The sequence below is a fragment of the Mus musculus genome, chromosome 2, assembly GCF_000001635.26.
Source record: "Mus musculus strain C57BL/6J chromosome 2, GRCm38.p6 C57BL/6J".
In the NCBI taxonomy this organism is placed as follows: domain Eukaryota; kingdom Metazoa; phylum Chordata; class Mammalia; order Rodentia; family Muridae; genus Mus; species Mus musculus.
Window position 1 is genome coordinate 99,729,423 of NC_000068.7, and position 72,089 is coordinate 99,801,511.

Genomic DNA, 72,089 nt, shown 5'->3' on the forward strand with positions numbered 1-72,089 from the left:
TGTTGATGCATTTTCATATATTAATCCATTGCTGTATTTCTGGAATGAAACCTACTGTGTCAGGATGGATGATTGTTTTGTTGTGTTCTTGGATTCCATTAGCAATAATTTTGTTGAGTATTTTTGCATCGATATTCATAGGGGAAATTGTTCTGAAGTTCTCTATATTTGTTGGATCTTTCGGTGGTTTAGGTATCAGAGTAATTGTGGCTTCTTAGAATGAGTTGGGTAGAGTGCCATCTGCTTCTATTTTGTGGAATAGTTTGTGAAGAACTGCATTAGATATTCTTTCAAAGTCTGATAGAGCTCTGCACTAAACCCATCTGGTCCTGGGCTTTTTTGGTTGGAAGACTATTAATGACTGCTTCTATTTCTTTAGGGGATGTAGGACTGTTTAGATCATTAACCTGATCCTGATTTAATTTTGGTACCTGGTATCTATCTAGAAATTTGTCCATTTAATCTAGGTTCTCCAGTTTTCTTGAGTATAACCTTTTGTAGAATAATCTGCTGGTGTTTTGGATTTCTTCAGGAACAGTTGTTATGTCTCCCTTTTCATTTCTGATTTTGTTAATTAGGATGCTTTCCTGTGACCTTTAGTGAGTCTCTCTAAGGGTTTATCTATCTTGTTGATTTTCTCAAAGAACCAGCTCCTCGTTTGGTTGATTCTTTGAATAGTTCTTCTTCTTTCCATTTGGTTGATTTCACCCCTGAGTTTGATTATTTCCTGCCATCTACTCCTCTTGGGCGAATTTGTTTCCCTTTGTTCTAGAGCTTTTAGGTGTGTTGTCAAGCCGCTAGTGTGTGCTCTCTCTAGTTTCCTTTTGGAGGTACTCAGAGCTATGAATTTTCCCCTTAGAAATGCTTTCATTGTGTCTTATAAATTTGGATATGTTGTGTCTTCATTTTCATTAAACTCTAAAGAGTCTTTAACTTCTTTCTTTATTCCTTCCTTGACCAAGGTATCACTGAGAAGAGTGTTGTTCAGTTTCCATGTGAATGTTGGCTTTCCATTATTTATGTTGTTATTGAAGATCAGCCTTAGTCCATGGTGATCTGATAGGATACATCAATAATTTTGTATCTGTTGAGGCTTGTTTTGTGACCAATTATATGGTCAATTTTGGAGAAGGTACCATGAGGTGCTGAGAAGAAGGTATATCCTTTTGTTTTAGGATAAAATGTTCTGTAGATATCTGTTAGATCCATTTGTCTCATAACTTCTGTTAGTTTCACTGTGTCCCTGGTTAGTTTCTGTTTCCATGGCCAGTCCATTGATGAAAGTGTTGTGTTGAAGTCTCCCACTATTATTGTATGAAGTGCAATGTATGCTTTGAGGTTTACTAAAGTTTCTTTAATGAATGGGCTGCTCTTGTATTTGGAGCATTGATATTCAGAATTGAGAGTTCCTCTTGGAAGATTTTACCTTTGATGAATATGAAGTTCCCCTCCTTGTCTTTTTTCATGACTTTGAGTTGGAAGTCCATTTTATTAGATATTAGAATGGCTACTTCAGCATGTTTCTTCAGACCATTTGCTTGGAAAATTGTTTTCCAGCCTTTCTTTCTGAGGTAGTATCTGTCTTTTTCCCTGAGAAGGGTTTCCTGTAAGCAGCAGAATGTTGGGTCCTGTTTGTGTAGCCAGTCTGTTTGTCTATGTTTTTTTTTTATTGGGGAATTGAGTCCCTTGATATTTAGAGATATTAAGGAAAAATAATAGTTTCTTCCTATTATTATTATTATTATTATTTTTAAAGTTGGCATTCTGTTCTTGTGGCTGTCTTCTTTTAGGTTTGTTGAAGGATTACTTTCATGCTTTTTGTAGAATGTGGTTTCCATCCCTGTATTGGTTTTTTTCTGTTATTATCCTTTGAAGGGCTGGATTCGTGGAAAGATAATGCGAATTTGGTTTTGTAGTAGAATACTTTGGTTTCTCTGTCTATGGTAATTTAAAGTTTGGCTGGGTATAGTAGCCTGGGCTGTCATTTATGTTCTCTTAGTGTCTGTATAACATCTGTCCAGGATCTTCTGGCTTTCATAGTCTCTGGTGAAAGATCTGGTGTAATTCTGATAGGCCTGCCTTTATATGTTTCTCGACCTGTTTACTTTACTGCTGTTAATATTCTATCTTTATTTAGTGCATTTGTTGTTCTGATTATTATGTGTCAGGAGGAATTTCTTTTCTATTCAGTCTATTTGGAGTTCTGTTGGCTTCTTATATGTTCATGGGCATCTCTTTCTTTAGGTTTGGAAAGTTTTCTTCCATAATTTTGTTGAAGATATTTGCTGGCCCTTTAAGTTGAAAGTCTTCATTCTCATCTACTCCTATTATCTGTAGGTTTGGTCTTCTCATTGTGTCCTGAATTTCCTGGATGTTTTGAGTTAGGATCTTTTTGCATTTTGCATTTTCTTTGATTGTTGTGTCCATGTTTCCTATGGAATCTTCTACACCTGAGATTCTCTCTTCCATCTCTTGTATTCTGTTGCTGATGCTCGCATCTATGGTTCCAGATTTGCTTCCTAGGATTTGTATCTTCAGAGTTGCCTCACTTTGGGTTTTCTTTATTGTGTCTAATTCCCTTTTTAGGTCCCTTATGGTTTTGTTCATTTCCATCACCTGTTTGGATGTTTTTTCCTGTTTTTCTTTAATGACTTCTACCTGTTTGTTTGTGTTTTCCTGTTTTTATTTAAGGACTTGTAACTCTTTAGCCATGTTCTCCTGTATTTCTTTAAGTGAGTTATTAAGTCCTTCTTGATGTTCTCTTCCATCATCATGAAATATGTGCCTTTAAACCTAGGTCTAGCTTTTCAGGTGTGTTGGGGTGCCCAGGACTGGCTGAAGTGGGAGTGCTGGATTCTGATGATGGTGAGTGGTCTTTGTTTCTGTTAGTAAGATTCTTAGGTCTACCTTTCGCCATCTGGCAATCTCTGGAGTCAATTGTTATAGTTGTCTCTGGTTAGAGCTTGTGCCTTTTGTGATTCTGTTAGCCTCTACCAGCAGACCTGGAGACTAGCTCTCTCCTGAGATTCAGTGGTTAAAGCACTCTCTGAGGCAAGCTCTCCTCTTGCAGAGAAGGTGCACAGATATCTGGCACCTGCAGATACTCCAGCAAAACCCTCCTGGGCTGAGCGGCCCACCTCTCCTCTGGCAAGGAAGGTACCCGGATGTCTGGATCCTAAAATGGGATCTGCCTCAGAAGCTCTGTGGCTCCTGCCTGTCACAGAAACTGTTAGCTTCTGTAGTCCACGCTCTCACCTGTGCAGACTAGTTTCAGCTGCATCCGGGAACCAAGATGGCTCCTGGAGATGCTCCGGCAATGTCATTGAGAAGCCTAATGTTAAAGATGTGATGCGGTTATGATTTCACTCATCCACCAAGTGGTTTCTATTGAGGTTTCTGTGTGTTTAACTTTTGTTTGAGAAAGGATGACGCTGATGCTATGCATCCCAGGGTCCTTTCAAATTCTAGGACTATAGGTGTGTGGCACAAAATCTGATGGGAAAGGAAGGATGACTGTGGTTTTGGATCTCTAAGAGAGGGTTCTAAGATAAAATGTCATGAGTAGGCAACTGATGAGTAGGCAAGAAACTCCTGAATTCAAAATGCTTTATGAGAGTTTAAACTTTAGAGACATAAAAGAAATCTCAGAAAATGAGAATGAAAATTGTGAATTTTTTCACGATGAAGGTAGCACATGAGAAACGAGGCATTAGATTTTGTGGAAGGTACTATGAGTCTTTCTGCCCCTCTTTTACACTTTCCCCGTAAATATCCTTTAGATATCTATGTAACTTACATTTGTAATTTTATTGATTACTCCTTTGGCTTTCACTTTCTCCTTTCCTGGGCCATGCAAGTTTGAAACTCTTTTGTTTTTCTTTTTGATTATTTATTAAAATTTCCTGTCAGTTCCTGACACACATTTTAAATGCATAACCATCTGAAAACTATTGTACTCACCTTTTCAAACCTTCCATAATTCACTCTTTTCAATTTTTTCAACTGCAAATTCATCTAAGTTAAATCCTATAAAAAGAATTGGAGTCCAACAGCTTCTTCCCATTCTAAGTATATTGGCTGATTTTATGTCTACTTGACACAGGCTTGAGTTATCACAGAGAAAGGAGCTTTAGGTGAGGAAATACATCCATGAGATCCAGCTGTAAGGCATTTTTTCAGTTACTGATCAAGCAGGAAGGGCCCCTTGTGAGCGGTACCATTTATGGGCTAGTAGTCTTGGGTTCTATAAGAAAGCAAGCTGAGCAAGCCAGGGGAAGCAAGCCAGTAAGAAACAACCCTTCATGGCCACTGCATCAACTCTTGCTTTCTGACCTGCTTAAGTTCCACTCCTGACTTCCTTTGGTGATCATCAGCAGTGTAGAAAGTGTAACTGAATAAACCCTTTCCTCCACAACTTGCTTCTTGTTCATGAAGTTTTGTCCAGGAATAGAAACACTGTCTAAGATACTAAGCATGTTTTTGTTTTGATTTTTTGTTTGTTTGTTTTGTTTTGTGTGTGTGTGTTGTTGTTGGATTTTATTTTTGGTTTTGTTTGTTTGTTTTTTGGGGGGGAGGAAGAAAAGTGATTATTTGCCCTATACATATATATCATTGGTCATCATTGAAGGAAGTCAGGATAGAAACTCATACAGGACAGGGACTTGGAGGCAGGAGCTGGTGTAGAGGCCATGGAGGAGTAATGCTTACTCTCATGTTTCCTATGGCTTGCTCAGTCTAATTCCTTATAAAACTCAGAACCTCCAGCCCAAGGAAGGCATTACCAGCAATGCCCTGGGCCCTCCTTCCTCTATAAATCACCATGATTTCCCACTTATTGAGTGGATCTTAAGTCCAATTAGAGACCTATCTATTATTCTCATGGTATGGGCACTAAAACTATACCCTTAGGGTTACCATACAATGCTGATTGGTGTGGATTTTAGGTATTATATGTGGGTAGGACTATTGGTTGTTTCCATCCATTGGAAACTTTCATGTCCTTATGGTATCATGAGTGCTAGATCTCAGGGAGGAGGCTTTTATGTCAGTTCCTGCTCAGAGGTCTCTCGGCCAGCATCTGATGAGCATGTTCCCTTCAGCAATACGGACTTACCTTTCACTCAGAGTGGCAGTTAGGGACAATAGAAACTGCTTGTAATGTTTGAGTGTTTCCTGAACAACTCTGATGAAGAATTCAAAAAAGATTTCTTAGTAGGTGATGGTGTAATTTTTAGATTGCCTTTGACTCTTACACAAAGTATTTTCAGCACAGATGGGAAGTTGTTGTTTAAATTACAACATGTATACAGAGTATTTTGTGTCTTGTGCTTTTTATATAGTTAATAGTAGTTTCTCATACCTTCCCAAAGCATCCTTACTATTATTTTACTGTCCTTCCTTTGTATTTATTCTACTTGCTTCCCAGGAATTAGAGGTCCTTTTCCAATTTCCCTGCTTAGATTATCTTGGGAGACCCTTCTCTTATGCTCCCTACTTTCTCACATTGGCAATGGAAACTTTTTACTTCCCTAGTTTCCTTAGTTAGCTAATATGACCACAAAAAGTAAAATAATAAATCATGACCTTTGAGTTTTTCAAACTTATCTTGAAGTTATTGTTGAACAAGCTAACTTCACTTCTTGATCTTCCTATCTGGGATTACAAGCATGGGCCATGGGACCTAAGGAAGGGTTTTTTTTTTGTTGTTGTTGTTGTTTTGTTTTGTTTTTTGTTTTTTGTTTTTTGGGTTTTGGGGTTTTTTTTTGCATTTTTCTTTTAGATATTTTCTCTATTTATATTTCCAATGCTATCCCCTTTCCTATTTTCCTCTCTGAAACTCCCCTATCTCCTCACATTGACACTAAGCATGTTGAGAAATTCCTATTGTATCTTCACTAAAACTCTTTTGACATTTCATCCTAAACTTCAATGCTGAGGATTAAATCTCATCTACATTCTAAAAATACTTTGCCACAAAGGTATGTCCTTAGCTTTACTAGTAATGTCTTTCAAGTCTTTTGTTCATTTGCTAGCTGTTGTTAGCTTCAGCAGGGACTTAGAGAATTGGGATAAATAAGGATGCTCATAGAGACTCTTTAAAAGTTATACAAGCAAATTTTACTGCAAAAATCTGTTTATCACTGCTAAATCACAAATTAAATAAAATAACTGGGGTCCCTACACTGACCAGAAAGTTAAAGGTAGACTGAGAGTTGTGAACAATAAATTTGATTGTCACATTCTTGGAATTTGAAATCGCCATGGAACCAAGTTTTATCTATATCTATGAGATAGTTTCTGTGTTGCCTTCAATAAGATGACAAGACACTGTAATTGCACTATCATCATTCTTTCAGTTATTGTCTTGGGTTGAGTAAAAGAGTAAAGGTAAGATGGGTACCTCCAATGTGTACCAAATGTTTACCCATCCTTCCTTAGGTAGCAATTATCAACAGTTATGAAGAAAATGTTTTTGACAACTTATAGAGAAAATTGGTATTAAGAAATGGTGTCACTGCTTTGATGAAAATGATCATGTCCATAATGAAATGATAAACCATTTTCAGAAGAAATATTGCAAACTTTGGAACTAAAGGATAGAGAATCCCTAGAGTGTTGCAAAACAGAGACCAATGGGTCATCATGATAGTATCAGAATTCTAGAATGTCAAAAGATATGCTGGCAATAGAGACATAGAGCATTAGACTTTAGAACAATGACTGCCCTGGAAATTGAACAGCTTTTCTTTTCTTTTTCCTTTCCTTTCTTTTCCTTTCTTTTCCTTTCTTTTCCTTTCCTTTCCTTTCCTTTCCTTTCCTTTTCTTTTCTTTTCTTTTCTTATTGGATATTTTCTTTATTTACATTTCAAATGTTTTCCAATTTTCAAGTCATCCCTTGGGACACCCTCTATCTCCTCCACCCCTCCCCTTGACTCTATGAGGTGCTCCCCCATCAACCCATTCCCACCCCACCTTGGCATTACCCTATACTGGGGCATTAAACACCCTAAGGCCCAAGGGCCTCTCCTCCCACTGAAGCCAACAAGGCCATCCTCTGCCATACATACAGCCAGAGACATGGGTCCCTCCATGTGTTTTGGTTGGTGGGCCAGTCCCTGGGAACTCAGGGGAGTCTAACTGGTTGACACTGTTGCTCCCTCCATGGGGCTGCAAACCCACTCAGCTCCTTCAGTCCCTTCTCCAGTTCCTCCATCAGGAACCCTGTGCTCAGTCAAATGGTTGACTGCAAGCATCACCTCTGTATTTGTCAGACTCTGGCAAAGCTTCTCATGAGACAGCCATATTAGGCTCCTGTCTACAAGCACTTCCCAGCATCCACAATAGTTTCCTGATTTTGTGACTGTATATGGGATGACTAATATTCACTTAACAGTGACTGCATACCATGTGTGTTCTTTTGTGATTGAGTTACCTCATTCAGGATGATATTTTCAAGATCCATTCATTTGCCTGCACCATTGCTTTCAGTAGCTGAGTAGTATTACACTGTGTAAACGTATCACATTTTCTATATCCATTTCTCTGTTGAGAGACATCTGGGTTGTTTCCAGCTTCTGGTTATTATAAATATGGCTGCTATGAACATAGTGGAGCATGTGTCCTTATTACATGTTGGAGCATTTTAGGGGTATATGCCCAGAAGTTGTATAGCTGGGTCCTCAGGAAGTACTATGTTCAATTTTTTGAGGAACTGCCATCGATTTCCAGAGTGGTTGTACCAGTTTGCAATCCCACCAGCAATGGAAGAGCTCTCCTCTTTCTCCATATCCTCCTCACCATCTGCTGCCACCTGAGTTTTTGATCTTAGCCATTCTGAATCCTTCTAACTGGTATGAGGTAGAATCTCAAGGTTGTTTGGTTTGCATTTCCCTAATGACTAAGAATGTTGAACATTTCTTTACGTGCTTCTCAGCCATTCAATATTCCTCAGTTGAGAATTCTCTGTTTAGTTCTATTCACATTTACTTACTGAGTTCTTCGTATATATTGGATATTAGCCCTCTATTGCATAGAGGATTGGTAAAGATTTTTCCCAATCTGTTGGTTGTCATTTTGTCCTATTGACAGTGTCTCTTGCCTTACAGAAGCTTTACAATATTATGAGGTCCTATTTGTCCATTCTTGATCTTAGAGCATAAGCCATTGGTGTTCTGTTCAGGAAATTTTCTCCTGTGCCCATGTGCTTAAAACTTTCCCCCACTTTCTCTTCTATTAGATTCAGTGTATCTGGTTTAATGTGGAGGTTCTTGATCCACTTGTACTTGAACTATGTACGGGGAGATAAGAATGGATCAATTGGCATTCATCTATGTGTTGACTGCCAGTGGGACCAGCACCATTTGTTGAAAACGCTGTCTTTTTTCGACTGGATGGTTTTAGCTCCATTGTCAAAGATCAAGTAACCATAGGTGTGTGGATTCATTTCTGGGTCTTCAATTCTATTCCATTGGTCTATCTGCCTGCCACTAGACCAATGCCATGTAGTTTTTATCACTATTGCTCTTTAGTACAGCTTGAGGTCAGGGATGGTGATTCTCCCAGAAGTTCTTTTCTTGTTGAGAATAGTTTTCACTATCTTGGTTTAAGCAGCTTTTCTTGTAAAGAATTTGGATGCACATGGAAATCAACTCACTTTATTCTTGCTTTTTATCTTTTTTTCTTTGGTTTTATAGATTTAACATAGAGCTTTATTACATTTGCTAATCAAGTGATCTGTCACTAAGGTATGCACACATATGTCATTTCCATGTCAAGTGGCATGCTTCTACATACATAGGGAACCAACAGTGCTAAAAATGTGGTCTTTTTATATTGTACAGAGTTGAGAATTGAGTGCTTTAAAAATTGCTCTGGTTGAGCACAACACGCCCATACAACAATTTTCCCTTCTTTTTATGGTTCATATCATGTCCTTTCTACCAAAGAATGCATGAAGAACATTATAATAAATTATTTTAAGAAAGGTCAATAATGCATTTGACTCTTTTCTGTACTGCTAGTCCTCTATCAGAACTTAAAGGTGTTTACATATTTTAAAATAAATTTCCATTTTCTGTGCTTTGCTCTGTGGTTCTGAAATAAAGTTTTCAAACTGTGGGTTCTATTTTTTGAGGGTATTGGTATTGATTTGGTGGGGGGTGTGATAAATATTTCTACTTAGAGAAAAATGAGAATATCTAGCTTTCCATTATTATATTCCATGATACATTAGAGTATATCATATATTTAAAAATAAGTATTGTTTCCAGAAACTTTGTTGGACGTATGCATATGGAATAGTGGGTAGGCATCCTGGGTCTTGTGAAATGTATGTCTAGGATGAATAATGTGTGTTAGAATAAAGACTTTTATTCACAGAGAAAAAATAATAATTTGGATACATAGTTTCTGTGCCATGAGACCATGAGTGGTGCTCAATTGAAAATCAATGGACTTATTTGTTAAAAATAATTTCAAAATCACATATTATTCAGCATAATATGTATATATGTAGGTGAATCCTGAGTTGAAATAATCCCCCAAATGTTAGAAATGTAAGGTTGATATCTTTAAAGGAAAGCTGTAGGGAAGGATAAAGTTGGCCCAAGAGACAGGGAGATTTGTACTGCAGACAATATAGCTTATCTGTCAGGGATAAGTAGAACATTTAGAATCTGGAAAACTCAACCCCAAGCTCTCGAGACACAGAGTTGTTGCCTCTGATTTTACCCTTCTGTCTTTGATCTTGCTCTACCCATGTTCTGGCTCTCTTGCCATTCTTCCCTTTTCAAATGAGAATGATGACTGTACCATTGTATGTTGAAAGTAATGTGTTTCTTAATAAGATAAAGGCTCAAATTGAAGATACTTTCCAAGATTCAGAAGACAACACATATGCACTGAGCACTTTTGAACAGTGATGATATTATCACAGACTAACTGTGAGGGAGATGTAACTTTACTGAACAGACACAGAATGTTATGATTTAATGTTATCATTTGGGGTAAAGGTGAGATTATGATGCTTAATCCTGATCCTCAGCTCTGTGAGATTTAGATTCTCCATGGAGTTTCTCTGGATTATCATTAAGGAAATATCTATTTAGGAATAATTGAGATGATGAGAGCCTCCCTAAGAGTTTGTAGAACCATCTCAAAAGTTGCAGAACCTGAACTTGTTCCAAGGAATCACACCATAGAAAATGCAAATTGGCAACTCCATTCTTTGTCTATGAGTCTTCTAAAACACAGTAAAGCTAGTTCTACTTCACTGCACACTCTTATATGCTCTTCTGTATTCTCTCCTACATCTTTTGATTTTTACTATGGTAGGCTTTCTCACCCAAAGAGAAGGGCAATCTTCTAGTTTTCCAGTAACACTGATCTGTCAGGATTTTATACATGACCACAGAATGAAGAGTGCCAGTGAAGAAATGTAGGTGAACATCTGGTATTATGTTCTTTAAAGCATAGGCATGATTCTGTATTTCAGTATGTCCAAAAAATAATAATAATCCATAGAACAGAGAATCCATATTAACTACATCTTGGTTATCATTTTTTTCTCCCATTCTATTCAGTCACTATTTTTTGTTTCACATATAGAAACTTAATGCTATCCCAACGATTTTCACATTGCAAGAATATGATATTCATTATTTTAACTATTGTATGCTGCATTACAACTCTATCACTAACAGTTTCTATTCACCCAGTAGTTTTAAGATTAACGCAAATATTTTCAAGTTAGTATTCAAATGGTAGACTCTTAGTTACTTTCTTACTCATCAACTCTCTTATAAAATCCACCATATTCAAGATCATGCATATCAAGTTTCCTGCATTAGTTGCAAATGATATAAAATTTTTATCAAACTTAAAATTACAGAAGCTTTTCAATTATATGAGGACTCATTTGTCGATTGTTGATCTTAAAGAATAAGTCATTGGTGATCTCTTCAGGAAGTTTTCCCCTGTGCCCAAGTATTTTAGGATCTCTGCCATGGGATCTTCACCACTTTCTCTTCTGTTAGATTCAGCATATTTGGTTTTCTGAGGAGGTCCTTCTTATAAATTTGGAAAGCTTCTGCAAAGGACACTGTTAATAGGACAAAACAGCAACCCAAAAATATATTTACAAGCCCTTTATCTGATAGAGGGCTTATATCCAAAATATACAAATAATTCAAGAAGGTAAACTCCAGAGAACCAAATGACCCTATTAAAAAGTGGAGTACAAAGCTAAACATACCAAGGAATCTCAAATGGCTGAGAAGCACTTAAAGAAATGTTCAACATCCTTAGTCGTTAGGGAAATGCAAACCAAAACTATCCTTAGATTCTACCTCATACCAATCAGAATGACTAAGATCAAAAACTCAGGTGATAGCAAATGTTGATGAGGATGTGGAGAAAGAAGGACACTCCTCCATTGCTAGTGGGACTGCAAGCTGTTAAAACTACTTTGGAAATCAATCTGTTGGTTCCTGAGAAAATTAAAAATAGTTCTACCTGAGGACCCAGCCATACCACTCCTGGGCATATACCCAAAAGATGCTCCAAAATATAACAAGGACATATACTCCACTATGCTCATAGCAGCCTTATTTATAATAGCCAGAAGCTGGAAACAATCCATATGTCCCTCAACAGAAGAATGAATATGTGGTACATATTACTCAGCTATTAAAAACAATGCCTTCATGAAATTTGCAGGCAAATGCGTGGAACTAGAAAATATCTTCCTGAGGGAGGTAACCAATAAACAGAAGAACATATACTCACTGGTAAGTAGATATTAGCCCCAAAGCTTACAATGTCTATGATACAACCCACAGACCATAGAGCGCATAGAAGAAAGACTGTGTAGATGCTTTGGTCCTGCATCGGGATGTGGGGGTAGCAGGACTATTGTGGGGGGTGTAGGGAGAGGGAGACATGGGAGACAGAGAGGAAGGGGGAAAATGAGCAGAACAATATCAGGAACTGAAGGGGATGGGAAAGTGATGCAGAGCGTTAGAAAATTGAACAAAAATGTGTAGCAGGAGAGGAGGTAATGAGGGACTGGGGATAGTCGCTGGGGGATCCTAGACACCAGTGAGATATGAGGCTCTCAGGACCCGATGGGGATGAGATTAGTCAAAATGCTCACAGAAGGAGAAGATAAATCTTGTGGAGACCACCTACAGTAGATAGACACAGCCCCCTGTGGAGGCACAGGGCCACGTACCCATCTCAAAGTTTTTAACCCAGAAATGTTCCTGTCTAAAGGAAGAACAGGGACAAAAAAGTCGAACAGAGACTGAATGGAGGGTCATCCAAAGACTGCCCTCCTGCCCCTGGATTCATCCTGTCTGCAGAACCAAACCTTATACTGTTACTGTGGTCAAGAGGCTCTTGCTGACAGGAACCTGGTGTGGCCATTACTTCCGAGGTCTGGCCAGCAACTGACAAATGCAGAAGAAGATGCTTGAAGCCAACCATCAGACTGAGCTCAGGGAACCTGTTGGGGGAGCTGCTGAGGGAGCTGGTGGGAGGACTAGAAGAGCAGAGGGAGATTGCAACCCCATAGGAAGAAATATATAGTCTGGCTGGACCATCCAGTGCTCTCAGAGACTAGACCACCAAGCCAGAAGTGTACCAGGAGTGATCCATGGCTCCAGATACTTATGTAGCAGAGAATGGCCCTGCCTGACAACAATGGGAGGGGAGGCTTTTGGTCCTGTGATGCCTCAGTGTAGGGGGATGATGGAATGGTGGGGCAGGAGAGGGTGGATGAGTGGTGAAGCGCCTTCATACAGGCAAAGGGGAGGGAAGAGAGGGCAGATGTGGGATGGGAGTTTTTGGAGTGGTAAATGGGAAGTGGAATATTATTTGAGATATAAACGAATGGAATGATAAATAAATAAAAAAGTAAAAAACAAAAAAAACTTATATTTAATTATGAGACTTTTTATCATCAATAAATTCTACTCTCATGATTTTAAAAATTGACATTTATGATAATGTATACTTAACTCCAGATCTATGCCTGATAGATATTAAAGTATATGAACTAATTTCAGAAATAAATTTTATAGGTTAAATCACTAAATTATAAGGCAAATTTAATTTTCTATTTTCTTCATTAAACACCAAAAGTCTCCCATCAGTAAGCATTTTATTTTACCTGTTGATACATCCAAAAGGAGGGATATATGTTAAAGAATAGTAAATAAAGCAGGCACATAGATTTAGTATGGATGATAATATTTTCTAGTGTGATGTCTTGGATAAAGACATCATTTTGGCACTAATACTGCATTCTCAATATTACCATAGGAACTCAATGTGATTCCATTGATCAACATATCTGCATTTTTTGCTAGCATTTGACTTTTATTAATATAACTTTGTAGTAAACTGGAAATAAGGTGTGGTGAGGCGTTTAACAGTTATTTAGTGTTAAGGATTCTTTCAGTTCTTCTGGATTTTTTTTTTCTGTATGAAATTGAGTATTGCCTTTTAAAGATCTGCAAAGAATTGTTTTGTAATTTTGATGGGGTTGACACTGAATCTGTAAATTATTTTTGGTAGGACACGCAGTTTTATTATTTTAATCCTACTGATTCATAAGCATAGAAGATCTTTCCATCTTCAAATACTTGATTTTTTTATCATACAACTCTTTCACTTGGTTGTTTATAGTTATTCTGAGATATTTTATATTATGTGAGGCTTTTATGAAAGATTTTATACAAAGAAGGACTACTGATTTATTTGTTTGTTTGTTTATTTATTTATTTATTTATTTTAGTTAATCTTGTAACCAGCCACATTTTTGAAAGTGTTTATCAGCTCATTGTTGAAAGTTGTTTTAGGGTTTTATATATATATATATATATACACATATATATATATATATAATCATATCACCCACAAAAATGAGACTTTGGCTTTTTTCTTTCCCATTTATAAACAATTGATCTCCATCAGTTCTGTCATTACTCTAGCTAAGCTTCAAGTACCACATTAAATAGACATGGAAGAAATAAACAACCTCATTCTGCTCTAGATTTTAGTGGCATTGTTTTAAGTTTCACTTTACTTAAGTTGATGTTTTTTATAAAACATGTGAACTGCCTTACTATATTTAAGTAAGTCTGCTGGACCCCCAATCTTATCAGGAATTTTATCATGAATTAGTGTTAGATTTTTGTCAAAGGGCTTTTCTGAATCTACTGATATGATCAGCAAACAGTGTTGGTCTACCTAGATGTCTTCATATAGCAGTATGCCAATAGATTGATACATATTTATCATCCTGCACAAAACTCAAGCCAAGTGACTCAAAGACCTCAGTCTAAAAGCAGTTATACTGAATCAAACTGAAAAGAAAGTGAGGGGTAGCCTTAAATACATCAATGCAAGAAAAGAATATTTGAATAAATAATTATACCACAGGTACTAAGATCAATAATTAATAAATGTGACATAATTAAAATGAAAGGCTTCTGTAAGTAAAGGAAACCTTCATTCAGACAAAGTGACAGCCTACAGAATGGAAAAGACTGAACTTCATATTTGATAGAGTACTACTATCCAAAACATAATTCAAGAAACTAGATATGAAAAAACAAATAATACAGTTTTTAAAATGAAGTGTATTTCTAAAAAGAGAATACTTAATTGAAGAAATTCAAATTGCTGAGAAATATTTAAAGATTTATTTAACATCTGTGATGGTTTGAATATTCTTAGCCTAGGGAGTGGTACTATAAGGATGTGTGGCCTTGTTGGAGGAAGTATGTTACCTTGGGTGTAGGCTATGTGATTCCCTCTCCAAAATGCCTAGTAGACAGTAGTCTTCTCCTGTCTTCTTTGAATGAAGATGGAGAACATTTGGCATATGTTCCCTCCTTGATGATAATGGACTGAACTTCAGAACCTATAAGCCTGACCTAATGAAATGTTGTCCATTATAAGAGGTACCTTGGTCATGTTGTTACTTCACAGCAATGCAAATCCTAACTAAGAGCTAAGTTGGTTCCAGGGATATTACTGTGATAGGCCTGACTATGATTTATTTGGAGGAATGTGGATGTTGGGACTTTAGTAAGCAATGGAATGCTTACATGGGGCTTATGTTCCATCTTAAAAGAAATATGGAAGGCATTGGTGCTGAGGATAATTTGAACTGTGCAGACCTGGACCAAGAGGTTTCAGTGGAGAAGAATGTTAGTATATAGCCTAGAGGCTAGTTTTGTGATATTTGATGATGAATATGGTTGCTTTTGCCATTGTCACAAGGCTAAGATGAGAATATTTAGACTAATTGGAATGGCAAAGGAAGTCTCAAGTCTTTATAATAAATTTTGTTGTATGACTAGCAAAGTTCACTTTAACATAAAACTTTCTAATGAAAAGGAGTAAACAGGCAAAGGAAAAGTACAAATCATTAAAAAAAATTCAAAATGGGTGGGTGACCCCATGCCTCAAATGGGAGCCATATCTATCTACTTGAAGTAGTCTCTTCAGGTTATATTTCTCCACTGTTGGGCATTTTCCCAAGGTCATCCCCATAGAGTCTTGGGACACTGTCACATGCTAGGATTCTGGGACTTTCTAGAGGTTCTCCTACTCCCCACCCTCTGCTGCTGCTTATTTCCATTCATTCTTCTGGCCTTCTAGAATTTTCTCCTAACTCCCCTAATACCTGATTCTGTCCCTATTTTCTTTTCCACCTCCTCCTCCCTACTCCTACCCAAGTATCGCCCTCTCTCTTCCTCCAGTGGTCATGTTGTTCCTCCTTCTATGTGGAGTTGAAGCATCCACACATGGGCCTTCCTTCTTGTTAAGGTTAATATGGCCTGTCATTTGTATTATAGGTGGCCAGGTACCCACCTTAAAAACTTTTAACCCAGAATTGTTCCTGTCTAAAGGGAATATAGGGACAAAAATGGAACAGAGACTGACAGAAAGGCCATTTAGTGACCAGACCAACTTGAGATATATTCCATGAGCACCAAAACCTGAAACTATTACTGATTCCATGTTGTACTTGCAGAATGGAACCTAGCATAGCTGTCTTCTAAGAGACTCTACTAGCAGCTGACTGAGACAGATGCAGAAAACTACAGCCAACAATTGAACTGACGTTTGGAATCCCTATGGAAGAGTTAGTGGAAAGATTGGAAAAGCTGAAGGGGATCACAAACTCAGAAGAAGAACAACAGTATCAACTAATCCAGATTCCTGAGAGCTCCCAGAGACTAAGCCACCAAAGAACATATATGGTCTGATCCCTAGACACTGGCACATATGTAACAGAGGACTGCCTTGTCTAGCCTCAGTGAAAGTGTATATGCATAATCCATTAGAGACTTGATATTCCACCAAAGGGGTTGCCTAGGGGAGGGAGAAACACCCTCTTACAAGCAAAAGGCAGAGAAGAATGGGTGATTAACTTGGGGGGAGGGACCAAGAAGGGGGGCTGGAAGGGTGGCAACATTTGGAATATAAATAAATAATTTAACAAAAAAGTACAAAATATATGATTCAAAAAATAGAGGCTCCAGGAAGTAGAATGAAGCTGAGTTCTATGTTCAAGGAGATAAACAGATTAAGGGAATAGTGACCTGGAAGCAGAATTTTACCCTGCTAAACTAATTGTTTATGCTATTGAAGTTAAACTTTGACTTGATTATTATTTTCAATTGGATTTCTAATCTGAAACCAGAAACGCTGAGCACAACTGTGATTCAGATCTTGAGGCTGGAAGATATATTATACAATATTAAAAGAAAAAAATCAATCCACACTACAAGCAGGCACTGGCTGGCGTGGCCAACCTGTTCTCATCCAGTGGAGACACTGACCCAGAGCTCTGAAATTTCTTCACCCAGCTTACTAAATTGCCAATGGCAGGTCGTTGCCATGCCAGTCCCATACTTCCAAATTCCCATGGCCTTTTGGGGTGTACTTCTCACAAACCCACACAAACCCAATTGAGTCACTGTGTGATGGAAAACACCACGCAAACTTAGTTCAAAATTAACAGGTAGCACAATCATTGGGCACAGCAACTAACATCCTAATTTGTAAGCCATTCCAAGGTAAATCCTCTGGTAGTGGATTCCAACAGATATGCCACCTGATCTCTTCTACCTACATCTTGATCTCTACCTGTCTCCTATCCAAAAGTCAGAAACCTTTTCTCATCTCCTCTTCCCCTCTCTGACCTGGAGGTCCTTCCTGCTCCTTGCCCAGTAATTGATTCCTAGAAATCTTTGTTCATTAGGAGAGGGTTCACAGGATGTCACCTGAGGTTGTGATTCATTCCTCTTCTAAGGCAGCCCCAATTGGGGAAGCAGAATTAGCACCATAATACAAACAGCACCAGGGCTATCCACAACAGGATCTGGATCTTGAGGAATAGTGTCCATTAAAAGCATGGATCCATTCTAATCTCCTTGTACTAAAGTCAAATCTAAGTGGATCAAGGAACTTCACATAAAACCAGAGACACTGAAACTTATAGAGGAGAAAGTGGGGAAAAGCCCTGAAGATATGGACACAGGGGAAAAATTCCTGAATAGAACAGCAATGGCTAGTGCTGTAAGATTGAGAATCAACAAATGGGACCTCATAAAATTGCAAAGCTTCGATAAGGCAAAAGACACAGTCAATAGGACAAAAAGGTCACCAACAGGTTGGGAAAGGATCTTTACCAATCCTAAATCAGATAGGGGACTAATAGCCAATATATATAAAGAACTCAAGAAGGTGCACTCCAGAAAATCAAATAACCCCATTTAAAAATGGGGCTCAGAGCTAAACAAAGAATTTTCACTTGAGGAATACCAAATGGCTCAGAAGCACCTGAAAAAATGTTCAGTATCCTTCATCATCAGGGAAATGCAAATCAAAACAACCCTGAGATTCCACCTCACACCAGTCAGAATGGCTAAGATCAAAAATTCAGGCAACAGCCAATGCTAGTGAGGATGTGGAGAAATCCTCCATTGTTGGTGCGATTGCAAGCTGGTACAACCACTCTGGAAATCAGTCTGGCAGTTCCTCAGAAAATTGGACATAGTAGTACCTGAGGATCCAGCAATACCTCTCCTGGGAATATAGCCAGAAGTTGTTCCAACTGGTAAGAAGGACACATGCTCCACTATGTTCATAGCAGCCTTATTTATAATAAACAGAAGCTGGAAAGAACCAAGATGCCCCTCAACAGAGTAATGGATACAAAAAATGTGAACATTTACACAATGGAGTACTACTCAGCTGTTAAAAACAATGAATTTATGAAATTCCTAGGCAAATGGATGGACTTGGAGGGTATCATCCTGAGTGAGGTAACCCAATCACAAAAGAACTCACATGATATGTACTCACTGATAAGTGGATATTAGCCCAGAATTGTAGAATACCCAAGATACCAGTTGTAAAACACTCAGAACTCAAGAAGAAAGGAGACCAAAGTGTGGTCACTTTGTCCCTTCTTAGAATTGGGAACAAAAACCCATGGAAGGAGTTACAGAGACAAAGTTTGGAGGTGAGACGAAAGGATAGACCATCTAGAGACTGCTGCACCTGGGGATATATTCCATCATCAGCCTCCAAACACAGACACCATTGCATATGCCAGCAAGATTCTGCTGAAAGGACCCTGATGTAGCTGTCTCTTATGAGGCTATGCCAGTGCTGGCAAACACAGAAGTAGATGCTCATAGCCAGCTATTGGATGGAGCACAGGGCCCTCAATGGAGGAGCTCATGAAAGTACCCAAGGAGCTAAAGGGGTCTGCAACCCTATTGGTGGAACAACAATACGAACTAACCAGTACCCCCAGAGCTCGTGTCTCCAGCTGCATATGTAGCAGAAGATGGTCTACTTGGCCATCATTGGGAAGACAGGCCCCTTGGTCTTGCAAACTTTATATGCCTCAGTACAGGGGAATGCCAGGGCCAAGAAGTAGAAGTGGGTGGGTAGGGGTGTGTGGAGGAGGGTATGGGGGACTTTTGGGATAGCATTTGAAATGTAAAATAAGAAAATACCTAATTTTTAAAAACATTAAAAAAATGAATGCATATAGAAAAAAAAAAAAAAAAGCATAGGCCGGTGCATAAGGGTACATGCCTTTAATCCCGGGAAAGAAAGGCAAGCAGATCTCTGAGTTCAAGGCAAGACTGCTAGAAAGCAAGTTTCAAATAGAGAAAAGCTTAGGTCCAGGCATGGTGGACCATGCATTTAATGGAGCATTCTGTAAATAGAGCCATGCATTCTACAAAACAATTTTAAATACGACCAAGCTTAGGTAGTGAAGGATTTGTAAATAGAACAAGTAGGCCATGTTCCAGTTTCATTAAGCAGCAGAGTTCAACAACTTTTGCTAACCAGCTCTGGCTTTAGAGTCAAAAATAAGATAGTGATTAACTGGGGCTAAGACATTAGCAGTGATTAAGAAAAAGCAGCATCATTAAGGTGAAATCTTCTGGGTTGTGTGTGTGTGTGTGTGTGTGTGTGTGTGTGTGTGTGTGTGTGTGTGTGTGTGTGTTTATTGTGTTTTGTTTTGTTTTGTTTTGTTTTGAAGACATGGTTTCTCTGTATAGCCCCTGGCTGTCCTGAATCTCACTTTGTAAACTAGGCTGGCCTTGAACCCAGAAATATGCCTGCCTCTGCCTCCCAGGTGCTGGGATTAAAGGCATGCACCATCATGCCCAACTCCCAGGTTGTGTTTTATGAAAGGACAAAGAAGCTGTGTTCCAGAAATAGTTAAGGTTGTACCTCATGCTGCAGCTGGACTTGGTAATGTATAAAAATCACACAAGTGATACTGGTGTTGAAGGAATGAAGGGGACAAAGAAAGCAGCTGAAGTTTGACAGTGTGGGAGAGCAGAGCAAAAGCAACCACTGATGAAGGTGGAGCCTCGGTTGCAGTTGACAGCCTAGGAGTGAAGGGGTTATACAAAGAAGTTCAGGTTTGACACCCTGAAGAGAGTCTATGAAAGGCTATTGTTGAACACTAGTTGTCACAGAAGACCCCAGCATAATAGAGATGGGATGATAACTAACCACAGCAACAGCAGTGGAGTGGATTCAACTAGAGCCAGAATGCTACAGAGCACAAAACTGGAGAACTGACCCAAACCCTTTGGAGGATCCCAAAAGATTACGTGTGGACCCAAGATATTGGAAGAAGAAACTGTAAAGCTAATGTTACCTTGGATACTCCAAGATTTTAGAGATGACAGAGCCAGAGGTTACCAGCTGAGGAAAGCTGCTAACAGGGAGAAGAAGCAGCTCAAGTGAAAAACAGTGTGTTGCAGTGATGAAAGCAGAAAGGAGTTGGGGATCTGATGTGTGCTTTGACATCAGACATGGAGATGGCAGTGCCTAGAGTTTCCCCAGATAGTTTTTGGTTTTGCTTTTGTCCAGGATTTCCTTACTATGTCATTTTGAAACGGTAGTGTATATCTTGTAACGTTGAAGGTATGCGATCTATCTTTTGATTTTGATTTTATCAAGGATTGCAGTTAAGAAATTGGATGGGGTTAGATCTTCTTTGAAGGTCTGATAGAACTCTGCACTAAACCCATCTGGTCCTGGGCCTTTTTTTTGGTTAGGAGACTATTAATGACTGCTTATATTTCTTTAGGGGATATAGGACTGTTTAGATCATTAACCTGATCTTGATTTAACTTTGGTACCTGGTATCTGTCTAGAAACTTACCCATTTCATCCAGGTTCTCCAGTTTTGTTGAGTATAGGTTTTTTTGTAGAAGGATCTGATGGTGTTTGGGATTTCTTCAGGATCTGTTGTTATGTCTCCCTTTTCACTTCTGATTTTGTTAATTAGGATGCTGTCCCTGTGCCCTCTAGTGAGTCTGGCTAAGTGTTTATCTATCTTGTTGATTTTCTCAAAGAACCAGTCCCTCATTAGGTTGATTCTTTGAATAGTTCTTCTTGTTTCCAATTGGTTGAATTCGCCCTTTAGTTTGATTACTTCCTGCCATCTATTCCTCTTGGTTGAATTTGCTTCATTTTGTTCTAGAGCTTTTAGGTGTGTTGTCGAGCTGCTAATGAATGCTCTCTCTAGTTTCTTTTTGGAGGCACTCAGAGCTATGAGTTTTCCTCTTAGAAATGCTTTCATTGTGTCCTTTAAGATTGGGTATGTTGTGGCTTCATTTTCATTAAACTCTAAAAAGTCTTTAATTTCTTCCTCTATTCCTTCCTTGACCAAGGTATCATTGAGAAGACTGTTGTTCAGTTTCCACATGAATGTTGGCTTTCTATTATTTATTTTTTTATTGAAGATCAGCCTTAGTCCATGGTGATCTGATAGAATGCATGGGACAATTTCAATATTTTTGTATCTGTTGAGGCTTGTTTTGTGACCAATTATGTGGTCAATTTTGGAGAAGGTACCATGAGGTGCTGAGAAGAAGGTATATCCTTTTGTTTTAGGATAAAATGTTCTGTAGATATCTGCTAGATCCATTTGTCTCATAACTTCTGTTAGTTTCACTGTGTCCCTGTTTAGTTTCTGTTTCCATGATCTGTCCATTGGTGAAAGCGGTGTTTGAAGTCTCCCACTATTATTGTGTGAGGTGCAATGTATGCTTTGAGGAGCTAAAGAAAGTAACCAAGGTGCTAAAGGCATCTGCAATCCTATAGGTGGAACAACAATATGAACTAACCCATGCCCCCAGGAGCTCGTGTCTCTAGCTGCATATGTATCAGAAGATGACCTAGTCGGCCATCAGTGGAAAGAGAGGCCCATTGGTTGTGCAAACTTTATATGCCTCAGTATAGGGGAACGCCAGGGCCAAGAAGTGGGAGTGGGTGGGTGAGCGTGTGGGGGACTTTTGGGATAGCATTGGAAATGTAAATGAAATAAATTCCTAAAATAATAATAATAATAATAATAAAAGTAATTGGATGGATCTCAGAAGAGACTTTGAAAACTGAACTTTTAAACATTGTTGAGACTGTCATAGACTATGGGGACTTTTGAAGTAGAAATAAGTGTATTTTGCATTATGCTATGGTTATGCTATTGCCCCCATAGACTTAGGTATTTGAACAAGCCTATGGGAGTGAAATATTGCGATTTGAATAGGCTTGGCCTAGGGAGTGGTAATATTAAGAGATAAAGCCTTGTTGTAGTAGGTATGGCCTTGTTGGAGGAAGTGTATCACTTTGAGACCTTCCTCCTAGCAGTCTGCAAGATAGTAGTCTTCTATATGCCTTTGGATCAAGATGTAGAACTTTTGGCTCCTCCATTCCCCTGTCTAGATGATGCCATGCTCTCTCCTTGATGATAATGTACTGAACCTGTGAACCTGTAAGCCTCCTCATGTTGTGGATGGGCCTGATACTGACCAATCACCTAATGAATAAAGGAGCCAATCACTGGCAGGACTTCCAGGTTGGAAGGAGGAAGAGAGGTATGAGGAAAGAGTTAGGTCCTTTTTGGAACAGGGACAGAGATGGGTAAGGTGTAGCTGCTAGAGTTCCCTGGTATCAAGGCGGATCCACAAGAATTCGCCACCAGAGGAATCAGATTTTAATAAAGCTTACAAGTTCAGGTTTTAGTTGTTGCACCCAGGGATTGAGTTACCGTTGCTTCTGAACTGAGTTTGTGTTGCATTTTCCTTCACGCAGAGGCTCGTCTGGGTCCAAGAGAGAAAGGTACTGCAGCAAAGCGTGGGTTTGTCATATGTGCTTCACAAAGGCCATGGGGGATTTGAAGCATAGGGTTAAAGTGGTAGCAACCAGCCAGTGGGAATCTAGCGAGCTGGGTGGAGAGATTGTGGAGTTCTGAGTCACAGTCCCCACAAGATAAAAACAGGTCGACCATTGCCCGCCAGTGCATGGCCAGCCAGGACTCTGTGGCAGAAGTACAAGCTTTGCAGAAACATGCAGGATCTCTTTTAATATTTTCTGCAACAGGGAATAAATTAAATGTTGTTCTTTATAAGAGTTGCCTTGGTCATATCTCTTTACAGCCATGTAAGCTCAGCATCCTTAGCCTTCAGGGAAATTCAAATCAAAACTACTTTGAGATTCCATCTAACTCTTGTCAGAATGACTAAACCAATAACACTATTTATAGTTCATTCTGACAAACATGTGTTGCAAGGGGAATACTTCTCCATTGCTACCGGGTATGCAAACTTTTGCTGCCACTGTGGAAAACCACAAGGTGATTCTTAGAAAGTTGGAAATAGAACTACTTCAAGATCTAGCTATACCTCTCTTGGGTATAAAACCAAAGAATGTTCTTTTCTACCACAAAGATAGTTGCTCAAACATGTTCATTGCTGTTCTATTCATAGTAGACAGAAACTGGAAACCACCTAGTTGTCCATCAGCAGAGACTGATAAAGACTATATGCTACATTTACAGAATGGATGTTACTCAGCTGTTTTTTTAAAAAGGCATCATGAAATTGCAGGCAAATGAGTAGGACTATACAAATCATCCTGATTGAAGTAACCTAGAAGACACAAAATGATAAATATGTTATATATTCACTTATATGTTGATATTAGACATTAGGTAAATGATAACCAATTTACAAACTATATACTCAGAGATATGAAGTAGCAAGTAAAGGTCTGGAGGTAACACATGTAGCTCCATGAAAGGTTGAAATAGAATAGAATTTATGGGTAGATTGGATGTATATGTAGATAAGAACTGGAGGATCAGATGTGGAGAGGAAATGAAGATAGGATAGAGGGGGGTTAGACAGGGAGAGTTAACAGCAATTGAAGGGCATTTGAGAGATGACATGAAAAAGTAGCAAAGTCAACCCAATAAAATATATGAATGTGATTCTAACTAAGTCACCTAATAATAGATATTATGGGGTTTGAAATGCCCATCTCTTCTTACCAAATAAGGATTTTAATAGAGGGACTCTCTTGTACTCAATTTAGGTCTTAGCCAAGGGAGTTCCCTGTAAATCCAAAACAACTCAAGCTGACAATGAATTGCTCTGTGAAAACTAAAAACAAAAACAAAAACAAAATCCTCCCTTGCCAAGAATAATATCAACATAATCATTGAACATGAAGAAGTCCAGCAGGTGCCTACCTGGAGGCTTTAACCTAAGTTCTACTATCTTGGGTACTGGAAGATATACTGCAGGTACCAAAAGAAAAACATAAACAAAAACTCAAGCTCAAATCTTTAATCTTTAATGCCTGAAAGTAATGTTAGTGCATTGTTGGCAGAAAATTTTGGGAGTGGCCAATGAATCTCTTATTTGACTGAATATACAAAATATGGCTTGGATGACCAAGGACTAGAATCTTGATTGCCCAGAAACCCAGGATAATACCAAACACTTCTTGTATAAATAAATAAGTAAATAAACAAACTTTCAATAAATTGGCACTTCATATTTGGCTACACTCATAAATGTGTGCTTTATGCTGTTATCATTATAGAAGCTTCTTCCATCAGCAGATGAATACATACACAGTGACTCATAGCTAGATATTTATTCAGAATCAGGGTTCTTCGAACACACAGCTCCCTATGCATATCTCCATCAATTTCTTCCCCTACAGCTCCAAAATAACTCAGAGGAATAGAGACAGTAGGGATATAAGTGCCAGAGGGATGGATGGAAGACATCAGGAGAACAAGACAATCAGAATCAATTATGCAAGGTACATATGAACTCACAGAGACTCCAGTCCTCAGCATATATGTTACAGCTTTTATCTTAGACTTTGTATGAAATTCCTGAATGTGAGAATGAGTGCGCTTCTGATTCTTGTGCCTACTTTTAGGATGGGTTCCCTTGTTCAACTCCGATATAATGGCTTTTGGTTCCTATGTTTTAGAAACCAATTCTGTTCTATTGAGAAACAAATATGGAGTGGATGAGGGTAGAAAAGGAAGTGTGAAGAACTGGGAGGAGTAGAGTGAGAATAACTATAATCAGGATACACTGTCATTAAAGGAAAAATCTCCAGAGGACAACTGTAGTCCTTGCCATGGTCTGCTACCTATATAGTTCAGTTGCTATTGTGGTTAAAAAATGAAAATTAAATGGCTTGATACTTTTCAGTAAATCACATTTATACTAACAAAAATTTAAAAAAAAACAAAATAGAAATGTCAAAGAAAAAAATGTGGAGACTGAGACTTATATCCCAGGCTCCACCTGAACTCACAACTCACTGTGTAGTTTTTAAAGCATTGTATTCAGTCTATCGAAAAATAAAATAAAATAAAATAAAAAACAACGAACAAATAAACAAACAAGAAACCAAACAGGTGTTGTGGTATTAATATGTTCTCTTTTAATCCTCTCATTCAGGAAAAGGAAGAAGCAGCAACAAAGAAGTTCAAGGTCATCTTCACTACATAGGAAGTTCAATATCCCTACTGTATATCCTTCTTCTGTAGTAATTTCCTTTCTTCTTCCCTATTTAAGCATTTTGTCATTATTCACCTTTAGTCACCTTTACCTTGCTATTCATCAATTTGTTCCTCTGTGCTATGGTCCTTTTTTTTTTTTTTCTTCTTCCCTGCATTCTGTAGTTATTCCATCTTATATGCTCATATCTGAAGACTTAAGCTCAAATCTACAGGAGAGAACATGCAGTATTTTTTTTTACTTTTAGGTACATATATTATTTAAATGTAATTTCCACTCTAGGCTGACAATGATCTCACAAATAGCCATAAACATGCTAAGAAAAGAAGAAGAAGAAGAAGAAGGAGGAGGAGGAGGAGGAGGAGGAGGAGGAGGAGGAGGAGGAGGAGGACACAAAGATAGAGAAGATGATTTTTGAGTTGTTAGTCAGAGTTTTCCAGTTGACTCCCTAAGCATTTTAAGCTACTTGTCTTCCTCTGTGGCTTTCCAGAGAAGGGAAGTAGTATTGCTAAACTTGTGCATATATTGCTTCCATCTCAGTTAAAGGTCTCAACCAGAAGGATTAGCTTTCATGGTACCAGAAGATGCCACATTAGTTTCCTAGAGAAAGAAGCAACTGAAAGTTCTCTCCAACAATAATACCTATGAACTCAAGCAAATATAAACATGTCATAATATTTCTAAGGTTAAAACAGTGGCACAAATACTTGGTAAGTGACAACAGGCCTCTAATTGGACATACTGCCAATTAATAAGGGAGAAATGAAGGCTGGTACTCTAAGCCTGGTGAAATAACCAGAGATAATGAAGTAATAGATCTTGCTGGAGCACCTATAATCACCACTGTACCAAAACAGCATAATCTTTATCTATATTTTAAATATCTGTCCTCATGTCTATAGCTAAAAGATAGTGATAGGTATTATCTAAAGAAAGGTATCCTTGCAGCAGATGGGACAGTAACATAAAACTATAGCTCATCAAGATATAAAGAAAACCTTTCCTTATCTTGCCCAACCGATACATATTCAACCCAAATCATGTAACCAAATCTCAGGAAACACAGCAGAACAGCAAAAAGATTCTAAGAGTCAGAGGAAAAAGAATTTACTGTGAGGTTTCATATCCTAGAAATATTAGAGAAGCTAGATTCATGAAATTTCATTAATATGATTATTTTAATAATACCTGAACAAGGACAACATAAGCAGACATGGTAACATACTAGAAGAAATACTTATGGGGCCTTAACCCTGTACAAAATGTCACAAACTATGTCATACGGAAAGCTGTAGAAATAACCTTTCTCAAAGAAGAGCCTCCAAAGAGTCTGGTAAATAGCAAAATAATAGTCTTGAAGTCAAATACATACAAGTAGCATTACACAGACTGAGAAAGTTGTATTTATTTATAAATTTTGGGATATATATATATATATATATATATATATATAATGAGAATAAAATAATTTTATTCTATAACATGATATATAATAAAAGAAATAAGTATTATATACATAAAGTTAATTACACATTTATATAATGTAAAATAATGTATTATACATAATATATATTATTGAAAACATAGAACCCCATAAATTGAGAGAGCAAGAAGAGTGTATTGAAAAGGTTAGAGGTTGAAAAAGAACTGAGAAATTTTATAATTATATTTTCATTTCAAAAACACCTGAAAAATAAAAAGACAAAATTATTTTTGAGTTGCGAAAGAATGAGATTAATATATGCTATCACACCAAGGATTATCTGTCCAACATGCCTGTGCCTTAAGGTATTGTGTTTCTATGGTCTCGGCATAGACTGAGATATATAGGTTTCTGACCAGTGGCTTTCAGTTCCTGTTCAATTGGCATGCTGGTAATAAGCTCCAGTTTACCAACTGATGAGTGGCTTAATAGGAAAGGGAGAGAAAGTGCCAACTTAACAAGATCAAGGAGCTACCCATGGAGAAAAGAAACACTTGGCTTTTTAAGTCTAATTTAGGTTTTGTATAAAAGGAGTTAGAGTTAGAATTTTTTCTCCCTTCTTTCATCTCAAGAATGAAATAACCCCAAGTAGCAACAGTTCTTCTTAATTTTTCTTTTTTTATATATTGAATGGGTGAAAATTACTCAATTTAGAAATCAATTACATTTGCTTCAGTGATTCTCAGGGAAATAAACTATATTTTTCATTCTCTACATTGCCTATATTGTTCCATAGCCCTCTAGAACAATCAAGAGGAAAGCAGTGGCAAAGCATTGGTTTTGCTCAGTTTTCCAAGCTCTCTAAAAAGCTCTTAGAAGAGCACAGATACAGTCGACTTAGACCAAGAGTTATTTGAATAAATAAAAGTAGTCTATCTAATATTTGGAAAAATAAATTCATTGTTCAGTTTTCCATTGCACAGAAAAATAAAACATCAGAAAAATTGATATTTATACAATATTAACTATCAGGATTCCATAGATACGTGTGGTAATATTTGTGCCACCTTTCTGTGTTGCTACAGGTAGCAATGTTAGATAATCCTGCATCTACTGTAGGAAGTCCCTTATTTCAGATGGCAGGTCCCCTGGAGGGATGTGTCTCCTGTTTCTCAGGGTCCCAGATGCCATTCTTTTCTACAAGGAGCTGCTGCGGGCTTCTGAGATGTCTCCATCCTGGCCAGCCTACAGCAGTCAGTCCCTATCATTGTATGCTGTCCCCAGCTTCTATGGAGCACTCACAAAAATGGACCTAGCATGACTGCACTCCAGAAGACCCAACAAGCAGCTGAAAGAGTCAGATGCAGATATTTGCACACAACCAATGGACAGGAGCTGATGACCCCTGTAGTTGAAATAGAGAAAAATTGAAAGAAGCTGAGGAGGAGGCGGCCTTGTAGGAGGACCAGCAGACTCAATTAACCTGGACCACCAACATCTCTCAAATACTGGACCACTAACCAGGCAACATACACCAACTGATATGAGGCCCTCAACACATGTACAGCAGAAGACTGTCAGGTCTGGGTTCAATCAGGGATGATGCAGCTGACTCTCAAGAGACTGGAGGCCCCAGGGAGTTTAGAAGTCAGGTAGGATTGGGAGTAGTGGGTGGAGACATCCACTTGGTGACAGGGGGTGGGGAGGAGGTGTGAGATGTGGAACAGTCAGAGGGTCGACCAGGAGAGGGCAAAAAATCTGAAGTATAAATAAATAAATAAATAAATAAATAAATAAATAACAGCACAAAAAGCACAGAAAGAGGGAAAAATCTGAAGTATAAATAAATAAATAAATAAATAAATAACAGCACAAAAAGCACAGCAAGAAAAAAGTGATGACCTTGGCATATTAAAAAAAATGAAAGGAATAAGTTGTACAATGAATCTCAATAAAATAAGACTTTAGTGTATTCTAATAAGCAATGCCAATTAATATTATTAAATCTCTGAATAATATTAAAGGTTGGTGACATAATTAAGGAACTTGTAACTAAATTGGATCATCTGAATTTGACCTCTGGAGCCACATGGAAGAAGGAGAAAAAGATCTCTGGTAGACTGTCCATATACTAGCCAGCCAGTGTGCACATGCGGGCACACTCTCACACACACACACACATTTCAGATTAAACCAATGTAATACTTTAAATGTCTTAACATTTGTTGATTTTAAAAATTGTATTTAATCTAAAAAATTACAAGAGCAAAGATTTCTTCCTTGATACATGTTTTAGAGTGATGTTTTACTAACTTTTTGTCTATAGAGTTAAAATAAAGAGATGTCACATAGATTATCACACTCACACTTGAGGGTCAAAAGCATGTTAGGAAACTAGATTAGAAGGCACAAACTACTTAATACTTAAAAACTAGGAATTTATTTTAATAAAAAAAGAAAAAAATGACCACAACTCCAGAAAAATATATATACTGAGGTGTGGACACCATGCACCTCTCCTGCACACCTGTGTGCTGCAGCAGCAGAGAAACATGCTAACAAGCAGATTACATAGCCTAGGGGAAAGACTTAAACACATTACATGAATCACATTATTCTCTGTAGACCTGATTACAGAAAACAACTTATTTGTAAATAGTACTTGCTCTTACATGTCTACATTTATTATTTATCTAGAAAAATTTTATTTTCTATTTATCTTTCTATCATATATCTGTCTATACAATCAGAACCGTAAATAACTTATACCTAAGTCATGTGTAAAATACATATAGGTTTAGCTACATACATAGTATTAATAGTAAGATTGTCCATCTCACAAAAAATTCAGTTACAAAGCTAAGACAAAATTTAATGGAAACATAAGGGTATGTAATAATACTAATAGTAGAAAATGTCGTTTTGTGTTAATGTATTTTTTAAAAGAAGTATAGGACATCGGGTAAATTGACCTCAGATTAATATCACAAACATGCCCACACACACACCCACACATGCACACTCCCATGTCGGTTACATACAAACAAAGACACACACACAAATGCCCCCCACATAAACAGTACACTGGCACACACACATACATACATACACACGCACAATTCCATGTCTTCTACATACACACAGACACACACAGACACATACATACAGACAGACAGACACACACACACACACACCATTGTCTGTAATATACACACAAATAAAATTATACTACACATAACCCCCACACTCCCATTTCCCCCCCCCACATGCCACTGACATATATACATACATATGCATGCCTCTCATTTGTACATAGACACATACACAAGCACAACAGAGACACACAGAGACACACACATCTGTCCCCCCAATGACACGCATACACAGACCCGTGCACTATGCATACACGTCCACGTTCATACCAATGCCCCTCCCACATACACATAAATATATACACAAACACATACAAATAAATATGAATATGCATATGTAATTACACCTAAATATATTTCACATAATAAAGAAATTTAAAATTTGAATCACAGAGTAAGAGAAAATATTTAAATTATAAGTAGCAGCAAAAGACTTATTTAAATTATTTGAGGATAAATTATAAAATTTAGAATATTTAAGTCAATGTTTTTTAAAAGATTTATTTATTATATGTAAGTACACTGTAAGCTGTCTTCAGACACATCAGAAGAGGGCATCAGATCTCCTTACAGATGGTTGTGAGTTCACATGTGGTTGCAGGGATTTAAACTCAGGACCTTTGGAAGAGCAGTCAGTGCTCTTAACTGCTGAGCCATCTCTCCAGTCCCAAGTCAATAGTTTTACCTGAGTCAAAAATATTCAAGAGTTGATGGATTTTCATTTTCTAAAACCTGGCCTTGAAATCTTGCAAGCTGGTACAAACACTCTGGAAATCAGTTTGGCAGTTCCTCAGAAAATTGGATATAGTACTACCTGAGGACCCAGCAATACCACTCCTGAGCATATACCCAGAAGATGCTCCAGCCTGTAATAAGGACACATGCTTCACTGTGTTCATAGAAGCCTTATTTATAATAGCCAGAAGCTAGAAAGAAACCAGATGTCCCTCAACAGAGGAATGGATACAGAAAATGTGGTACATTTATACAATGGAATACTACTCAGCTATTAAAAACAATGAATTCATGAAATTCTTAGGCAAATGGATGTATCTGCAGGATATCATCCTGAGTGAGGTAACCCAGTTACAAACGAACTCACATGATATGCACTCACTAATAAGTGGATATTAGCCTAGAAGCTCAGAATGACCAAGATACAATTCACAAATCCCATGACACTCAAGAAGAAGGAAGACCAAAGTATGGATGCTTCAGTACTTCTTAGAAGGCAGAACAAAATACCCATGGAAGGAGTTACAGAGACAAAGTGTGGAGCAGAGCCTGAAGGAATGGCCATCCAGATACTGCCCCACCTGGTGATCCATCCCATATACAATCACCAAACTCAGACACTATTGTGGATTCCAACAAGTGCTTGCTGACAGGAACCTGATATAGCTGTCTCTTGAGAGTCTCTGTCAGTGCCTGACAAATATAGAAGTGGATGCTCACAGCCATCCATTGGACGGAGCACAGGGCCTTCAATGAAGGAGCTATCAAAAGGGCCCAAGGAGTTGAAGGGGTTTGCAACCCCATAGAGGGAACATCGATATGAACTAATGAGTTCCAGCAGAGCTCCCAGCCAACCAAAGAGTACACATGGTGCCACTCATGACTCCAGCTGCATATGTAGCAGAGGATGCCCTAGTCAGTCATCAAGGGAGGAGAGACCGTTGGTCCTGTGAAGGCTCAATGCCCCCATGTAAGGGATTGCCAGTGCCAGGAAGCAGAAGTGGGTGGGTTGGTGATCAGGAGGAGGGGGGCGGGAATAGGTGGAGGGGATTTTCATGGGGGAAACCAGGAAAGGGGATAGCATTTGAAATGTAAATAACGAAAATATCTAGAAAAAAATATCTTGTCTCTTTATCTCAAGATATCCATAACAAAATTGACAATTTCTTTAAAAGTCACCTTGGTGGAATGTACCTTGACTTCATCTAATTTTGTATTGAATATATAAAAGGTCTATGAAACATACATTGTTATTTCAGAGGTCTGGTAAATTTTCCATTGGGTTGATGGCATTTGTCAGCAATTTCAAAACAGGGAAAGTAGGTTCCTACGAATAATATTAGCAAACCTTTTCATGTTTCTTGTTATTTTTTAATTGATAATACTTAATATTTAATGTATAATATATCTTTTATTCATATTGACACAACATGGATATTTCATTAAAATTAATAACATACTTCCAAATTTATAAACACATATCGTAGATTAACATTTAGAAGGTAAAACTATAATATGCTTTAGGTTAATAAAAGCTTATTAGCCTGCTGAAAGCCTTGATCTCTGAGTGAGTGAATCTCTCATATGCTCTTGCTTAATTTCAGAATATCTGAGAGGAGAGGGAGGAGGAGGAATTCCTTGGTGGTATTTTATGCTATACATAAATTTAGCATGTAGTCAGCTTGAAACTGGAGATCACATGTTCACAAAGTATTATTGAAAATATTAATTTAAAGTCACAGGCCAAAGATACATATTTACAATCAGAATAGCATCATTAAACTTAATGGTGTATATCATAGAATGCATCAGACTAGATAATTAGAATCAATTCTGTTAAGCGTAGTGGTTAACTTGCCCAGCTTGTATAAGACATCACATTTTTAAGTTGTGAGGGCAGTTTGTATTTCAGTAAAGGTAGGGGATTAATGCAATTTACAATAGGGGCTTTTAATCATTTAAATAAAATTTCATTTTTTCTGAAGACAATACAGACATAAATATAAATCCAGTTTTACATTATAGGATAATTACGGAATGATATGGATATGGGATAGATATGCAATGTGCATGTCTTCTAATAATGTAAAACATTACATAATAATTGAAATAGTTTTAAAGATTTATTTCTATTTCTATGTATATAGATATTTTTGCCTCCATGTCTATCTAGGCACCAAATGTGTACAGTGAGGCAGAGATTGCCAAGGACTGCGGATCCCTTGAATCTGAAGTCATGTATGGTTGTTTGTGGCAGAGTGAGTGCTGTGGGGTAAACCTATGTGAGATGAAAAGCTGAGCAATTTCTCCAGTCCCACTATAACACTGTAATTGGGCAAAGAAATTGCATTTGAGAAAATAAAGAGGACAAATAAAATCAATTTAACTTTTATTATTATTGTATTTATTTACATTCCTGCTGTTGCTCCCTCTCGGTCCACCCTCTCACAGTCCTCATCCGATTCACCATTCCCCTTGCCACTGAAAGGGTGCTCCCCCACACATTGACGTCCCCCTTCCTTAGGGTCTCAAATCTTTTGAGGATTAAGCACATCTCATCTCACTGAGGCAAAATCAGGTAGTCCCCTGCTATATATGTACTGGGAGGCAGGGGTTGGGGGGACTTAGACCAGCCCATGTATGGTCCATGGTTGGTGGCTCAGTCTCTGAGAGCGTCCAGGAGTCCCATTTAGTTGAGACTGCTGGTCTTCCTATATAGTGGTCCCTGACTTCAGTCCAATAGTTGAGTGTAAGTATCTGCATCTGTCTCATTCAGCTGCTGGTAGGGCCTCTCAGAAGACAGCCAAGCCAGACTCCTGTTTGTAAGCACATCATGGTATTAGTAATAGTGTCAGGCCTTGGTGCCTCCCACCTCCATGAGATGGATTCCAAGTTTTACCCGTCTTGAACCGCCTTTTCTTCTGTCTCTTCTCTATTTTCGCCCCTACTGTAGTTCTTTTAGACAGAAACAATACTGGGTCAGAAATTTTGACTGTGGGTTGGTTTCCCCATCCTTCCACTTGAGGTCCTGTCTATCTACTGGAGGTGGATTCTTCGAGTTTCCTCTCCCTACTGTTAGGCATTTTGGTTAAGGTCACTCCCAATGAGCTGTGAGAATCTCTTACCTCCCTGCCCTCTGGTACATTCTAGAAGGTTCCCCATTAGCATTTTGTCTAAACAGATAAGTGTTTGCCAGTTATCTGGCAACAGTCAGATATGCTCCGCCCCACAGTTACCTGGCAACAGCCAGATATCCCTGACTCATTATAAAGGGATTGCTTGACCCCTCCTGCTCTCTCTTGGTCTTGGTCTTGCCTTATCCCCCCCTCCCTTCCCTGTTCTCCCCATTCCTCTTCACCCTCTCTCTCCATGTGATCATGGCCAGCCTCTACTTCTCTATTCTTCTACTCTCTCTCTCTCTCTCTCTCTCTCTCTCTCTCTCTCTCTCTCTCTCTCTCTCTCTCTCTCTCTCTCCCTGTCTCTCTCTCTCTCTCCCTTCTCTCTGCCACTACTATCCTTTCAATTCCCTTCCCCAAGCCCTGAATAATCTCTATTCTATACTATACCATTGTGTGGCTGGGCCCTCAGAGGGAAGGGATACTTCAGCACAGACCTGCCAAGGCATCCCTTTCCCTCATACCTGACTGTATCTCCAACAAACATATCCTCTCTCTCTTTATCATTCTATAAACACATTACCCCAACCTTCTACCCCAGATCCTGATCACAAACAGGAAAGAGTAAGAATAGTAATATATGTGTGTGTGTGTGTGTGTGTGTGTGTGTGTGTGTGTGTATATATATATATATATATATATATATATATATATAATTGATTATCACAATTATGATTATGATTATAATTAATTGATTATCACAATTGCACATTTTCTCTGGTACATTCAACTAACATTCAAGGATTTACTTGCCACAATAAAGAATTTTTTCTAGTTTATAGGAACGAGGTAAATAATAGATACCTGGTTAACTATATGCCAAAAGAAAGTACAGGGGAAAATGTATGTTTCTGGGAATAAATGAGAAAAATGTCCCCATACAGAGGAGCTGCTGTGAAACAGCCTGATTAAACTACATAACCATCTGTTCTCTATGCTGCAATTAGACAATTAGAGATGACGGCACTTATTGGACATTAATGATACTCCAACCCCTGAGATAGCTTTAATGCATATGGCTGAGTTATCCCTGCATGAGAATTTATCACTTGGTAATCTGAGTAACTGATTTTACTCATGCTTTGATTAGAGAAATTATTATTAATTACAAAAATATTGCTAGTAGCAACTGAACTAATTTATTAAAAATATATAACATAAACATTGGCACCTAATAAATGATCTTAAATCACTTTGTTGCACATTTTAAAAGTGTCATTGTACATGATGTGGGTATAAGTACTCCTAGAGGACAGAAAAAGGATTCAGACCCTTCTGGAGTCAGAATTGTAGTTGATTGTGTTGTCCCTTTATTTACAATATATAATTTAGGAAATTTTACCTGTATTTTCAAGTACTAAAATATTTTATGATACCCATATGTATCAAAATGTGTAGATTCTGGTAGAATTACATATATACTATGGCAGAAACTGTGTGTGTATGTGTATTTTTATTTGTGCAGGTATATTTGGAAATATTTTGACATATGTGTGTCTTCATTTGCTCATTATGTCTTCCGTATTATATATTGAAGCATGAACTTTCAATGAAACTGGAAACCATCAATCCTGGTTAATCTTTGGCAAATAGCTTCTCCCAGAGTATCCTCTTCTGTGCCTCTGGAGGATTAGAATTAAAGAAGAATGCCAGGCCAGTCTTGTATCTTCTATACTCCAATTTCTTCTTCATAATCTGGACCATCACCCTTTCTAGCACAGAGTTTTCTATCTTGGTATGTTGACTTTATGCCATTAGAACCTAAGGCTTACTGTGAAAAAGCTGAACTTCTCTTTTGTTTGGGATTTTTTGTTGCTGTTGTTGTTGTTGTTTTGCGTTTTTGTTTTGTTTTGTTTTGTTTTGTTTTGTTTTGTTTTGTTTTGTTTTGTTTTGTTTTGTTTTGTTTTGTTTCTGGACAAGGTTTCTCTGTATAGTACTGGCTGCCCTGGAACTCACTCTGTAGACCAGGCTGGCCTCGAACTCAAAAATCTGCCTGCCTCAGCCTCCCAAGTGCTGGGACTAAAGGTGTGTGCCACCAACGCCTGGCAAAAGCTGAACTTCTAATTCACTGATGTTATTTTTTTAATATTATTTTTTATTATTATTTGAGTGTGTGTGTGTGTGTGTGTGTGTGTGTGTGTGTGTGTGTGGTTCAAATAGTATATTAACAGCTCCACACAATTTTTAAGTTTTAAATTTAGTTCAGTACTGAGCAGCACAATAGTTCAGTACTGATCTATCACTATCCTACTAGGTGATGGCCAAGAACATGAACTGTTTCTTTTCCCAACACATCTATATATTTATGGTGTCTTTTATCTCTAGTGTTACTGTGTTTAAAATAATCCCAGATGAAGTTATTGGTGAGTTGAAGCTTACTGTTACATACTATCAGTCTGTTGGAGTTAAACTGTGATTTTATATCTAGTAAAAATTTTAATAAAATTAAATGTACATATGATTTATGTATATATATTTAGAATTGTATAAGTTAGATGTATTTCAATTTTGTAGGAGCACAGTTAACAACCCAGACAAGTATGGACAGAAAAAATATTTATTTTGAAAATATTGTTGGTGAGCTATGGAGATGACTGAACTATGAAAGATATTGGCTCTTCTTCAAGAGGTCCCTGCTACATACTAGCTGTCTCTCAGTGGACTATTTAGTTGTTCAGTGCATGAACATGGATGTCTCAACTGGTATTGGGTACGGATATTCCTCCGAATCCAGAAAAGTAATACTAGGAAAGGAGGGATTCAGTAGCAGGATATATGAACTTGCCAGTGAGGACTGGGGCAAATACAAATACACACACACACACACACACACACACACACACAAAAGCTTTGTTTTTTTTTTTTTTTTTTTTTGGAAGCTGATTATGGGATGGATCCCTAGATATGGCAGTCTCTAGATGGTCCATCCTTTCATCACAACTCCTAACTTTGTCTCTGTAACTCCTTCCATGGGTGTTTTGTTCCCAATTCTTTTTTTTTTTTTTTTTTTTTCCATTTTTTATTAGGTATTTCGCTCATTTACATTTGCAATGCTATACCAAAAGTCCCCCATATCCACCCACCCCCTCTCCCCTACCCACCCACTCCCCTTTTATGGCCCTGGCGTTCCCCTGTACTGGGGCATATAAAGTTTGCGTGTCCAATGGGCCTCTCTTTCCAGCTGTCATGAAAATGGGTAGGCCAGATTTAAGGTGAGTATTACTTCCCAAACTGATCCAGTTAACTATTTTTTTTTCTTACAGATGTGCCCAGCTACTTAGATTTTTACCTAATTCCAGATATAGTCAATGTTACAGACAAGAATGGCCAAATTCATCCCATATGGACTGAGAAACATCCATATTGCCTTAATGCTTAATTTCCAAGTGAAAAAAAAACTAGATAATAAATGTGTCTAACATGACTATTACACATACAATCACAATACATTATATATTTAGAATAGATGTTTTTAAAAGCTAATTCTTTTAGAATCTCAAAGGTAAATATGATAACCATTGATATTCTTTTAATTAATGTTACTTTACATGACAAAGAAAGAAAACATGTTGTTACAAACACATTTTAAAGAATTTGTGACAGAAATATGTCAATCACAATCCCTTTTTCTGAATTGCTCACTTGATCTTATTTATAATAACCTTCCTTTACTAATCACTGTGCAGTTCCTCCACCTTCACCAAGCACCTTACCAGATCTTGGCTCTTTTCCTGAAGGAGGAGTGTTCTTGCCTTCATTTTTGTTGGGTTTGTACCCTTTGTCATTCTTTCTGGATTAGGTTGTTGTCATTTCCCATTGACTTTGATCACAGGGTACGTATTGACTGTCATCAATTTCTCCATGGTAATCTGTAATGCCATCCTGTCTACCTCTGTCTTCTGAGCTTGCTGACCCTAAGACATTAGCATTCCTAAGTGAGCAGGAGTGGGGGTGGGGGATGGGGTGGGGGGGGGTTCTGAGATTCTATTCCAGTGGAATGTTGGTTGGTTATTTCTCATGGTATAAACGTTTCTTTTTGTGAAACCAGTGCTTCTCTGATAGCAAAAATAAAAGTCATGGAAACAGGAATCAAAATGTATTCTAGTTTTTTTTTTTTTTTGTTTTGTTTTTTGTTTGTTTGTTTGTTTTCCTAGTGGTTATAGTGTATAGAATTACTCTATTTCCACTACTTGATTTCTGACCCTGTGAATTCTGGATATAAGAGAAATGGTACCACGCATTAAATACTGATTAAAATTATTTACTACCTTCTGGATAACTCTGCCTCAGCCCTCTAGGCTATTGTCCCATAATTGGCACTGTGTCTTCAAAAGCCTTTCCATATGGTAAGACTAGTTAATTTCATGATCATGGACTCATTGTCATACTTCTCTGATCTGAAGTGAATTCCTTGCTCAGAAGCAATGCTTTGTGGAATACCACGACAATGCATAAGAAGCAATGCTTTGTGGAATACCATGACAATGGATAAGGAATTCTGTAAATACATAGGTGACAGTTTAGCAAAGGAATTAAGGGCAGGAAAGGCATATATATATAATCAGAATAACTATCTATTTCACTAAGCACAAAGCTTTACCATTGCCCTACAGGAAATGGTCCAAAGTAGACAACCTGCCAACAGGTTTCTGGCTAGTCTTATCAGGAATGCTGCCACATCGGAGACTAAAAGTTAGTCTCTGATGTTGGGAGACTTGACACTCAGCAGTAACTGTAGCCAGGTCAGCCTTGTTGAATGGAAGTTCAATTTGTCCAGCCATACACATCCTTCACCTCTGCCACCACGGCCTCTGTAGTACATGGGCTCATTGGATAATTACAGGAATGGCAGTTAAAAGAGACTGACTCTTTATAGAATGAGCCATCTTATCTATTTGATTACTAAATTCATTCTTAGCTGAACTCACCTTGTGATGAGCATTTACATGGAACACAGTTATCTTCACATCCTTTGCCCATTTGGTGGGATCTACCCACATACTTCATCCCCAGATGACTTTCTCACTAATGTTCTAGTCATGGTCTTTCCAAGTCACTGACAATTCTCCCTATCCATTAGCTATAGCCCATTAATCAATGTGCAATAGCACACCTGGCAATTTCTTCTTTCAAATGAAATGTATCACTGTGTGTACTTCTCTTGTTCTCTTGACTATGCAGATATTTTTTTTTTCTTCACCTCACTGGTATCTTTCAGGGTTATAGCAGAAATGGGGTTGTAGTGCTGCAGCTGTCCACTTCTGAGAAGTGCATGCATAATATAAGGAACTATCATTAAAACAGCACCCAGTCATATTTTCCTCGATCAACTGATGATAGGTAACACCAATGAAATTATAGGTACATATTGGGCAGGAGACAACATTGTAATGGGAGGACAAATCATAAATATTTGGGCAACTTCTTCATGTAACTTTCTTGTGTTTTCTGGAATGTATCCATTTTTATAATAGAATGCTTTTGTACATGTCCAACTTCATTATTTTGTGGGTCACATATCACCCAGCACAAGGTTAGTTGACGGTCCATTACCAAACATTCAATTTCCACTAAGGCCCAATAGAAAATTAGGAGCTGTTTTTCAAAGGAAGAATAATTGTCTCCAGATGATGGTAGAACCTTTCTTCAAAATCTCTTTGTGATCATCTATAGTGGCTTGCTAAAGGGTCTCAAACTGCATATCAATCTGCTATTTACACATTAAGTACCATAAGGTCTCTGCATCTTATGGTCCATGTTGTAGAGCAGCCTTCATAGCAGCCTGGATTTGTTGAAGAGCCTTTTTCTTATTCCATACCATAATCAAAGTTTGTGGCTTTCTGAGTCACTTGGTATATGGGATAGAGTAATACATTCACATGAAGAATTTGCTGTGTCCATAATCCAATAGGCCTAATAAACTTTAATTTTCTTTCTTGGTGTGGGATGGGCCAGTTTGAATAACTTTTCCTTCACCTTAGAAAGCATACATCCTCTCGCCCCACAGCACTGGACCTATAAACATTTCACTGAGTTAGAAGGTTATTGAATTTTGGTTGGATTTACTTCCCATCAACAGTTACACATATGTGTTACCACCATGTCTAGATACCACCAACTCTAGAATAGTTGCTGTTTCAACCAGCTTAATGTCATCAATTGAGTGGACCAATGGGACAGTCAGTGAAATGCCTGAAGCAATATGTAACGTGCATAACTTATATGGTTAATATGTCAAGGAAAGTGGTTGTAAACTGTGAAGGTACAGTGCTAAGCTTGCTAGCATAAAACAATTGTTTCTGGTGATTTCTACGGACAGGTATAGAGAAAAATGCATTCGATAGATCAATAGTTGCAAACCATGTATCACAAATATGTTAATCTGTTCAAGTAAGGACAACACAAATATAACATTGGGTACAAATAGACACACTACATGATTAGGGTTGGATGTGAAGTAGCATTCTCTAAATTCCATCTGTCTTCTGCAAAAGACAGGAGAGTTAAATGATTATGTGGTTAGAATCACCCTTCCTACATCTTTTAAGTCTTGATGGTGACACTAATTTTTCAATTTTCCCTGCCATGTGATTTTATATATAAGTTATTTCTTCTCTGGTACACACCACTCTAATGGATTCCATTTGGTCTTTGCAAGCATGATAAACTTCATTCCTCATGTCAGGCAACCAATGTAGTAATTCCAAGTATATCTTCCCCAGGTATACTCTGTACCTGGGGAAATAACTACAGGATGAGTTGTGGAATATGCTGGATCTAGTGTGAGTAAGTCTGAATGCACAAACTTAATTTTATGAGATTATAATATGAGGCTAAAACTATTCCTCAGGGAGAATCAAGTAAGAAGCTGATAAAACCTTGAAAACATGCATGTGTGTGTGTATCACAAGAACAACCAAAAAGAATAAGAGAAAGAAAGATATTTGTCGTTTAAATAGAGAAAATATGAAGCCATTGTGACCGAGCTTCATACTTCATCAATTTATAAGGATAAAATAACATAATAAGCAATGTATGGCACTCTGTGAATGAGGTAGCCCCACCTGGAACAGTTTCAAATGACAACATGTGATAGAAAAGTTCGCAACGTGCATGGGAGTGGAATGGATAGTGAGGCTTAGAGAGGTTAGCCTTTCTTGTTTCTTACTGTCAAGTATATCATGTTAGATAAAACACTTTTAATTTAAAAATGTGTCAAAATACACTCTGGCCCTAGAAAACAATAAATTACCTTCAGTTAAAGGAGTCAAAGGGGATAAGAACAGCACCTCATACGTCCTGAGTGCAGCACAGTCACAGGCTGAGCATATTAAGCAAATTAAAGTGGGATTTTATCGTGAAGACTGTGCATTAGATACAGGCAATTGCATTCAAATTGTTTCAACTCTACGTCTATTTTTAAACAGCAGTAGATTAAATACAAAACATTTTATAGTTTAAATGTTACATATTTCACACTCTGGTCTTAGAAGACTTAGGCAAAAAGAAATCATATGAAGGGGGAAATTTTTTGATTTCAGTATATTTCTCATCTTAAAAATAAAGATAAATAGGTAAGTTATTTCATCAAGCAATGGATACAAAATAGGTAGTAAATCTCTGTCTCTCTGCCTCTGTCTGTGTCTCTATTTCTCTCTCTCTCTCTCTCTCTCTCTCTCTCTCTCTCTCTCTCTCTGTCTCTGTCTCTCTCTCTCTGTCTCTCTCTCTCTGTGTCCTTACTCTTTCCTTTTTATATAGAGAGTGAATATTGGTATCAACACACATTATTTTTAAAAGCTATATAATAGGGATCTTTAACTCCATCCCATTCCATTCCATTTAGTTACTTTCATAACTTTCATTAATTGATTAATTTTTACATATTCACTTTACCTCCTGCTCACACCCCCTCCATGTCACCCCTTCCCATAAACCTTTTCTCATACCTCTACCGCCTTCTCTGCTGAAGATCTAGGGGCCCCTGGATATCTCTCCACCCTGGTGCTTCAAGTCTCTGTGAGGCTAGGTGCTTCCTTTCCCACCGAGGCCAGACAACGCTGTCCAGCTAAAAGAACATATCCCACATATGGACAACAGCTTTAGAGATATATCTGCCCCAGTTGTTCCAGACTCACATGAAGACCAAGCTGCACATCTGTAACACATGTGTGGGGAGGTCTAAATCCATCCAGTGTATGTTCTTTGGTTGGTGGTTCAGTGTCTAAGAGCCTTAAGGGTCAAGGTGAGTTTATTCTGTTAATTTTCTTTTGGAGTTCCTATCCCCTTAGGAGCCTCAATACTTCTTCCTATTCTTCTATAAGAGTCCTCAAGATCCATCCACTGTTTGACTGTAGGTATCTGGCTGTATATGCGTGATCCAGTCCGTGATTGAAGCCTCTCAGGACAGCTATGCTATACTCCTGCCTGCAAGCCTAAGAGTATCAGTAATACTGTCAGGGATTGGTGCTTGCCCATGGGATGGGTCTCCACAAACCCAAGGAAGCAGGACAGGAAGGAGGGTTCAAGCAAAGATGGTTGAGTCTCACTTGGAAGGGGTAATGGAATGCTAGAAGAAATCAGATGGAGGGAGGGAACTGGGTGGGAGAGGGAATTGGGAGGGGAATAGGGGTTTCATCATTGAGTGTGGGGAGAGGCAGAGGGGATTATCTGGCAAGATGGCCATGGTAATGAATGGAAATCTGAAACTGACCGGTGGGGAAAGATGGGGGAAATCCCCAGAAAGAGGCAAGGACCTGGAATAGGGGAGGTGCCCAAGAATCAATGGAGATGGATGTGTCCTTCACTATGACCCAAGCATTGGGAATATGGAGACTAGGGAGGCCAAGCAGGAACCCCAGCAGAACAATAGGAACACCAACTCACACACAAACTTTTGACACCAAACTTATTCTGTCTACAAGAAATTCAGGGAATGACCAATCAATAACAAGCCTGTCTCAATAACTTTCTTGATTGAAACAATTGCATGCGTGAATCAAAATACAGACCTCCAAACATGACAATTGAAATTATTGAGCAACAAAATAGAAATGTTGTCTTTGAAATCTACTAAGTCATTTTTAGGCTAATGATTATTTTCTGTGGGAAAACACAGCAATACATGACATAAATTTATAGGAGATAGAGAAGAGAAAGTTAGTCAACATTATTTCAGACACTGTTAGCTTTGTTGTCTAAATTGTGATCACTATATTTTTCTATGAAAAGATGTAATTACATTCAAATCTAAAAAATAAAAGAATGTTGAGTATATGCCTAGGAGTGGTATAGCTGAGTCTTCAAGTAGAACTAATTCCAATTTTCTAAGGAACTGCCAGATTGATTTCCAGAATGATTGCATCATTTTGCAATCCCAGTAGCAATGGGGGCATGTTTCTCTTTCTCAATGTCCTTGCCAGAAAGTGTTGTCACTTGACTTTCTACTGTTAGCCATTCTAATTGGTGTAAGGTGGAACCTCGGGTCCTTTTGTCTAAATAAAATGCAGAGACAAAAAATGGGGCAAAGATTGAAGGAAAAGACATCCAGTGAGTGATCCAATTTGGGATCCATCTCGTGCACGGGCACCAAACTATAACACTATTACTAATGTGGTGTTGTGCTTGCAGACAGGAGCCTAATATGGTTGTCCTCTGACAGATTCTACCAGCAGCTGACTGATACTGATGAAGGTACTTATAGCGGCTGAGACTGATACTTATAGCCAACCACTGGAATGAGGTCATGGACTCCTATGAAAGAGTTAAGAGAAGGATTAAAGGAGCTGAATGGGGTAGCAACACTAGAGAAATATCAACAGTATACACCAACCTAGACCCCTGGGAGCTCCCAGAGCCTAAGCCAGAGATCATACATGGACTGGTCTGTGGCCCTTGGCATATATGTAGCAGCTGATTGTCATGTTTTGCCTCAGTGGCAGAGGATGTACCTAATCCTGTAAAGACTTGATACCCTAGAGAAGGTGAATGTGAGGGGTTGTGATAGGTAGGGTGGGGGATGGGTAAAGAGGGTTGAGTGGGGTGGGTGGGGAAGTAACTTCTCAGAGGCAAAGAGGAGGAGGATAGAAAAGGGAAGGGGTGCAACACTTGAAATGTAAAATAAATAAATAAATAAATAAATAAATAAAAGAATGTTTTAATTTTTCAATTTTTTTCTATATTTTACTGGATATTTTCTTTATTTACATTTCAAATGTTGACCCATTTCTCGGTTCCTGCTCCACCCATGGAAACCCTCTATCCCATCTCCCTCCCTCTACCTCTACAAGGGTGTTCTCCTACCCACCCACTCACTCCTGCCTCCCTTCCCTCACATTCTCCTACATTGGAGCATCAAACCTTTACAGGAACAAGGGCCTCTTCTCCCATTGATGCCCCAAAAGGTCGTCCACTGCTACATATGCAGCTGGAGCCATGTGTCTCTCTCCAAGTGTACTCAATGGTTAGTGGCTTAGTTTCTAGGAGCTCTGAGGGATTTAGTTGCTTGTTACTTTTGTTCTTCCCATGGGGGTGCATACCCCTTCAGCTCATTCAGTACTTTCTCCTACTCCTCCATTGGAGACCCCATTCTCAGTCCAATGGTTGGCTGAGAACACCCAAGTCTGTATTTGTCAGGCACTGGCAGAGCCTCTCAGGAGACAGCTATATCAGGCTCCTGTCAGCAAGCACTTGTTGGCATCTGGAATAGTGTGTGGGTTTTGTGACTATATATGGGATGGATCCCCAGGTGAGGGAATCTCTGGATAGTCTTTCCTTCAGTCTCTACCCCACATTTTGTCTCCATATTTGCTCCTGTGAGTATTTGTTCCCCCTTCTTAGAAGCACCCACATTTTGGTCTTCCTTCCTCTTAAACTTCATGTGGTCTGTGAATCTTATATCTAGTACTCTGAGCTTCTGGGCTAATATCCACTTATCAGAGAGTGCATACCATGGGTGTACTTTGGTGATTGAGTTACCTCACTCAGGATGATATTTTCTGGTCCCATCCACTTGCCTAAGAATTTCATGAAGTAATTGTTTATAATAGCTGAGTAGTATTCCATTGTATAAATGTACCGCATTTTCTCTATTCATTCCTCTATTGAAGGACATCTGGATTCTTTTCAGCTTCTTGCTATTACAAATAAGGCTGCTATGAACATAGTGGAGCATGTGTTCTTGTTATGGGTTTGAGCATCTTTTGGGTATGTGCCCAGGAGTGGTATGGCTGGGTCCTCAGGTAATACTATGTCCAATTTTCTGAGGAACCACCAGGCAGATTTCCCAGTTTTTGTACGTGGTATGGCTTTTCCTGTCATTAAAATGTAATATACTTATGTGAAATTATTTAATCTAGTGTCCATATGCACATACATATAAACAATCACAGTTTTTTTGCAATTTCTGCTGTAGTGAAGTTGCTTGTTGCCTCCCATTCCCACAGCAGTGACCTGCAATAGACAAAATGGAAGACTCTCAGGTACGTTCAACGATCTTGAGTTTTAATAGCATATCATCATCTATCCATTCTGTTGATACTTCCTATGACAAGTCATCTTCATTCAATTTTATTTTTTTCTTTCTCTTTTGAGTTGTTATGAGAAAATATACACAACAAAAAGTACCCATTTGTACCATTAACTACTTTCACAGTCAGGAATTTAATTTTGATACATCTACGCAAAAGCTTCATCAGTTATTCACTCTTTAATTTATAATATTCAATATATGCAATACATTACCAAATATAGTATTTAGTATGTTAAACCATTATATCTGTAAATATAATTTCTACCTTTTTCTTTCAGTTATAATTCTGGGATTCCTTATATACTAATACGTTTACCCTGATAATATCCAGAAGCTATTGTCTTAAACGGTTGCCATATATTTTTTCCCACACATTCCACTGGTATGGCTTTTCCTGTCATTAAAATGAAATATAACTTATGTGAAATTTTTAAATATAGTGTCCATATGTACATACAAATAAACACACATGTCTGCACACATGCACACAAATACATATACATGCATACACACATATTCACAAGTGCACACACATGCACAAACACACACTGATACACATACAAACACACACACACAAACACACACACACACACACACACACACACACACACACACAAATACAAGCACTCAGAAGCACTCAGAAGCACACACATGCACAGTTCCTTTGATATCTAAGATCAAAGGTCTTCTTGCCTCAAGGCAGTTAACGCATCTGAATTTCTTTCCCCAATCCTCTCTAGTTAGCTCTGATGTGTTTGTTACACTCAACCATTTTTTTTTTGTTCAATACCAAACTCTCATTTTTCTTTAATGGCTCTTTGTTTATGTTAATTCTGTATTAGATTATTTTCTCAATTTTCATTCCAATCTTTAATATGGTTTAATTATTCACTTGAAACCCCTCCATCTATTTAGAAATTGTTTAGTATAGTAAATCAAGATTTAAGGCATCTCACAAAAAAAATTGTCTATTAACATTTTAGACTTTATTTAGACTGGAATTTCTCTTTCCTTTCATAGCATATAATTTAATGTTTATATGGACACATGACAATGTAAGTTGATTCATTTGAACCTCATGTTTCTCTTCCCTCTCCGGGGATTAAACTGTCATTCTTCTAGTGTTTTCCTTTCTTAAATTCATGTTTCTTGCAGTGTACAGTTACTGTGGTTTCCATCTGTACCTTAATTGTAACAATCACACAAGTTAAATATTCTACAAATGTTTAATGGGAGAATCCACAGATAGTTTTGCTAGTACTGGAACCTGGGGTACGTTTCACAAGCAGGCATTATCTCCAACTCTGAGTTAGGTTTGTTTCACTGTACAGCCTAAGGGAAGCCGCCTGAGTGAAGGGTCCTTCCTGGTCATCCTAGACATGTAGGTTTTCAGTACTACGTATAAAAATTCCAAGTCCTATTCAAGTACCATCTTACTTGAGAAGTATTTCTTCACTGGTTTTATCACACTGGTTTCACAGACTCTGGCAGTGCCTGTTTTAAAAATTGTTACTTGCTGTTTGCAAAGCACTCCCTAGAGATTAAAGTTTTCCTCTAGTAGAAGGAATTCAGCCTCCTGTCAGATAATTTCTATGTTTAGTGAATAAGAAGATTTCTAAGATGCTGAATCACAATGGGTGGTGTGCATAATCATATTTGAAAAACTCAAACACATTTGTTTCCAAATGTTGCAAGTTTCCCAGTTTTCACATCACTATGGTTGTATTACTGTTCTTCAAGTGAAAATAATAAGGAGGACAGCTGCTGTAGAATATTTCAAACCGTAATAAAAGTCTTTGATGTTGGATGGTTTTTACTATCTGCAGGTACCAGACCATTAAGACTCTATACTCAGTGATACCATGTGTCTGCCTCAAAATGGTTTTCTTTACTCTAAGTTGTAGTTGATTGGTCCTTACTCTTGTTGAAAATATAGCTATGCTGTGAACTGTCCCGTCATAAATGCCCTTTAGATTATGTTGAAACTACTCCTGTGTTAGAGGAGCTGGGACTTTTACACAAGCAAAGCACTTCAAAGGGAGTTGTGCATGTTGGATGGGGAAAGGAACTGTAGATACCACGGTATCTTTTGTAGTCTGATGATTTTTTATGCTGTGCAGCATGAATTATCAATACCATCCACAAGGACACGTGAATCTGTAAGAACACAACAATGATCCCACTGCAATATCCAAATTGTCTAATACGATGCTATAAAAATATAAAGGTTATATAATAAATTAAGGAAATAAGAAAGCCAAAGCAATATTATTTTCAAAAATTAATCAGTTGCTTTCTATACTAGACTGTTGTCATAGAATGTTTGCATATTTCCCCAATACTCTCTCAGAAAGAGACAATACCTTGATTATAGATCATGTGGATAATTTATTTGCACTAAGAATGATTTCAGCTGGCACAGAAACTCAAGCTTGACACTATATTCAGAAAAGCTTTTTAAATGTCTTTAGCATTTCACTTTAGAATTCTAAAGTATCTAAAATATCTTAAAATATGTTTATTAGAATTCCTAAAAGCCAATTAAATGTTCTCCTGTGGGCTCTTGTTGAGATTTCTTATGTACCTCAAAAAGAATTCTAGTTGAAGAAGAGTTTAATGAAGAAAAAAAATCAGTGGGTTACCAAGCAACTTGAAACTGACATACATGCTCTGCATGTGTTGGGTCATAGCAGAAGAAGTATTTGAAGGAGGCAAGGGGAGAGATGACTGCATTTTATTCTGGCCTTTTATTACCTTCTTCATTTCTGGCAGGTCTCAATCAGAGGAACAGGATGTGAAAACAAACAAGAAAACAATCCAGGAGCTGGTGGGCTATTGTTTGTGTGTTGATGTTATTTAGCTACATACCAAGTTCCCATAGTAGGCATCACTCTAGAGATACAATGACATTCTAATACACTTTTAAATTCCTCAAAGCAATTTATTACGTAGGATAAATATTCAATTTATTATTTTATTGTTTATTTGTTTTATTGTTTCTTTTCATATGAGATATTATCATATTGCTGACTGGCTTAAAGTTCACTTAGTTGAGTAGACTGGATTTAGAAATTCATTGGACTTTGCCTGGCTTCGGTCCTGTAGTGCTAGAATTGCACTCCACTAACCAACCACTCAAAGATGCTGTCTAAAATACTTATGCTATCTACATATTATTACATTCATAATTGTAATATTGCTTAGAAAAATTTAGAGGCTTATTTTTTAGATTTAATTATATATATTTATATATGAATACATGCAATTTATGTTTTAGCTGATCAAATACATATGTGTAGATATATACAATTACATATATGTATACAAATATTTGTACTTATATGTGTGGAGAAGTATTGGTACTGCTTCAGGATATTGGCAAGAATTTGACTTTTGGCTAGGACAAGATGGTAGGTTCAAGATCTTGATCACCTTGATAAGTCCCTGAATAACACTGAACCTTTGCTTATGTCTTGTTCCTTAACTACTTTGTTTATCCCTCATAACTGGCCGTATTCTTTGCATGTACCTAGAATGGTATAAAAGTTGACTGGAAGAAATTAAAACTGCTTCAGCACTTGTTGGAGTCATACTATAATGTTGTGTAATTGTCTCTGTTTTCTTCAATCCTCATTCCCTCCCTCGAGACCCTATTGACTGACTGATCTGGATAGGTCAGAGAGAGAGAGAGAGGGAGACGGAGAGAGAGAGAGAGAGAAAGAGAGATAGAGAGATAGAGAGGGAGGGAGGGAGGGAGGGAGGTGTGTGTTTGTATGTGTAGTTTGCTTGCAATCATGTATATTTAAAGATGGATACTTGGAGGTTTTATAAGCAGGCATCAGATACTCTGTAACTGGCTTTTCAGGTATTTGTGAGGTTCTATGTGAATGATGCTGGGGAACTGGCCATCAGTCCTATGTAAGAACAAAATGTGATCTTAAATATTAAGCCTGTAGTCCGAATACCTTTGCCTTAGTTATCAGTCCCCATACCCTCTTATATAAATATTGACTAATTAAAAGTTTTTGTCTTAGTTATGTTTATTGTAAGGAAAAACTTATCTGATGAGGATTGAGAGATATCTGATCTATAGGTACAGAAATGTGTTACTAGGAGTCACTATAATTTTATTTCTTTTTAGCAGAATAGTATAATGGGTCACCTTTTTTTCTTTCATTCTGATATTATACTATTGAACTTCCTGTTTCTTAATATCTAAAAGCGTCTGTATATTTTGCCTAGTACACCTTATTTACTGTTGATTAATTAATGAATGATTAGATACTATTTTCAAAGAGAATATGTCTTATGTAGACTGTTCTTTCCCTTTCAAAGTCACTCTTCGGTTACCTGTAACACTGCAATCTCTTTTTTATCCTCCCCCCCCCCTTTTTTTTCTTTTTCCTTTTAATTGTGATTTATTTTCTAATTTTTTGATATTTTCTTTATATACATTTCAAATGCTATCCCGAAAGTTCCCTATATCCTCCTCCCGCCCTGCTTCCCTACCCACCCACTCCCACTTCTTCGTCCTGGCATTCCCCTGTACTGGGGCATATAAAGTTTGCAATACCAAGGGGCCTCTCTTCCCAATGATGGCCGACTAGGCCATCTTCTGATACATATGCAGCTAGAGACATGAGCCCTAGGGTTCCTGGTTAGTTCATATTGTTGTTCCACCTATAGGGTTGCAGACCCCTTCATCTCCTTGGGTGCTTTCTCTAGCTTCTCCATTGGAGGCCCTGTGTTCATCTTATAGATGACTGTGAGCATCTACTTCTGTATTTGCCAGGCACTGGCATAGCCTCATACGTGACAGCTATACCAGGGTCCCTTCAGCAAAATCTTGCTGGCATATGCAATAGTGTCTGGGTTTGGTGGCTGATTATTGGATGGATCACCAGGTGGGGTAGTCTCTGAATGGTCGTCGTAGCTCCAAACTTTGTCTCTGTAACTCCTGTCATGGGTATTTTGTTCCCTATTCTAAGTAGGAATTAAGTATCCACCTGTTGGTCTTTCCTCTGCTTGATTTTCTTGTGTTTTGCAAATTGTATCTTGGGTGTTCTATGTTTCTGGGCTAAAAGCCACTTATCATTGAGTTCTAATGATTTCTTTTGTGATAGTGTTACCTCACTCAGGATGATATCCTCCAGATACATCCATTTGTCCAAGAATTTCATAAATTCTTTGTTTTTAATAGCTGAGTAGTACTCCATTGTGCAAATGTATCACATTTTCTGTATCCATTACTCTGTTGAGGGGCATCTGGGTTCTTTCCAGCTTCTGGCTATTATAAATAAGGCTGCTATGAAAATAGTGGAGCATGTGTTCTTATTACCAGTTGGAACTTCTTCTGGGTATATGCCCAGGAGAGGTATTGCTGGATCTTTCTGTAGTACTATGTCCAATTTTCTGAGGAACCTCCAGACTGACTTCCAGAGTGGTTGTACATGCTTGCAATCCCACCAGCAATGGAGGAGTGTTCCTCTTTCTTCACATCCTCACCAGCATCTGCTGTCACCTGAATTTTTGATCTTAGCCATTCTGGCTGGTGTGAGGTGGAATCTCAAAGTTGTTTTGATTTGCATTTCCCTGATGATTAAGGATGTTGAACATATTTTCAGGTTCTTCTCATTCTTTCTGTATTCCTCAGTTGAGAATTTTTTGTTTAGCTTTCTACCCCATTTTTAATGGAGTTATTTGAATTTCTGGGCTCCAGGTTCTTGAGCTCTTTGTATATATTGGATATTAGTCCACTATCAGATTTAGGATTGGTAAAAATCCTTTCCCAATCTGTTCGTGGCCTTTCTCTCTTATTGACGGTGTCTTTTTCTTTACAGAAGCTTTGCAATTTTGTGAGGTTCCATTTGTCAATTCTTAATCTTACAGCACAAGCCATTGCTCTTCTGTTTAGGAATTTTTCTCCCTGTGCCCATATCTTCGAGGCTTTTCCCTACTTTCTCCTCTATTAATTTCAGTGTCTTTGGTCTTATGTGTAGGTCTTTGATCCATGGGCATTTAGTAGAGACAAAACAACTTCCTCGTATCTTCATGAAAAAAAAAAATTATTGAAAATCAGTGCAAAAATATTTTAACCATGGTGCTACTTAACTGTTTTTGAGATGTGATGATTGATGACAAATACAATTCTGAATTACAAATTTACTTTTTTTCCCATTTTTATTAGGTATTTAGCTCATTTACATTTCCAATGCTATACCAAAAGTCCCCCATAGCCACCCACCCCCACTCCCCTACCCACCCACTCCCCTTTTTTGGCCCTGGCGTTCCCCTGTACTGGGGCATATAAAGTTTGCGTGTCCAATGGGCCTCTCTTTCCAGTGACGGCCGCCTAGGCCATCTTTTGATACATATGCAGCTAGAGTCAAGAGCTCCGGGGTACTGGTTAGTTCATAATGTTGTTCCACCTATAGGGTTGCAGATCCCTTTAGCTTCTTGGGTACTTTCTCTAGCTCCTTCATTGGGGCCATGTGATCCATCCAATAGCCGACTGTGAGCATCCACTTCTATGTTTGCTAGGCCCAGGCATACTCTGACAAGAGACAGCTATATCAGGGTCCTTTCAGCATAATCTTGCTAGTGTATGCAATGGTGTCAGCATTTGGAAGCTGATTATGGGATGGATCCCCGGATATGGCAGTCTCTACATGGTCCATCTTTTTATCTCAGCTCCAAACTTTGTCTCTGTACCTCCTTCCAAGGGTGTTTTGTTCCCACTTCTAAGGAGGGGCATAGTGTCCACTCTTCAGTCCTCATTTTTCTTGAGTTTCATGTGTTTAGGAAATTGTATCTTATATCTTGGGTATCCTAGGTTTTGGGCTAATATCCACTTATCAGTGAGTACATATTGTGTGAGTTCCTTTGTGAATGTGTTACCTCACTCAGGATGATGCCCTCCAGGTCCATCCATTTGGCTAGGAATTTCATAAATTCATTCTTTTTAATAGCTGAGTAGTACTCCATTGTGTAGATGTACCACATTTTCTGTATCCATTCCTCTGTTGATGGGCATCTGGGTTCCTTCCAGCTTCTGGCTATTATAAATAAGGCTGCTATGAACATAGTGGAGCATGTGTCCTTCTTACCAGTTGGGGCATCTTCTGGATATATGCCCAGGAGAGGTATTGCTGGATCCTCCGGTAGTACTATATCCAGTTTTCTGAGGAACCGCCAGACTGATTTGCAGAGTGGTTGTACAAGCCTGCAATCCCACCAACAATGGAGGAGTGTTCCTCTTTCTCCACATCCACGCCAGCATCTGCTGTCACCTGAATTTTTGATCTTAGGCATTCTGACTGGTGTGAGGTGGAATCTCAGGGTTGTTTTGATTTGCATTTCCCTGATGATTAAGGATGTTGAACATTTTTTCAGGTGCTTCTCTGCCATTCGGTAATCCTCAGGTGAGAATTCTTTGTTCAGTTCTGAGCACCATTTTCATCTCGTTAGATGCAGAAAAAGCATTTGACAAGATCCAACACCCATTCATGATAAAAGTTTTGGAAAGATCAGGAATTCAAGGCCCATACCTAAACATAATAAAAGCAATCTACAGCAAACCAGTAGCCAACATCAAAGTAAATGGAGAGAAGCTGGAAGCAATCCCACTAAAATCAGGGACTAGACAAGGCTGCCCACTTTCACCCTACCTTTTCAACATAGTACTTGAAGTATTAGCCAGAGCAATTCGACAACAAAAGGAGATCAAGGGGATACAAATTGGAAAAGAGGAACTCAAAATATCACTTTTTGCAGATGATATGATAGTATATATAAGTGACCCTAAAAATTCCACCAGAGAACTCCTAAACCTGATAAACAGCTTCGGTGAAGTAGCTGGATATATAATTAACTCAAACAAGTCAATGGCCTTTCTCTACACAAAGAATAAACAGGCTGAGAAAGAAATTAGGGAAACAACACCCTTTTCAATAGTCACAAATAATATAAAATATCTCGGCGTGACTCTAACTAAGGAAGTGAAAGATCTGTATGATAAAAACTTCAAGTCTCTGAAGAAAGAAATTAAAGAAGATCTCAGAAGATGGAAAGATCTCCCATGCTCATGGATTGGCAGGATCAACAATGTAAAAATGGCTATCTTGCCAAAAGCAATCTACAGATTCAATGCAATCCCCATCAAAATTCCAACACAATTCTTCAACGAATTAGAAGGAGCAATTTGCAAATTCATCTGGAATAACAAAAAAACCTAGGATAGCAAAAACTCTTCTCAAGGATAAAAGAACCTCTGGTGGAATCACCATGCCTGACCTAAAGCTTTACTACAGAGCAATTGTGATAAAAACTGCATGGTACTGGTATAGAGACAGACAAGTAGACCAATGGAATAAAATTGAAGTCCCAGAAATGAACACACACACCTATGGTCACTTGATCTTCGACAAGGGAGCTAAAACCATCCAGTGGAAGAAAGACAGCATTTTCAACATTTGGTGCTGGCACAACTGGTTGTTATTGTGTAGAAGAATTCGAATTGATCCATACTTATCTCCTTGTACTAAGGTCAAATCTAAGTGGATCAAGGAACTTCACATAAAACCAGAGACACTGAAACTCATAGAGGAGAAAGTGGGGAAAAGCCTTGACTATATGGGCACAGGGGAAAAATTCCTGAACAGAACAGCAATGGCTTGTGCTGTAAGATCGAGAATTGACAAATGGGACCTAATGAAACTCCAAAGTTTCTGCAAGGCAAAAGACACCGTCAATAAGACAAAAAGACCACCAACAGATTATGAAAGGATCTTTACCTATCCTAAATCAGATAGGGGACTAATATCCAACATATATAAAGAACTCAAGAAGGTGGACTTCAGAAAATCAAATAACCCCATTAAAAAATGGGGCTCAGAACTGAACAAACTTACTTTTTAAAGAACACATATACATATATTATTGCATATAAAAATATAACCTGATAAATTATAGACAATTTTATCATCTTCCCATTAAACAAAGACTTTGTAAATTATATCAATTATGATTATTTGAATCTTTGAATTATTTTTCGAGACAGGGTTTCTCTATATAGCCCTGGCTGTCCTGGAACTCACTTTGTAGACCAGGCTGGCCTTGAACTCAGAAATCCACCTGCCTCTGCCTCCCAAGTGCTGGGATTAAAGACATGTGCCACCATGCCCGGCCAACCTCTGCTTCTTATTATAGTGTTTTTATTTATTTAAGACATAACCAGAAATGATGATTTTCCATTATTCAACAGCAGAAACATTAACAAATTGATTTAGTAGTATGTCCTCTGTTTAGAAATGAATATTATTCCATGTGTGTGAATAGTTCATAGAATGTAATAACAAATTAAGCCAGCACAAACTGTGTTTTAAAGCAGCATTGTACTCTACTGTCTGTTAAATTTGGAGACTTATGCAAAGAAATACAGGAAGAATTTGACATAAGACCAGTCATCTCTTAGTTTGGTAAAGGAAAAAAAAGTCAGAGAACTCTACAGAATCAATAAGTACTACCTTGGAAATCTGACCTCAGGTTTGACCTGGACTGCTTTAACATAATTTTCATTGGAGAAATTGTTGATATTCTAAAGAATTTACGTTAGGTATACAAATGTGCTTTTTTCTTTTGAGAGACAACTGCAGCCTTTGGGAAGAACCATCATGTTATCTAACAGAATATTTTTAGGCACTGAGATACTATCAGAAAGTATTCCTGGAAAACTAATGAGTGTCTCAAGAGAGGAGAATGTTAGCCACAACATTTTTATTGCAACAGAACACAAGACCTTTTCAATTATGTGTTTTAAAGTGACATGCTAAAATGTTTCCTGTTAAGTTTAGTTTAGTCTCATCTTGAGAAATAATCTAATCGACACAGGGAAATCATTGCTGTAGATAACAACACCTGCTGACCAGCTTAGGGTGTCTGCCGCTAATGAGAGTTATTTTGGAACCTGCCTGACATCCTGCCAATTTGAAAGTGTATTTCACTTCAAATATACTGTTAAATTAGTGTAAGAGGGGACTGAAGCACAACTAATCATGACAGGCTGCCAGACCCCATCACTGTGAGTTTGACAATAGTCCTGTAAGGGGGCTGTTTCTAGTCCCATGATACAAAGAGGAACTTTATCTTCCAAGACACAAGGTACAGAGGATTCTTTAACCTTTGGAAATGCTATGTTTATTTTTTAACTCAAATACAGTTTGTGAAAATTTCATGGTAAGATATTTCCAAGGAACTATTCATTTTATATCTTATTCTTACTTATCAACCTGGAATATGTTGATATTTTTCCTATGAATAAAAATCATTGCTCTGGAGATTTCGAGAAGGCTCAGCAGGGTGACACACAGCATGAGGTCCTGACTTCTGTTCCTCAATGATCAGTTGCATATTTGGGTGTGACATGATATGAGAAGTAAGGGAAGGGATGGAGAATGCTGAACCCTGGTGATCATTGAAAAGTCAATCTATCTGAGTCAATGAGCTCCAAGTTTTATAAGAGACCATTTCTTAAAATATAAAGTAGAGAAATGATTGATCAAGAAACCTCATCAACCTCTGGCCTCCAGAGAAATGCACACTTGTATGCATGCACATGTACATATACACACACAACAACCCATATACAAATTTAGTATTCCTCAGAGATTAAAAAAAAAACTCTGGTTGATGTTTTTATTGTGCATTTCTTAATAGATTTACATATACAGTAAAAGACAATAGATTAAGATTTTGAAATATGTGATGTTTTGTCTCCAGACAAAGTAAGTAGTAAATAATTCATAGATTAGAAATTATGATGAGCATATTAAAGATATTATAGGAATGGGGTGAAAACAAAGAAAATTATTTAGCATACCAGAAATATATGTGTATACATATGTCAGCATATCAGATAAAAATATACCCAACCTGAATTAATAAGATAGAACACAATAAAACCTAAGAAAATTATGCCATAACAAAAAGACAAAGAAGGGAAGACAGGTAAGCAAAACTAACATATAATAGACATTAAGATAAAGGACTCTTCCTTATAGAATAGGAAAAAAATGAGCTATTCATATAGTCATTAAATGTAGCAATCCACAAGTAGGAAAGATTTTAAAATACCCACTTACATACATTGTAAGAAAAAAATTGAAGGCAGAAAACAAGGGTGATATATTAAAGCCTTGAGTGAAATCAAGAGATACTATTTTCTTTTATCTTTTATTTATTTATTTACTTACTTACTTACTTACTTACTTACTTAGTTTAAACTACAGATTTGATTCCCCTCATGTTCCATCCTCTGACTGTTCCATATCCCATACCTCCTCCCTGCTCCCCTGTTTCCAAGATGATGTCCCATCCCTGCCCCCACCCCACCAGACCTCTAAATTCCCCGGAACCTTCAGTCTCTTGAGGGTTAGAAGCATTTTCTCTGACTAAAACTAGACCAGGCAGTCCTCTGTTGTATATGTGTTGGGTTCCTCCTACTAGCTGCTGTATGCCGGTATGGTTGTTGTTCCAGTCGCTGAGAGAGGGGTCCAGGTTGAGACTGCTAGTCCTCCTACAGAGTCGCCCTCCTTCACAGCTTCTTTCAGTTTTTCTCTAATTCAACAACAGGGGCCAGCAGCTTCTGTCCATTGGTTGTGTACAAATATCTGCATCTGACTCTTTCAGCTGCTTGTTGGATCTTCCGGAGTACAATCATGATAGGTCCTTTTTGTGAATGCTCCATAGACTCAGTTATAGTGTCAGGCCTTGGGACCTCCCCTTGAGCTGGATCTCACTTTGGGCCTGTCACTGGACCTTCTTTTCCTCAGACTCCTCTCCATTTCCATCCCTGCAGTTCTTTCACACAGGAACAATTATGGGCCAGAGTTTTGACTGTTTGATGGCAACCCCATCCCTTATTTGATGCCCTCTCTTTCTACTGGAGGTGGGCTCTATAAGTTCCCTTCCCCCAATGTAGGACATTTTATCTAAGGTCCCTCCCTTTGACTCCTGAGAGTCTCTGACCTCTCAGTTCTCTGGTATATTCTGGAGAAACCCTGCAACCTCATACCTCCCGAGTTTGTCTGTTTCCATTCTTTCTCTTGGTGTATGTGTCTGTGTCTCTGTCTGTCTGTCTGCCTTTGTGTAAGAGAGGGCATCTATAGAAACCAAAACAGAAAAAGGAGTCAGAACCTCTGGAACTCTGTACACAGGTAGTTGCAAGCCTTCCAACATAAGTGCTGGAACTATGTTTTTGATACAATGAGCAATATTTAACCACAACAAAATATTTTCATTTCCTAATTTGCTGTTTATCTATTTAATTATGAGTATCTGTCTATGTGCATGTATACTACATGTATGCATATGTCTGAGGAAGACAGGAAAATTATATTCGAATTGGTTGATCAGGAGCCACAGGAGGTTCTGAGCTGTTTGACATTGGGTTCTAGAAAATGAACTCAGGTCTTCTGGAATTAATTTCATCTCTTTTAGGTCATTTCTTAACATTTTTACTTATCCTCACTTTTTTTTTGATGTGCCAAATACATCACATTAAAGAATGGCAGAGAACTAGATTTTATGAATGGAGAAATGCTATTTAAATTATGCCTGCCTGGTGGTGGTGGTGGTGGTGGTGGTGGTGGTGGTGGTGGTGGTGGTGGTGGAACACACTTTAATCCCAGCACTGTAGAGAGAAAGATGCAAACAGATCTCTGAGTTTAGATTCATCCTGGTTTGCAAAGGTAGTTCCAGGACTGCCAGACCTACACATAGAAACTGTCTCAAAGAAAACAAAACAACAAAACAAAACAAGAACAATATGTATTATATGTACTTATTATTTTACATATAGGCTCTTAAATATCAGAATAGTGAGTTAAAAAAAAACTATCATCATTAAATGTTAGCATAACAAGTTCCTAGTTTCAACTGGAAGGGTGATAAACTGGTGAAATGCTACCACAATGAACATGATAACAAATTTTGATTTAGTGATTCCCATATAAAACACCAAATAAAACACTTACAGTGTCAGAAATAGCAAGATGTAATGGGGTTACAGGCAGATCCCCAGTGTAAAGAATTTAAGTTCCAGGTCAATGAGCAACTATATCAAAAACAAAAGCAACCATATAGGTGGAACAACATTATGAACTAACCAGTACCCCGGAGCTCTTGACTCTAGCTGCATATGTATCAAAAGATGGCCTAGTCGGCCATCACTGGAAAGAGAGGCCCATTGGACACGCAAACTATATATGCCCCAGTACAGGGAAACGCCAGGGTCAAAAAAATGGGAATGAGTGGATAGAGAAGTGGTGGGGGAGGGTATGGGGGACTTTTGGGATAGCATTGGAAATGTAATTGAGGAAAATATGTAATAAAAATATTAATTAAAAAAAAACAAAAAACAAAAAAACAAACAAAAAAAGGTGCCTGATGAATGATGCCCAAGGCTGCCCTCTGATCTTCACACATAAGCATGTGCACACATGTTTATTCTCATTGTCTTTCTGTCTCTGTCTCTGTCTCTGTCTCTGTCTCTGTCTCTGTGTCTTTTTGTATCTCAGTCTCTCTCTCTCCCTGTCTCACAAACATATATACATGCAATTAATTTGTAAAAGCAATCTAGATTGAATTTAAGAACCTCAATTAAACAGAATCTCATACCTCTGTTTATAACTCAGAAAGGTTAAACCTAATGTTTTCTTAATGTAATTTCATGAGAAAAGTTAAAATAGTTAAGGTAGATTAGCTTAACTAAGGAACTACTTGATAGAGGAGTCATCAAAATATAAATGGCAAATAAGACCTATTGAAATGTACAATAGTGCCTCATTGAGATCCCTAGAGCCAGGATCTATGAGACATTTTGATAATCAAACTGTCTTAGAGGATAAGGTAGTAACATTTACTGATCAATCAATAATTGTTGAAAATAAACTAATTGACAATACAGACAGAACAGGGTTCATAGAAAGGATGCTGATTTAATTGACATGAAAGTCATGGCAGATATTTGAATGGAAAGACTATAAAGAAATTAATTTCACTAAATTAGTATAGAAATAATTATACTAATTTAACTGAAATAAATTAAATTGTATATTGATCTTATATATGGATTTTCATATTCATGGAGAAATAACTGGCAAAATTGAAATCGCTAATGTATTTAATTTGTTAATAAAAACAGATAACAACAGAATTTCATAGAGGTAGAAAAACTATTAGCTCTTTTAATCATTTTATTTATGTAAATATATTCTTAAGATAAAAATATACACCATACAGTGATAGAAAATAAAATTTAATCTATGTAAATGTGTGGACAATATTAAGTTTGATAATTTAATTTAGAGTTGTTTAAAGTTTTTGTTTACATATGATTATAGTATAAAATCTAGATATCTTTTCATGAATAGACTTAAAAAAAATCAAGTGTCAAGTATAATGAAATTTCCTGGTGAAAAAAGTATCAAAAAATGGTTACAGAAGAATTAAATGGCAAACATGAATGTTATAAATTCAGAATTATAATTCAGAGTCAAATGCATGTGACTTGATTTTCACTGACTAGCACTGCACAACAACTTACACATTAGAACTACAATTCTAAAAATATCACTATGATGGTTCAAATCTTAGAGTTTAACATTATTAGTTCAGATTGTGTCACAGTTCTTCAGTATCACATATGTATTAATCATAAATTTATTGTAGGAATAATCAGTCATTTTGAAGTAATTTCAAATAAACAAAATCAAAACTGAAGCAGGGTTTTTGCTGAATTAGTGTCATTTTTCTATTATAATAAAATTGAAAGATTGTATTTCCAGGTAGTAAAACAGCAGTGATATACACTGTGAGACACAAACTAATTTTCTTCCATCTGAACTCTCAATACACTAGCTACACTAAGAGTGAGCCTATCAGGACTTTGCATCAAACCCGTATCCTGCAGCTTCTGCAGTGGGCACTCCGGGTTACTGTGTAATTCAATGAAGAGAGCATGAGATCTTACTGTGTCTCACTCTATGTGATATATGTGATTTCTGGGCTAAAGGGCTTACCAAAATATTTATTAGGTTTGATTAATTGGTTACAGCAGGTCACAGAACTCATGAGGAACATGTTATCTAAATTTATTATATTGAAAGGAAGGAAGACTACAGAAGAAACAGATGAAAATATATGAATTGGGAGGTGTGGAGATAGGATGCACACATATTATGTTGTTAAATGTGAATTACATTCCATGGATGTCTATAAGCTCTAGAAATGTTTTCCTTCTATTTGCTAATGTGTCTTTGCGATGTATACACAGCATTACATACTGCACTTCGGTGATTAAGTTGTGTCTCAACCTCTTTGTCTTCTCTGATGTTTGAAGGGAGGAAGGAAATCCCAACCCTCTGAAAATATCTTTTTCTTTTTGATTTCCTCTCCACATTCTACAGCCATATAAATGTGGTCTGCCATCTTAAAACATAGCAACATAGAAAAAATATGCTTAACAGTTTGAAGATTGCATGTTTTAGAAGTTATTTACTAAGAAAATATTGATGGAGATCAAAATTATACTTCCAAATGTAATAATTTTTATTCCCTTGAAATTTAATGTAGAATTTATCATTATGAGAGTAATAGTGTTATCAGGTAGAGATGTGGGAAAGACATTATAAAAGAATACTTTGCTGATCTTTCTACCATAAGTAAAAATAGATGCTAGGATAGCTGCAGGTTCATTCTTATCAGACACCGATTCAGCCTGTACTTTAATTTTGTGCTTTGCAGGCTCCAGGATGCAAGCATTACATTGCTACTCTGTATAATTCATCCATTTTAGAGTATTTTGATGCATCAACACAAATATGCTACAATAGGGATAGAGTTTGTAGTTTCTATAATTTAGTGTTCTTTTACTAAAAATAGCAATGGCATACTTATATCTGAGTGATGGTATTAATTAGAAAATCAATATCAAAGAATATCATTACTATTATTGTTATTATATTATTACCATTATTATTCTCTTATATAATGTATCCTCACTGCAGTTTCCCACCACAATTCCTCTTCCACCTTCTCTCTAACCCAGATCCAACTCTTTTCTATTTTCCTTCAGAAAAAAAACAGGCCTCCAAATGATATAAACTGTATGTGGAATAACAAAATACAGTAGCACTAGGCACAACACATATATATTGAGTCTGGATAAGGAAACCCAATATGAGGAAGACAGTCCTAGGAGTAGATAAAAAGTTAGAGAAACCCCCATGTCCACTGTTAGGCGTGACACAATCACCCAGCTAACAACTTACCTCAGAGGATATAACACAAATCCAGGCAGGCTCCTTTACTGCTTCTTGAGTCTATGTGAGGCCCTGCGAACACTTCTGAATTGATGCTGTAGTCCATGTTCTCCTCTGTCTTTGATCCTTCTGCCTCCTACACTTCTACCTCCACATGATTTGTGGAGTTCTATGTGCTCTGAGGAAAGGCACCTTGTGGAGCTCTCCAGTTTGAACTCTTTCATCTCTGCATCTGCTCCCATCAGTGGCCAGAGGAATCCTCTTAATACAAGAGGTTCATAAGATGCCCCAGGGAAGGGGGATGGGAGGATGAGCTGGGGGATATGAGAGGTGAGGGGAATGGGTAGGTAGAGATGGGGTGTGGAGCACCATCCCAGAGGCAAAGGGGAAGGGAGATGAGGTGAAGACTCTTGCAGTGGGGACTTGGAAGGGTGACATTTGGAATGTAAATAAAAGAAAAAAAAAAAAACACTAAGTACACATGACAGTGTTTAAAACAGGGCCAGAATGTATCTTGATTTTATCTAAGTGAAAATTAATTAGAAACTGGAATTTTATATGATTCATTTCCCTAAAAGCACAATATTAGGTATGCCTTTTGTTACTGCTACGATTGTCAAAAAGGTAATTTTTAGTAGAAGCAATGAATATATACCATATATACCACAAACAGTATTTCCATATAAACTGCTTTACTTCAAATTATGCATATTAAATACCTTTTGAACTTGCCTATATTTCTTTAGAAGCACTCTATAGTATCTTTCTATTTTAGAAAAATTACATGAACTATGCAGACCTTCCACTTCGATAATTAACATCATAAAGATTCTTTTGCAGGTGATCTTGGACCTTCAATTTCTGTTCAATTTTTTAAAAGTCATTGCATGCCTCTTTTTCTCACCTCTGACTCAAAACCACACCTGGTTTTTTTTTGGGGGGGGGAGGAATAGCAGTTTTTATCATTTATTCTCAGTTTTTAAATGATATATATTTGATATGAGATGCAAATCTTATTCAAAGAATTATAGAAGACACAAAAGTCTGCATACAGACCCTGGCATCTGTTTTTATCTCATCCGTGTCTTTGATAGAGAAGACATGATTATAAAATACATGATTGGTTTCTATTTACTAGTATTTTTTATATGATAGCTTATTTTATGTTTTAGTTATTTTATGCACTTCACATCAGAATATCAGCCCCCTCTCCTCGAAGTACCTCTGCAACTATATTTTGATCATATACTTTTCCCTTCCTTAACTCCTTCTGCAGCCTAATATCCTCTCTCCCCATAGAAGTTCATGCCCTTTAACTCACTAAAAAGAAATCACAAATGAAATCAAAACATTCTTTAATTAATAAATTTACAAAAATACAAGTTATAATAACTTGAAAGGAGTCTTTTAAATGAAGATAGTATTCTTTGAAGCAAAATATCAAAGAAGTAAGGATCATCATAAATAGAGCTTTAATGTTTGTCTATTGAAAATAACTTCATAACTGTATCTGTAGAGGACAAAATATTAGTAAAAATAGACTTTAAACATACAGGGAAGCTATGAACCTGCTTGCCATATTTGAAAAATGATGCTGTGCACGTGAATACAGATTCCAGGTTTTATAACACTGATATTTTACTTTAGCTTCTATAGAGAACAGAGAGGAAGATGGAGAGAGGCCATCCAGAGACTGCCCCACCTAGGAATCCATCTCATCTGCAGTCACCAAACCCAGACACCATTGCTGATGCCAAGAAGAGATTGTTGACAGGAGCCTGGTTAACTGTCCCCTGAGAGGCTCTGCCAAAGCCTGATCAATACAGATGGGGATGCATGCATCCAAACATCCAACTGAGCACAGGGACCCCAACGGAGGAGTTAGGGCAAGGACTGAAGGAGCTGAAGGGGTTTGCAACCCTATAGGAACAACAACAATATCAACCAATCAGACCCCACAAAGCTCCAAGGGATTAACCCACCAAACAAAGAATACACATGGGAGGACCCATGTCTCCAGCTGGATATGTAGCAGAAGAATGCCTTATCTGACATCACTGGGAGGGGAACTTCTTGGTCCTGTGGAGGTTCAATGGATCCAGCATAGGGGAATTCTAGGGTGCTGAGGCAGGAGTGAGAGTTGGTGGGCGGGTAGGGAAGTACCCTCATAGAGGCAGGCAGTGGGAGAGGCAATAGGGAGTTTGTGAGGGGGAAACTGTGAAGGCAGATAACATTTGAAATGTAAAAATAAAATAACCAATAAAAGATATTGAAAAATTAAAGTACTTTGAGGCTAGTATAGGAATTAATAAGTCTATGTTCATTGTTTCCACTTATTTTATTATAATTTATAAAAATTCACTATCTTTTAATTTATCATAGCAAAGATTTAAAAAAAATAGAATCACTATATTGTTAATAAGTTTTCTAGACAATAAAACCAGATATATAATTAGACACGACCAATTGCTAAGTTTTTGCCACACAGTTAATTAACCTTAGTTTACTATTATATAATACCTTAGTTATTTCTGAAAACTGACATACATAATCCTAGTTAGGAAACTTGACTCTTAACCAGGTGAACTTGTTTCAGTTAGAAATTAGCTGAAAATCAGTTGTGCGTTGTCACCGTAGGCATTTACATTGCGTCTGGTTTAATTTAGAAATATTTGTTTAAATGTAGTTTTTAAAGAACTTATTTGGAAAATAATTAGGATTGCCTATTTCCAAGGATTTATCCTGATTGCTTTTAGAAGAGATGTTTCATTTGAGAGGCTCAAGACTTACCTGGTTTTGGAAATAGAGAAATCTGGCAAATCCTTCAAATGGTACGTTCCCTAGTACCATTCAATGATGTTCAGGGGGAAAAAAAAAAGGTCTATGAAGCAGAGTAAGACCAGAAATCAAGAAAAGTAAGCCAAATAGCATGTGGAAAAGGATGTCTCTGAGGACATCACTATGGAAACAAGGGAGGCTCAAGTTAGAAATACCAGAGAAAGAGAAAATGCTGGAGGGAAACAGAGCCCAAATCAAATTAAACCAAAATCTTGGGTCTGCAGATGAAGCGGTATTTATAATTCCTTACAATGCATGTTTGTATATCATATTTCTTTTCTCATGATGGTACTAGACTCTGTAAACACCCATGACCAGAAGGATCAGGCATTCCAACTCAGCAGCTCTACTTCATCATAACAAAACTTATTTCAAGCTACATTAGGCTTCCCTAGCTGGGCTAAAGATGATGCCACCATGATATTTGTTTCTGAAAGAAAAAATAGGAGAAACAGATTTTGTTCACTAGCCAGTGAGCTGAGACTGCTGTATATGAAAATCTTCAGTGAACTTCAGAGTTATAAATTAAATCCTGGTATTCTGAATAATAAATTAATCTCTAGTTTTCCCTTTCCTTATTTTTTATTGGATATTTTCTTTATTTACATTTTAAATGTTATCTCCGTTCCCAGTTTCCCTCCCTCCTGGAAGCACCCTATCATTTCCTCCCCCTGCCCCCTGCTTCTATGATGGTGTTTCTCCACCCATGCACACTCCTACTTTCCTGGCCTCTATGCCCCAACACTGGGGCATCTATCAAGCCTTCAAAGGATCAAGGACCTCTTCTCTCATTGAAACCTGACAAGGTCATCATCTACTACATTTGCAACTGGAGCCATGTGTACTCCTTGGTTGATGGCTTAGTTCCTTGGAACTCTGGGGTATCTGATTGGCTGATATTGTTACCAAATCCAGACACTATTGTTAATGGCAAGAAGTGCATGCTGACAGGAGCCTGATATAGCTGTCTTCTGAGAGGCTCTGCCAGAGCCTTACAAATACAGAGGAGGATGCTCACAGCCAACCATTGGACTGTGCACAGGGTCCCGAATAGAGGAGTTAGAGAAAGGACTGAAGGAATTAAAGGGGTTTGCAATTCCTTTCCTTTCTGAGGAAAGAAAAACAACCCAAATAATTTTGAAATCTCAGAAGATATGCCTACACTTTGAGAAGTGTTTGAGAAAAGAGTGGCCATCCAACTATACCACAAAGGGATGTGGATTTTAATTGTTCATTTGTATGTCAGGCCATGCTGAATTTATTTGTAAATCTTGCTAGTCACCAAGTTTGTACATTCTACCGACTAAAGAACACACTGTGAGTCTCAATTCTAGGCAGTAGGGTTTGTTGCCACATACAAGATACAGAGGATTAAACACTTCTTAGTTGTGATCTGTGAATTCCCAAATTGATTTTTTTCTCAGTCATTTATATCAGTTTCTTACATCTTCCTTGTTTTCCACATTATGAGTTAATTATAGCTTCCTACCCATTCTGGTAGGATAAATAAAGATATGTTTACAATTATTCAACTACAGGTTGTTGGTTGGTGTTTTGGAATGCTTGAGTTATTCTGTGAACTTCAAGTTACCAAAAATACCATGTGTCAGAGGGACAGCAATTATTTCTGCTCCCTTATTTCTGGGAGAAAGGGAGAAATGTCCTGATTTTAAGCATGTGACACAGTGCTTGCTTTCAAGCTACCTTGTAATCCCTGTGGACTAGTGCTTGTTCCAATAAGATAATACACACTGTGGGTGTGCTTACTTGAGGTCTGAACTTGACATATTTTAAATGAGTTAAGTAATTTGACAAGTAGAGCATTTGTTAGAATGTCCTTTTATTAATTTTTATGATATCTGTGTTTTAAAAAAAGCACAGCACTTTTTAAAATCAATGACTAATAAGTGAGGAGCCAGCTCATAGTGGGTGAGGCTACTCCTGAGTTGGTTGCCTTTTATATGAAAGTAGGCTCAGCAAGCTAAGAGGAACAAGTAGCACTCATCCATGGCCTCTGTGTCAGACCCTGCCTCCAGGTTTCTGCCCTATTTGAAATTATGACCTGACTTCCATGATGAACACTGATGTGGAAGTGTGAGCCAAATAGCCTCTTTCCTCCCTAACTCACTTTTAGTCCTGATGCTTCATCACAGTAATAGAAGCCAAAATTAAGCCAGTTGTCTTGCTTTGTATGACTTTATTTTTAAGTTTTGTTAAGTTTTTCAGATTATAATTATTCTCAATAATACTCCTTTTTTATCCCCCAACACACACACACACACACACACACACACACACACACCTCTGTGTGTGCATGCATATGTGTGTTCATAATACATAAATATAATCCTCTCACTGTTTGGTGTTTTGGAATGCTTGAGTTATTCTGTGAACTTCAAGTTACCAAAAATACCACTGTTTAATCCTAATTTTATGTATGCTTTTAGACTGACCATTTGACATTGGATAATCAGCAGGTGTGTAGTCTTCTTGGAAGAGGATAATTTCTTCTTAAGACACAGTGAGATCTCTCCATGCCTTATTTTCATTTGTATTGGTGTCATCTTTGTTCAGCTCATGATTGAGCAGACATTCTTGTGAGACTTCATTTGTGTAGTTCCTCTAAGAGACACAATCTCATAGCAACTTTCTTTTCTTTGTCTCTTAATATCTATTCCTGCTCCCACCCCACCACTCTTCTGAAATAAATTCTGAGCTTCAGATATTGGAGTATTGTTGTAGATGCATAGTTGGAACAAATCTCCAAAACTCTGGCTTTTTCCTAGTCATCGTTTGTATAATGACTTTCATCTGTTGCAAAAGTAAATTTCCTTGGTGAGGGATCGTGAGCCATTATCCATAGAAATGAGAGGAAAAGGAGAAAAGAAGTGGTTTCTCATCCCTCAAGTTTGTTATTCATTTCAATGACTTATTTTAGATGTTATTGATAGTCTCCGTGTTGGATTTGTTTTGTCATTTCATTGGTAAATCCAATGAATTTTAATTAATTAATTTGCCAGTTAGACACAAGTTAGAACTATGTGAGAAGAACCTCAATTGAGAAAATGCCTCCATTTGATTTCTGTAGGCAACTCTGTAGTACATTTTCTTGATTAATCATTGACATGGGAGAGTCCAGAATACTACAAAGGGGGGTAGCCATGTACAAGTCATCTTTAATATTATAAGAAAACTGAGCAAGTCATAGAGAACAAACAATAATCAGTGTTCCTCCAAGGTTTTGGCTCCAGGTCCTGCCTCTAAGATTCTGTTTTACATTATTTCCTGCCTTTCCTTACTTCAGCGATGAACTGTTTCTGGAATTATAGGATGGAATAGGACATTTCGTCCACATATTTGTTCTAGCAAAGTGATAGAAATCTTACTGAGATAATTAATGTAGGTTCTAGTCTTAACTTTCTGAATCTTCTAGTGGATGGAAGCTAAAGTTATCCTTCACTTTTAAGTTTTGTGTTATAACAAGAGTTCGACTATTTTAAAACCTTAAACATACATCTAAAAGTAAAATGAGCAATACTCAGGTTTCTATGAGTATATTCCACAAATAAACACTTAGTTATATCTTTCTGAATCAAGCTATGTATCAAGTCTACACTTTGGCAATTTATAAAAGCCTCCAGTTTATGATCTCCTCAAATACTTAATTTTTAGTACATCTAGCTTTTAATTTTATTAAAGTTATGAACCATGACTTCCAGACATATTATATATATTACAGATGAAACTAGATTTTTACTTTATTTCTGATGGTAGTAAAATACTTTAGAAATGTACTATAAAATATTGCATATTAATAGTTTAATAAATTGTTTATTAATCATTAAAATTGGTTTGTAGACCTTTCAAGTTACAGTATTATTTTGTTTCTTGTTATGCCATAAATGTTCTCTTAACAAATTTTTTAAAAACTATAAATTCCAAGCAAGTGTTTTAGGTGGTTGTCTTTACTGTATCTTCACCAACATCTATAGTTTGTTTCTGGATGCTTGCCATTCTGACAAGGACAAGCTAAAATATCAATACAGTTTTGATTTCAATGTACATGTTACTATAACATGAGATATTTCTACAATATTCTCCTGCAAAGTAAACACCTCACCCATGTTTCTGACTAAATTTATGTTTCACTATTATTCCCCAAGTTGGGTAATACAGTCAGCCTTCCATACACTATGATTTTGAATGTACAAATTCAGTCAGTAGTAGATTGAATATACACAAAAGCTTACTCTATCTTAAACACACCTAAATTTCATTATTTGAATAGTGTAACCTAGAAATGATTAAGCCTTCAGGAGGCATATGCATTACATGTGCATCACTTTTCATTGAATGATTGAGGATTCTTGCAATTTCATATATGTTAGCATCTAGAGAACAATTATCATTTGCTGAAAGCAACTTTACTTGGTTGCTACTCCAATCTTTCTTCTCTACATTCATTACATTGGAAGCTTTTGTTTTGGTGTAATTTTCTCTCCTCCCTACATTTTAATTTGTTTTTCCTCTCACCATGCACACTTTCAGTTTTAGTTGTTGAAATCTTCTGTATATAATTTCCATTTATTTTATCTATATAAGTTATATGTTATTATGATGCCGATCCATTTCTCAGTGTCCTGACAATAGCTGACAATGTCCTTGTCTGCTAATTGTAAACTCTGAGCATGTTCCGTTATATTCAATTTCTATTTAAATGAATCCTCATTGTCTTTGATTGTAAGTGGAGTTTGATTTTTATTGCATGTTTCTCTAAATACTAGGATTTGTGAAGGGCATGCTTTAAGATGTCTAAAATATATTTTCTTCTCAAGAGGAGTTACCCACTTTGTTTTGATAGACAGATTAAATTATTACATGCAAATTCCCTTGATAGTCTCAAACTTGGCTTCATTGCATTTTAGATGTCTTATTCCAGTATTATCATTATTTTCACGTGTAATATTTACTTGAATGCTTTGGAGAGTTAAGAAAATGATAGGCCTAACTACTTTGAAATGAATGAGACAGAAGTTCCTCAGAAGCATGAAGGTTACTCTGATATCCCTCCAATATTCTGAGTGAGATGCATTCATAAATAAATGTTCAAATTTATGATTACTGAAAGTAGGTTATGAGATCTTCATTTGCAGGGTGTTAAAATGAAATTCCTTTGAAAGGAATGTTGTGATGTCTACCTGACTGTAGACAAATCAGAGAAGAGAGGTTTTCTGAATTGCCGAACTTGGCTGTTTATGATTAGGTCATGTTTTTTTTCCAATCATACTCATGCATGGATGCAACCTAAGCGTAGAGTTGGACATATTTCTTGATTTTGAAAATTATCCTTTCAGAATGGCATCTTACCAAATAAAAACTTATCAAGTATTGTTTACCACTCTAGTGGTGGTGAAACCTAAAAGAATGAAGCCAATAAATAAGGCAGACTAAATTTTCATGTAATAGCCAACTTTACTCAGAGCATCAAACCATTTATACTCTGGGGGCTAAGAGAAGTAACATGAGTCTAGGGTACAACCACAAGGGCAAGCTTCCCATGGTAGATAGGCAGTATACAACAAAAGCATGTTTTATTTTCCATAGAAGTATATAAACAAACAACAATAACAAGTTGTAATGAATAACATAAACTCACAAGATCTTTCTACTACATCTGAGGAGCATGAAATCTTAATCTAAGAATGATTTCATTGTTTTGGAGAGAATGAGGTCACATAACCTTTGTATTATGTTCTTAGAGTTTTCTCACAAGCTCTCAGAATTCTTTACAAATGACTCTATTCTTGGATCTTATTTCAATATCTTCTCCATTATCTTTTAAGTGCAGGATATCCAGAATGGCTTTGATTTGAGATATTGTAGATGAAGCAAATTGTCATTTGATGCATGAGTATCCTTTAAGCAGTTGAATTATAAACATGATGTAATATAAGGACAGTTGACAGCCTTATGTATAATACTCTGTCATCAAGAAGAGGAATTCAGAATATGTCTGCCCTGACTTGCAGGGATAATCAGCGGGGACCCAGGGCAAGGGAGTGAGAGTGGGAGGGAAGGAGACAGAAGAATGAGAGCAAGTCCATAGTACTGATCAAGCTCTGAAAAACTTTATTCAGGAGTGGAAATATAAGCATAAGCAAGAGGAAGCTCCATGGGAGCGGGGAAGAGCCCAGGGGTTCTCTGAATGTCAGGTGGCAATCTTCAGCTCCTTGAACCAATGATCAGTGTCCTCTTTACCCACAAACATTCTTACTGTTATGACCACGAATGTTCTCTCAGGATTGTTTATGTAAGCTAGAAAATAAACACAAGGCCATGGCTCCCGGCATATGTCTAGTACTATTGATGGTAAAAATGAGAGAATAGCTTGGAAAGAGACACATATGATTAGAATTTCTGCTATCAAGTAGAATAAGTCCATATTTACTTTTTAATTAGAACACAAATGTTATGGAATCTTATGCATTTAGGAAGTGATTCAGATTCCCAAGGAAGAAGAAAATGCAATCTCTTATCCAGCTGAATGAGTGAGTCTATACAGTTCCACATTACAGTCATAAACACTGAGTCATTACTAAAAATAACAGGAGCTGGATTCATCCAATCTTCATGTTGAACTAAAGAAGAAAAAGGAACATAAGACAAATACATATGCTTAATGGTCACCAATACAAATGTCTAAATAATTAACATAACCACATTCTCAGGGGACATAAAGCTCTAGATGTTTCATAGGATAAGGTCTCTCTTGTCACATAGAACATCAACTTGGCCTTAAGTGGGCAGGTGTGTGAGGATAGATGGTCACTATTCCCTTTAACCCTTTTACTGAAGATTTGCTAACTTTCTGGTGTTTCCCTCTGTTTCCTTTCCCTCCACAATTGTCCTTGACATTCTGGGGCTGGGAAGCTGAAGGAAAAACACATTGAAATATCACAAAAAGTGATATTTCAGTAGACCAATCTACAATGAACATAGTACCAACTACCACCTCCAATTTTATTCTGGAGAAGAAGAAGAAGAAGAAGAAAAGCCAAATCAGTCAAATCAGTTTACTGATCTATTTCTTCAATAAAAGACGTGAGGGAGTCTAGAGTGTGCACAAGCTTGAGTCTATTGCTGGGGAAAAATCCTAAGACATAAGCATAATCTGATAAAATGTTTAAGGTATTAAGATTTAATTATAAAGATGAATCAAAATAACAAGCACCATATAATGGGCTAAGGAAAAAGGACTAATAGATTGATGAATAGCTGGACTGTGAATCCCTCCTATAGACTTACATGAAATATCAATAAAATAAATATCTACCTGTGGAATGGAGGAAGGTTAGAAAAAAATTTAATCGCCAATTCAGTTCATATAAGAAAATCCCATAGTTTACCAACTGGATAATGAGTCCCTTCCTTATACAGTGATTTGCAAATAAAATGTGAAAATCAATAGAGGACTATAATGCCATTCTAAACTGATTGTTGATTAGTTAAGGTTAACATAATACATCAA